This window comes from Lactuca sativa, chromosome 6, assembly GCF_002870075.4.
Source record: "Lactuca sativa cultivar Salinas chromosome 6, Lsat_Salinas_v11, whole genome shotgun sequence".
Taxonomy (NCBI): Eukaryota; Viridiplantae; Streptophyta; class Magnoliopsida; order Asterales; family Asteraceae; genus Lactuca; species Lactuca sativa.
The window spans coordinates 80,542,932-80,615,020 of NC_056628.2; the positions used below are offsets into that span (position 1 = coordinate 80,542,932).

Below are 72,089 nucleotides of genomic sequence, written 5' to 3' on the forward strand. Positions count from 1 at the left end.
CTTTGCTCAACATGTTATAATAGTGTTAATGATCCATAAACTATACTTATATAGTTTATTATAATATTTGATTTTTGTATCTATATGTACATGTATATACATATATTGAGACTAGCATGCTTAGATATTCATAAAATAACAAGTATTTTACATCTAGCACAAATAAGTGAGTCTTTAGTATGAAAATGTCCATTTTTCTAGTTTTTGACTTTTAACGTCACAAACGGTAAATACTGAAATATAGTTATGTAAAAGTTAATTTTACCTTTTGGTGATTTTTAGATCCAGTTAACTTTATATGTTTTGAACAACATATTTTTGATCAAAACGCACAAAAATGGTACCATAACCTAGTTATGACCATTTTTCTTAGAAAACCCAATTTTTCATAAAATGATAGATTTTGAAGTTTTCTTTTTTGTAAAACTAAGTCTTTGGTATTTTTGACTAGTTTCAAGACAAATGTCCAAAATAACATATTTTGGTTTATATCCCACAAAAATGGTGTAATAACTTGGTTATAACCATTTTTGCTAGAAAAATCATATTATGCTCATAAAAACCCTAGTTTTATAGTTTTGTGTTTATAAGTTTTTCATAAGAATATATAGGATGTTTATACTTGTTTTTCATAGTTTTGTATTTTAAACAAAATTTTACATCTAAATGTTCATAAAACTTGGTAATAACATTATTTCATGTATTTAGCACTTTTACACAACATGTAAGTAAGCATTCATAATAACTTGTATATTTTTGCAAGTTTACTTGTATTCTCCCCCCAAAACTTAGAAATCTCGAAAATGAAGGGGTATGAACTCACCTTATGTGTGTTTTCATGATGAATGAAAGCTTATAGATGGAAAGTTTCAAGTCAAGAACACTTTGAAGATTTGAAGTTCCTGTGAATAGTAACACATGATACTGTGCATAAATGGATTGAAACTAGTTTGTAAGTGTGTAGAATCACAAGATTAAGAAGGAAGTACTTACCAAAAACTCAAGAACCAACTTAGAAGAAATTTGCTAGAGAAAATGAGAGCTTTTCTTGGAGTATGAGATGAAAATGATGAAGATGATGGTGAGTAATAAGCCTTTCAGCCGTAAATTAAAGGGAAAAGGGGGAGAGGGGGGTGGGTTGGGTGGGTTATGGGGGGTGGTATGGGGGGACATAGATGGGAATAAATGTTAACTACTCTAGGGTTAAGTAGTTGGGTAATTAAGGTGGAAGGACAAGGTTATTAACTAGTGACTTTTATTAAAAAAAAGTCAAACCTTTATAAATTCATGGTATTTTTATAAAAATGACGGTGCTTTATAAAATAAATATGGTATAAAGGATGTATAAAATATTTAATTGGATTTATAAAAATTCCAATTTTTATAACAAACACTTTTATCAAAATAATAATACGTTACATGAAAGTTAGGTTGAATTTCCAAGTTCGTTTTGTTAAAAATTTGGTGTTTAGTCGGGTATAGGCTTTGTCGCATTTGGTGACGAATTCACCAAAAAATTGTATATGTAGTCGTTGTTATGAAGTTGCCATGTAATATTAGGTTTATGAACTCCACTACATTGTGTTATGAATATTATTTATACCTAAATAATATATAACTGAATTATCGAGTTGTTACTTTACTAACTTATTTTCGATAACTGGAAACCATAGAGGTACTTTGTATTATAATTTGTCAATAGCACATTAGAAACATTAGAGAATATCCCATTCCTCCTAAAATTCTAATATGATTCGAGTTGACCAGGTTGACTTTTATTGACTTTGTTTGACCAAAATTGACGGTTGTCACACTGACTATGTGAGGGTCATGAGTAGGTCAGGCGTACTATTGGTACGTTAAGCATACTGACCAAAGAGGATTTTGGGCTTTTTAGCCTTAGGTCATTTCGGACTTAGGGACTTGGGCTTTTGTTGGGTCGCAAGCTTTTCAATGGTGGGCCTTCTTGATCTTGGGTCCATTTTAGATATGGTTTATCTTCTGGGCCTTGAGGCTAATTGTATTTGGGACTTGGTGGGTTAGGCCCAATAAGGCAAGGGTTAAGCAACATTTTCAGGGTTTGGGCTATCGGATTGGATTAATGAACTAATTTATAATTAGAATTTCTTTACTTGAGATTTAGTGAGAGGATTTCATGAGTCAGCAGCCCGAGTGTGAGTTGATATCTTTAGTATGAGGTGAGTATCATTCACTATAGTCGTGGGTCGAAGGCACCAATACTGGTCTACTAGATTATGTTTGTAGTATGATGATTGTCTTCATGACAATTACCAGTTATGCTTGTATCTACTTGATGTCTCTATGACTCTTATTGTTATGATTATATGTGTTAGTAGTAGGGGTAAAATAGACCCGATACCGGTTGAAAGATACCGAAGGGGGTGAAATAGACCCAATATCGGTTGAAAGATACTGGATGGGGTAAAATAGGACCAGTACCAGTTGAAAGATACCGAAGGGGGTGAAATAAACCCAATACCGATTGAAACATACCGAAGGGGTGAAATAGACCCATTATGTTTTTGGTTGTCATATATGTATGGTATGGGGTATTTTGGGGGAACTCACTAAGCTTTGTGCTTATGGTTTTCAGTTTATGTTTCAGGTACTTCAACCTCAAAAGGTAAGGGCCCGGCCTGATCGCACTGCATCCATGTATGTTTTCCGCATCACGTGATTTTGGGATTTTGTACTATGATATTATTTTACTATGATATACTTCTAACTATTGTGACATGATTATCATATTATTGGAATGAATTTAAATGAAAATTTAATCATAATTTTCGGATGTTACAAGTTGGTATCAGAGCCTTGGTTTGAGGGATTCGGGCATACTCTTGGGTGTGTTTGAACTCTAATCATGGGCTTGGTATATTTTTCCATAAAAAGAAATATATAAAATATGGGGTTTTAATAAAACAAAAGGGTGTGATGCGTACAATTAGCCGAGCTCATGTAAGTCTTCCCAAAATACTCATATATGTTATATGGTTTATGTTATGATATGAGAATCACATGCTAGATTAGGACTAAGGATCTACTCAAGATTGCATGATAGTGTGCTAGGAGATATGCCTTGAGCAGATCCTTAGTCCTAATCTAGCATGTGATTCTCATATCATAGCATAAAACATATAACATGTATGAGTATTTTAGGAAGACTTACTTGAGCTCGGCTGATTGTACGCATCACACCTTTTCTTTTATTAAAACCCCTTATTTTATATGTTTCTTTTTATGGAAAAATATACCAAACCCATGATTAGAGTTCAAACACACCCGACAGTATGTCCGGATCCCTCAAACCAAGGCTCTGATACCAACTTGTAACATCCCCGATGTACGTCGGGGGTACCTAGGCGTACGATGGAGTATGTTGGGCGTACGTGATCAATGCCCAACCCTATTTTCGTGGTTTGAGCCCTATTTAAGCTCCTTAACTTCCCCAAACCCATTCTATTCATACCCTCCACCTCTCCAACATCCTCACTTGAAAACCTAAACCTATTTTAAGCCTTATGAACAAAACGAAGGTGTTTTTAAGTGCTTTGGGGTGTTTTTGGTGCATTTTGAAGAATAATGAGCTCATTGGAGAAGTGTTATTGCATTGGAGCTTGTAGAACTAGGCGTTTTTTAACTTGATCTTTCTTCTAGAGGTATAAAGTGTGAATCTTGATGATGCATTTGATAAATCTAGCTACTCTTAGGTGTTATGAGCTTTTGGTCACTTTAGTGCATAAAGTTTAGATCTTGAAAGTTTGTGACCTTGCTATGGATAAAGTTAGAAACTTTATCCATCTAAACATCATATTAATTCAGATCTAAAAGCTTGAGACTTGAATTTAATGGATTAAGTTGGAAAAGATGCACTTTTGGTCCCTTTGAGACTTAAAGACTAGATCTTGGTTGGTTAGACCATACTAATGGATAAAGTTGGAAGCTTTATCCATTATGGAGTTATTAGGAACCATAAAAATATCATCTTGATGGGTTTTGATGAATCATGCTTAAGTTGATGTTCATATTATGGGTTTAGATGGATAAAATCGGGTTTTGGGTCCCATTAAGACATGTAAAAGCATAAAGTTTGCAACTTTGTGGCCTAATATGGTTTAATAAGCTTATATCTAAAATTAGACGTTAGGTCTTAACTGATTAAGACCTTAGAAGGAGGTTTTGGCCAATCGGTTGGCACTGCCAGAGATGCAGGAATTAGCCGCGCAGCTTCAGGAGCTGTTAAACCGATGGTTCATTCGCCCAAGCAGTTCCCCGTGGGGTGCACCTATTCTTTTCGTGAAAAAGAATGATGGTTCACACCGAATGTGCATCGATTATAGGGAACTGAACAAACTGATGGTGAAGAACCGTAATCCGTTGCCGAGGTTTGATGATTTGTTTGATCAACTTCAGGGCACGTCTTGGTTCTCCAAGATTGACCTTCGTTCTGGGTATCACTAGATGAGGATTCGGGATGAGGATATACCGAAGACGACTTTCAGGACTCGGTATGGGAACTATGAGTTTGTGGTGATGCCGTTCGGGCTCACCAATGCCCCAACATCGTTCATGGATCTCATGAACAGAGTGTGTATGCCGATGCTGGATCGGTCGGTGATTGTTTTTATCGATGATATTCTGGTCTACCCTCGGACCAGGGAGCAGCACGAGCAGCACTTGAGGAAGGATTTAGAGACCCTGAGGGCGGAGAAACTTTATGCGAAGTTCTCCGAGTGTGAATTCTGGCTGCGGGAGGTACATTTTCTGGGGCATGTCATCAATCAGGAGGGTATTTCGGTTGATCCAGCCAAGGTGGAGGCTGTGATGTAGTGGGAAGTACCGAGGAATGAATCTAAGATTTGTAGTTTCTTAGGCTTAGCAGGTTACTACCGAAAATTTATCTAGGATTTCTCCAAGATCGATGTGTCATTGACCCGCTTGACCAAGAAGAACGTGACCTTTTGGTGGGGTGAGGATCAACAGATGGCGTTTGAGACCCTGAGACGAAAGTTATGCGAGGCTCCGTTTCTAGTACTACCTGAGGATTGGATGATTTCGTGGTGTTATATGATGCATCAATTTCAAGGTTGGGTGCGGTATTGATGCAGAAGGGGCATGTGATTACTTACGCCTCGAGGTAGTTGAAGCCTCATGAGGCAAGTTGCCCCACTTATGACCTGGAACTGGGGTCAGTGGTGTTTTCCCTCAAGATTTGGAGGCACTACTTATATGGGGTGCGGTTCACTATATATACTGATCACACGAGTTTGAAGTGTTTGATGGATCAACAGAACCTCAACATGCGACAAAGAAGGTGGTTGGACGTGCTAAAAGACTATGATTGCGATATTTTATACCACCCTAGGAAGGCCAACGTAGTGGCTGACGCTTTGAGTCGTAATATGGAAGGTTCCCCATCTGGGAGTGTGTGTTTGAGGATGACGGTGATCTCTCCATTGTTGGAGATTATCAAAGAGGCTCAGGTTGAGGGAGTGAAGAAAGAGAATTGGAAGATAGAGAGGATCCGAGGACAATATCCTCTATTTGTTAAGGATAGTCATGGTCTCTTGACGTAGTGTGGTCGGGTGTGGGTACCAGTGACCGGGGGAGTGAGACAGAAAATATTAGAGGAAGCGCATAAGTCCAAGTTCTCTATACATCCAGGAGCTACGAAGATGTATAGGGACTTGAGGCTGAATTATTGGTAGCCATGCATGAAGCAGGAATTTGCTTGGTTTGTAGAATGGTGCTTGACCTGCAGGAAGGTCAAGGCCGAGCATCAGTGGCCTCATGGTAAGGTCCAGCCGCTACCCATTCCCATGTGGAAGTGGGAGGAGATCGCAATGGACTTCATTACGAAGTTTCCAAGGACGGCGAGGGGTGTGGATGCCATATGGGTGATTGTGGATAGACTGACAAATAGTGCCCATTTCATTCCGATCTCCGAGAGTATATCTGCAGAAAAGTTGGCGGACATTTATGTTCGAGAAGTGGTGGCTAGGTACGGGGTGTCAGTGTCGGTGGTTTCTGATAGGGATGTTCGGTTTACATCCAGGTTTTGGAAGAAGTTCCACGAGGAACTGGGTACTCAGCTACATTTTAGTACGACATATCACCCTCAGACTGACGGTCAGAGTGAGAGGACGATCCAAACACTGAAGTACATGCTTCGAGCCTATGTGTTGGATTTTGGAGGGAGTTGGGATACGTATCTCCCACTGGTAGAGTTTTCGTACAATAACAGTTATCATGCCAATATCGATCGAGCTCCATTTGAGATGTTATATGGTCGGAGGTGTAGGACCCCGGTTTGATGGAATGAGGTTGGACAGTGGGTCATGGGAAGCACTGAAGTAGTGATCAAGACTACGTGGTTGATTCAGCAGGTGCGCGACCAGTTGGGGGTCGCGCAGAGCCATCAGAAAAGCTATGTCGACCGACAACGATCAGATCTTGAGTTTCAGGTGGGGGATTTCGTGTTGCTGAAGGTGTCACCCTGGAAAGGGATCATCAGGATCACAGCTCGGGTGGGCAAAGTGGCATATCGCTTGGATCTGCTAGAGGAGCTTAGCCAGATTCACAACACGTTCCATGTGTCGCAACTTCAGAAGTGTGTCACAAACGAGGCTGCGGTAGTCTTTTTGGGTGATATCCAGGTAGAAGAGAGCTTGAAATACATTGAGAAGCATGTTTCCATCTTGGATAGGAAGACGATGGCTCTTCGGAATAAGGAAGTAAGACTGGTGAAAGTGCAATGGCAACATCGGAAGGGCTACGAATGGACTTGGGAATCAGAAGAGGAGATGCGAGATCATTAACCCAATTTGTTTCAGTCAGCAGACTTCGAGGACAAAGTCTAGTTCAAGTGGGAGAGACTTGTAACACCTGGTTTGAATTGGAAAGGATTTATGCATGGACTCGGCGAGTTGGGAGGTCAACTCTTTGAGTATGGTCGTGAGATCAGGAAACGCGGAACGGGATCAACTCGGCGAGTCGAAGGTCGACTCGATGAGTCCGAGCTGTTTAAAGAAAAACCTAAATTTTGGGTTTTCCCCCTTTATAAACGTCATTATTCGCCCCAGTAGCCTCCCTTAGCACCATAGAAGAACGTTTACAGCCGCACAACCTCTTGTGAGTGAAGTAAGATCAATTGGGAGCTTATCCTTGAGATTTTGGGGAGGATTCCAAGCTCGAAGAAGAAGTATCAAGGGGAAAACACTAGATCTAGCATCTAGTCCGTCTTGGGCATTGATTTTAGTTTGGGAGGTTTCAGACTGTTAAGGAAGCAGCTATTGTATTCAGCAGTCAGAGGTGAGTCTTCTCACCATACCCATGGGTCTAAGGCACCAAGGCCGGCCCATTATGTGATTCTGATATATGTGTTAGTCATTCTGTGATTTGATATGATATATGATTGTGTGTTTTGCATGAAGACCCCAGGGGAGCCCGTGGCATTGGATGTAAGACCATGTGGGGTAGCCTATGGAATTGGATGTAAGACCATGTGGGGTAGCCCATGGCAGTCCTAGGTAAAGACCATGTGGGGTAGCCCATGACATTAGATGTAAGACCATGTGGGGGATCCCATGGCAGTCCTAGGTAAAGACCATGTGGGGTAGCCCTTGGCACTATTACAAGTTTTATGTATGCATGGCTTATGTGATATGTGTGTAGATTTAATTAGCTAACATGATATGTGTATGTGTGGTGTGTGGTATGGTCTGGGGAACTTACTAAACATTTCACTTACATGTTGTTGGTTTGTTTCAGGTACATCTAAGCCCAAGGGCAAGGGCAAGGCGTGATGGCGCGACGTGCACTCTATCGCTCTCTTTCACTGCTAGGGTTGGGGACACTCTAATGATTTGAATAAGTTGTAATGAATTGATGATTTGTAAACAATTATGTTGGGATTTTATGGTTTAAGCAGTTATGTTTTATTAATTAAAAAGTGAAAAAAAGAAAATTTTCATGTGTGTTGATGATGCTCATGGGTTGTATGGCATGGAAGAATGTTCTAGAAGATGTTGCATGGTGGATTATGATTGGTTGACACCTTTCATGGGCCTATGGGACAATAGGCTTGGCCCATTAGGGTTTTAGGTCTGATCCCTCAAGTAGGATGCATGCTAGGTCATTTTGTATCTTGAATTCTAGAGTGATAGGCGAATCTTTATGTAATTGTACCTATAAACTATGTTTGAGATCTCAGAAATAAAAGAATACTCCCCTATTGACCGTGGACGTAGGTTACCTTAACCGAACCACGTAAATATTGTGTCTTGTGTGCTTATAGTTTTGCTATTTATCCGCTTTACTTCCTAACAAGTAGTATCAGAGCTGCAGGTTGTATTCATGTGATTGAAGATGTCATCTCACAAGTGTGATTTGGAGAAGTTCAATGGTTCAAATTATTTCACTTTATGGAAGGTGAAGATGAAGCCTCTTCTGGTTCAACAAGGATGTCCAGTGGCACTGGAAGGAGAAGAAAAATTGCCAAAGGACATGATGGTTAAAAATAAGGTGGATATTCTTGAAATAACACATAGCATAATTATGTTGAGTTTGACAGACGAAGTACTGAGAGAGGTCGTGGATCAAATGAGTGATGATGGGCTTTAGGAGAAATTGTGTAACAAGTATCAGAACAATTCTATGGTAGAATTTAGTTCATTTTTAGTTTAGGTTTATTCTGTAGAATGAAATTTCATCAATAAGAATTAATAATTAAATATAAATAAGAAGAAGGAGTCTTTATGTCGCGTTACCGAGGTCCTCGTTTCAAAAAAATACGCCGCCTGGGGGCTTTACTAGGGCTAACTAATAAAAGGCCCAGAGCTGGAAGTGATCTTAGAAACCAATCGCGTTCCGGGAAAAAATCCCAATATCGAATTCGCCTAGAAGAAAAACAAAAATTGCGTTTTCATTATGGTCTTACATAACGACAATTACTTAAATACGTTCGTATCGCCGGAAAGGGCAAAGGGTCAACAGGTCAGGTTTTACTACAATTACTTGAAATGCGCCTTGATAACATTCTTTTTCGCTTGGGTATGGCTCCGACTATTCCGGGAGCTCGCCAATTAGTTAACCATATACATATTTTAGTCAATGGTCGTATAGTAGATATACCAAGTTATCGCTGCAAACCCCGAGATACTATTGCGGCGAGGGATGAACAAAAATCTAAAGTTCTAATTCAAAATTCTCTCGATTCATCCCCCCATGAGGAATTGCCAAACCATTTCACTCTTCAACCATTCCAATATAAAGGATTAGTCAATCAAATAATAGATAGTAAATGGGTCGGTTTGAAAATAAATGAATTTAGGATGTCGGAAAGCACCTAAGTGAAGGATCATATGGATAACTTCATTAGGATCATCTTGTACTTACAAGGTGTGAATGTAAAGATTGAAGATAAAAATCAAGCACTTATCCACTTATGTTCACTGCCGAATTCTTATGAGAATTTCTTTGATACCATGTTGTATGGTAGGACAACAATCACTGTGAATGATGTGAAGGATTCTTTGATATCCAAGGAACTGAAAAGAAAAGTTTCAATTGGAGAAGAATTTTCCAGTTCCCATTTGTTCGCAGGCAGAGGAAGAACATCAAAGAGAGGTGGAGGTAACAAAGGGAAGTCAAGTTCTGAATCTAAAGCCAAAATCAAATGTTATAACTACAAGGAAAAGGGGCACTTCAAAAGAGATTGTGCATTACGAAAGAAAGGGAATAATGGTTTTGGATCAAGCAACAATAATGTTATTGTGGTTCAAGGAAATTCTGATGAACGGGATAATGGTGAGGTTTTGACAGTTTGTACATCTAATTTTGCTAGTGCTTGGGTATTAGACTCTGGAGCATCCTATCATATGAAATACAATCGTGACTAGTTCAAATCCTTCTAAGTGTGGAATGACACAGTCAAGATGGGTAATGGTTGGGTGAGAAGTATCAAGGGAAGTGGCACGGTGCAGATCAAGATGCATAATTGTATGACCATGAAACTGGATTGTTGGTTTGTCCCGGAACTTCGAAAGAATTTGATTTCTCTTGGAACTTTAGCGAAGGATGGATTGAAATATTATGGAGAGGTTGAATGGTTAAGAGTATCCAAGGGTGCTCTTGTAGTTATGAAGGGAAGGATAAATCCTTATGGGATTTATATTCTAGATGGTTGTACGATTTAGGGGACAGTGACTGTATCCCAATCCTTGGATCAGTATGATGATGAAAGAAAGTTGTGGCATCATAAGTTGGGACATGTGATCAAGAAAGGGTTGTTTGGTGGAGATGCAACTCGAAAAGCTACACCTAGTGAAGCTTGTGTTCAAGAGATACAAAGCAGGGTGAAGTTTAGTTCGGGTAAACACTCAAGCAAGGAGATCCTACAGTGTGCTCACTCATATCTATGGGGTGATGGGTTTTATACAAAAGAACATCCTATGTGCTCGTGTAAACCCTAAATCTTGGATCTAGGTTTCTCTATTGTACATGAAATTCATCCAAGACTTAAGAACCCTAGATCTCGCATACATATTTCGAAATTATCATATAAAATCAGATGTAGATGATTACCTCTTCAAGAATGGCTTGAATCTTCTTCTCTTGGAGCTTAGAGTCACAAATGTCACTCCTCTAATGGCTTACAAATGCCACAAGCAAGAGGATGATATTAGAGAGAGGGGGAGGCACAATTTCAGCTATGAACTCTTCTAGGGTTTCCAGTGGTCGAAAACTGATGCCCTAGGGGTCTATTTATACTTGTGCTGCTAGGGTTTTAGTCAAAACCCTAATGGACAGCTTAGGCCTTAATCAATCCAAGGAACCTTCTGGAATAAGGCCTCTATGGCCGAAATTAAGATGGACACATCCTTAATTTCATCCATGCCTAATTCATAAGGCTTCTCAGCCCAATATTCAACTATCATACAATTGACAGTTCTAGTCCCCTTTATTTAATTAATATCTTTTAGCCACATAATTAATTCTTAATTAATTGTTGTCTAGTATTAATTAAACTATATGATTTCTCTTTTAATATATTATTCATATAATATATTAATAACCCTTAATAACCTCTCTCTTCATAAATCATCCTATCAATTTGCTTTGGTGAAGGTAACCCAAAAGAACCATGCACAACCGGGTCAAGTACATACTAAATATAATTACGGGCTTAGACACTAATCCAACAGTCTCCCACTAGGATTAGTCTATTAACAATAGTGCAAGTACAATCCGATTATAAATCGTAGCTCTCAAAGACGTTGTCGAACTCTGATATTATCAATAACTTGACCTTTAGATAAGGGATCGTGTAGTCCTCCGTTCTAGATACGTGCAAACAATTACATGGAACATAGTCATACTTGTTGCCCAACAGTTTGTTTCTCGATCTCTGATTTTGTCTAACATAGAACTTAATTGAACACATCAATTCAGTCCTGACCGAGCCCGGGACATAAGTCAAACCAAATCATCGAGGGGACCAGATATCACTTTTACCCTCTTAGGATAAAAGGAACAGATAAACTTTGACTTATATGCATTTACCATTCACTCATCAAATCATGCACAACAATGCATTTTATAACATCAAGTTACTGATGCGTTTACGCATTATCAATGCACAACCAACTTGCAAACAATAAACCATATATCTAGGTTTTAAGACCATATGATATTATCGTCTTGCGATCACTCGTGATAAATTCCATGAAGTGATGCCAGCAAGTGTGGGTTTAGTCCAATGCTCAAATCTTATTCATAAGCACTCGTAAACGTTGCAGCAAACCTTTGTTATGTCTAATACACTTTAGACAATCTACAAACCAATTCATGACAATCTTCTTTCATACATACTTCCAAAGTATGAGCGATTGTGGAACGTTCGAATAATCTTATTATTCAGGAAGTCAAAACATGCAAAGTGAAACTAGGTAAACAATCAACATAAGACAGTAACTTTACTTATAAATAATAATCCTTTATTTAATCATCAAATATCAATTACATTTATCTATTACACGTTTCGAAACTATCTAATCTAAACTAATATCGTCTTTCAGCCCGATGCTCCTAGCGTGCTGCAAGTGTTTAACCCTACCCAGTCCCTTCGTAAGGGGATCTGCTAGGCTATCCTCCAACGATACCCTCTTCACAACGAGGAGTCCCTCTTCCACCCGATGTTGGATAAAATGATATTTCCTGTCGATATGTCGGGATCTGCCATGATCTCTTGGTTCCTTGGTCAAGGCAACCACTCCTTCATTATCACATAAAATTTCCATGGGCTCCTTTATGGCTGGCACAACTCCAAGATCTCCAATGAAGTTCTTCAACCATATCACCTCCTTTTACGCTTCGCTCGCCGCAATGTACTCTGATTCACACGTTGAATCAGCTACGGTCTCTTGCTTGGAACTTTTCCAAGTCACTGCTCCTCCATTAAGAGTAAAGACCTAGCCCGACTGTGAACGGTAGTTGTCCCTGTCGATTTGAAAACTGGCGTCACTATACCCTCACACCTTTAAGTCATCACTCCCACCGAGGACTAGAAACCATTCCTTGGTCCTCCGAAGGTACTTAAGAATATTCTTGACTGCAGTCCAATGTGCTTTGTCAGGGTTCCCTTGATATCTGTTGACCATGCTCAAAACGAAGGCCACATCAGGGCGAGTACAAGTCATCGCATACATGATCGAGCTAACTGCGGAAGCGTATGGTACTCGGCTCATCTATGCTATCTCGACTTCGGTACTCGGGCTTTGAGTCTTACTCAACTTGGCATTACTTTGGATTGGTAACTCCCCCTTCTTGGAATTCTCCATACTAAAATGTTTTAGTACCTTGTCCAGGTAAGTATTATGATTAAGTCCTATTAGTCTTTTACTTCTGTTTTTCACTATCCTTATTCCCAAAATATAGGCTGCCTCTCCGGGGTCCTTCATATCGAAACACTTACCAAGCCAGGACTTGACTTCCTGTAGCGTCGGGATGTCGTTTCCTATGAGTAGTATGTCATCGACATACAATACGAGGAAGCTAACTATACTCCCACTGGCTTTGACATATACACATGATTCATCCTCGCTTTGCAGAAAACCAAACTCATTGACTTTCTCATCGAAACAAAGATTCCATCGGCTAGATGCTTGTTTCAGTCCATAAATAGACTTTTCAAGCTTACACACTCTATTGGGATGCTTCGCATCAACAAAACCCTCTAGCTGACTCATGTAAACATCCTCAGCAAACTTCCCATTAAGGAAAGCAGTTTTGACATCCATTTGTCATATCTCATAGTCATGAAATGCAGCAATGGCTAACATCACCCTAATAGACTTTATCTTTGAAACTGGTGAGAAGGTCTCATCATAGTCAACTCCTGGAGTTTGAGTGAAACCCTTTGCAACCAATCGCGCCTTATAGGTGTGTACCTTCACATCCATGTCGGTCTTCTTCTTCAAGATCCATTTGCACCCGACCGTCTTACGACGTGGCACATTGTCAACCAAATTCCAAACTTGGTTGTCATATATGGACTGAATCTCACTGTCCATATCCTCTTTCCATTTTGCAGACTCCGGGCCTGCCATGGCTTCCTTGTTGCTATTAGGTTCATCCAAATTTATTAGTGTACTATCACTAATAAACGCATCACCCTCACTTGTTATATGAAAACCATACAACACAGGCGGAACACTAACTCTACTGGAACGCATAAGAGGTAAGGATTCGTCAATCGGTTCAACCGAAGTTTCCTCCTTGGGTTGAGCGACAGTGTTAGAGGTTCCTTCATCGCTCGACTCTTGAATCTCTTCAAGATGGACTTGCCTCCCACTGTCCCCTTGGCTTATGAGTTCTTACTCTCGGAAAACTCCTCTCCTCGCAACAAAGACCACATTGTCACTTGGTCTATAGAAGAGATATCCAAAGGACTTTTGTGGGTAGCCAATGAAAATACACCACTCACTACGAGGTTCGAGCTTGTCGTGAGTCTCTCATCTTACGAAAGCCTCGCAACCCCAAACCTTGATATGTGCCAACGAGGGAGCTTTCCTTGTCCACATCTCGTGAGGTGTTTTGGCAACCTTCTTTGTAGGGACTAAGTTAAGGATATAGGCGGCAGTCTCTAAGGCATACCACCAGAATGATATAGGTAGCGAAGCACGACTCATCATGGAATGAACCATGTCTAGCAAGGTTCGATTACGCCTCTTAGCCACACCATTCAACTGCGGTGTCCTAGGCGGCGTCAATTGCGAAACGATTCTGCATTCCTTGAGGTAGTCGTAGAATTCAAGACTTAGGTACTCTCCTCCTCGATCGGATCGAAGCATCTTGATTTTCCTGCCCAACTGATTCTCCACTTCTTGTTTAAACTCTTTGAACTTTTCAAAGGTTTCTGACTTGTGCTTGATTAAGTAGATATACACATATCTGCTATAATCATCGGTGAAAGTCACATAGAAGTGGTTCACATCCCTTGTGGTGGATCTAAAGGGCCCACACACATTGGTGTGTATGAGATACAATAAACCCTCACCCCTTGCACAAGTGCCAGTGAAGGGTGACTTGGTCATCTTTCCAAGCAAACAAGACTCGCACACGTCATCGTCCCTAAGGTCGAATGACTCCATTACTCCATCCTTTTGATCTTGGGCTATGCATTTCTTTTTGACATGTCCAAGACGACAATGCCACAAGCATACTTTATCCAAACCATTGGAAGAATCAATACACAACACATCATTTCCCAAGTAATCTACAACCATCACAATTTCATATATTCCATTACAAGGAAATGCTTCAAAATAGAAAACACCATTAAGATAAGCATTAATAGAACCTTTTTCATTATGAAATGAATATCTAGAACCTTGTCTATACAAACCATGAAAAGAAATGATGTTTCTTGCCATATCTGGCGAATAGCAACAATTGTTTAAATCTAATCCTAATCCATTACTAAGCACTAAAGAGTAAACTCTAATCTTGGTGACAGGCGACGATCTTCTGTTCCCCATGATCAAGTTTATCTTCCCATGCTCCACATCCCTATTTCTTCTTAGGTCCTACAAATCAGAACAAATGTGAAAACCACATCCTGTATCAAGAACCCAAGAAATAACATGTGATGAATAATTAGATTTAATAGTGTAAATACCTGCGTAGGATGGTTTGATCTTTCCATCCTTGATGTCTTGCAGATATTTTGGGCAGCTTCGTTTCCAATGCCCTATTTCGTAGCAGTGGTGACACTCTGCCTCCCTGGGGTTGGAGTTGGGTTTAGCATAACCAGCCTTGGTTCCACTATAAAAGGTGCCATCATGGGACTTTCCCTTAAGGTGGCTCTTTGAGGGAGCCTTCCTCTTCTTACCCTTCCCTTGCCCAATTTCCAAGACTGGGGCAGCAGCAGGAGTAGGAGTTGATGCAACAGATTTGTCTTTGAGGTTGCTCTCAACAGTCCTCAGCAAGCCTTGAAGCTTGCTCAAAGTGACCTCTTCCTTATTCATGTGGTAGGTCATGCGAAACTGGTTGTAACAGGGAGGCAAGGAGTGAAGGATGATGTCAATTTTGCCAACTCTTCATCAAAGTTAACATTTAACTTTAGCAGGTGATCAACATATATGCATCTTTTGCAGATGAGCAGTAAGGGACTCTCCATTACCCATTTTGGCAGTGATCATCGAAGTGATGATCTCGTACCTCTCTTGCCTAGTGATGATCTCATAGGGATACATGTCCTCATAGGACTACTGGACTTCTGCAGTCATAGTCGCCAGCATGATGCAATGAACTTTCGTAGCATCACGCTCATAGGCCTCAAAGGTCGTGATCTCTTCAGCAGAGGCAGTGTTGATGTTGATTTCCTTCAGCTTCTCATCGAGGACATACTCCTTTTCCTCGTAACGAGTGACCATTCGAATGTTACAGATCCAACCATTGAAATTGGACCCGTCAAAGATCACTCTCCCACACAAGTTCATGAGTGAGAACGAGCCAGATGAATTTGAGCCGGAAGCGTTGTTGTTGACGTTCGACATCTGAAATAGAAAAGAGACAAAGTTTGATTAGATAAGAATCCTCAATTAAACACCCAAATGAAAAATTAGTGCTAGGATCCAACAACATTATTTACAATTTAGAAAAGGGATGTCGTAATCTAAACAGTAAATAATTTGAAGGTAAGTGAACGATGATTCACTAATTTCCACCATGAAAAACAAATTAAAGCTAAGTTTTAAATGTATTGAAAACTCCTAGATCTTATGAGATTCATTGAACTTTTCAATGACATGTTTAAATCTCGATATGCCCCTCAAGTTTGTCACTGAGATGCCGAGGATCACAAAGCGGGTGTGAATAACCATGCAAATGTACATGGTGCTCTCAATGTTACAGTCACCTATTCGACATGCTGGTTAACCACACACGCTCCATCGAACTATGACAAACATCGAGTCACCCTTTTCCACCTTTGCTTAGAGCCCAATTAGTGTGCCGATTAACCAAACACACTCCATTAACGTCTTAGCAAGGGTACAAAGTATAATTTCATGGAATTGCATCAATTCACTTTTGCCTAAAGTAACTAAGATTGGGAATTTTGTGAGAACATTTAGTTACTTTATTAATTCATTATACTTTTAATGAGGAAAGGGTTGCCCTATCCTACCCGTTCGGCTAACGACCCTCCACCAATCAAGGAAGTGGTAGGTGAGAGTGGACACCCATTAAACGACCAGTTTATAGGCCATGACCTTATGCCCCCTTATAGATTAGCTTTGTGAATGAGACCTACGAACGGTAAGACTAGCATTTAAGTTATACATATATAATAATTACTCTTATAATAGTATAAAGTATAAGGTTGAATTTTAAACTTGTAAAATTCTAGGGTTTGAAATTTAAATAATTTAAATTAAACTTTAATTAAAATTTTAAATTTCAAAACTTGAGGGTAAGTTTTGAACTTTTCAAAACACATAGGATCAAATAGAAAATAATTTAAATTAAACATTTAATTTAATGATTATCTAAATTTGACCTATTCCATTTTATTCACAAGATAATTCATCAAATAATTCAAATAATCAAATTTTATCATATAATGAATTTAATATTCAATTAATTGGCAATTATCATTTGATTTGGTAAGGATAATCACATAATAATAAAATTCGGATTTTATTAGACAAAAACATATTTGGTAATTATCCTTCAGCAAAACAACAAGAAATCTCGATTTTCCCTCTGTCTGACTCCCCGACTCGTCGAGTCGCTAACTGGACTCGCCGAGTTGGGCCGACTCGCCGAGTGCAACAAGTGACTCGCTGAGTCAGGTCGGGCAGAGGGCAGAAAAACGATTTTCAGCAAGATGAACATACAAGGCATCAATACAATAGAAACCAATCAAGGCTCTAATATCACTTATGGGTTTTATACAAAAGAACATCTTATGTGCTCATGGAAACCCTAAAGCTTGGATCTAGGTTTTTGTATTGTACATGCAATTCATCCAAGACTTAAGAACCGTAGATTTAGCATACATATTTCGAAATTATCATATAAAATCAGATCTAGATGATTATCTATTCAAGAATGGCTTGAATCTTCTTTTTTGGAGCTTAGAGTTACAAATGTCACTGCTCTAATGGCTTACAAACACCACAAGCAAGAAGATGATATTAGAAAGAGGGGAGGAGGCACAATTTCAGCTATGAACTCTTCTAGGGTTTCTAGTGGCCGAAAACTAATTCCCTAGGGGTCTATTTATACTTGTGCTGCTAGGGTTTCGGTCAAAACCCTAATAGACAGCTTAGGCCTTAAGCAATCTAAGGAACCTTCTGTAATAAGGCCTCTATGGCTGAAATTAATATGGACACATCCTTAATTTCGTCCATGCCTAATCCATAAGGCTTCTTAGCCTAATATTCAACTATCACACATTTGGCAATTCTAGTCTCCTTTATTTAATTAATGTCTTTTAGCCACATAATTAATTCTTAATTAATTCTTGTCTAATATTAATTAAACTATACGATTTCTCTTTTAGTATATTATTCATATAATATATTAATAAATTATAATAACCTCTCTCTTCATAAATCATCCTATCAATTTGCTTTAGTGAAGGCAACCCAAAAGGACCATGCACAACCAGGTCAAGTACATACCAAATATAGTTACGGGCTTAGACACTAATCCAACATGGGGTCCCTCTCATGTGAAGTCTTATTGTGGATGTTAATACTTTTGACTTTTATCGATGATTACTCAAGGAAGACCTGGGTGTACTTTATGAAGACAAAGGAACAAAATGAAGTGTTTGGGCAGTTCAAGGAGTGAAAGATGATGGTTAAGAAACAGATCGAGAACCATGTCAGGTCACTCAGAACATAAAATGGGTTGGAATTCTGCAAGGCTTCGTTTGACAACTTCTGCAAAATAGAAGGTACAGCGAGGCATCATACTGTATGACTAACACCACATGAAAGCAGAGTAGCGGAACGAATGAACCAAACAATGGTGGAGCATGTTTAGTGCATGCGATTATTCGTTGATTTATCAGAGCAATTATGGGCGGAAACAGTCAACACTACTTGCTATCTGATGAATAGATCTCCATCAACTGCAATTGATTGTAAAACTACTCAAGAGGCATGGTCTAGGAAACACTCTAATATCATTGGTTTATGAATGTTTGGATGCTCTGTTTAATCTCGCGTGAATGATAGTAAACTAGAGCACAGAGAGACAAAGTGCATATTTCTAGGATATGCATATGAAAGGAAAGGTCATCGTCTGTGGTGTCCATAAGACCAAAATCCAAAATTCGTTATTATCATGATGTAACCTTTGAGTTATCTATGTATAACCAGATAGGAGGTGGCATAAGTGTTGCAGGGAAGGATCAGGATGCTAGCAAAAAGGTGGATTTTGAAACAAAACCCCCTACACAGTTTTGTGATAAATGAGGAACAGCAGGGTGGCATGAAACAACATAGACGTGAGGAATCCCTTGTTCAACCCAGGGAAGAAGTGTCTGGTGATGTTGACGCCGCTAAAGAAAACTTGAAGAAGCTTCTGGAGAATGATCTTGTGATGAACGATTTAAGAGCTGAAGAGAAGATAGCAAGGATGGAGATTTTGAGTTATTGAAGATATGGATGGTTATACATTTCTCATTACCATGAGAAAGTCTTGCGGTCGTTCTATTGTGATCAGTCCAAACTTTTTGGTACTTATTTGGTGGTTCAAGGCAATTGGGGAAAAGCTCATTGGGAAGTGGTTAAGTGGATATTGCAATTGTTAAAGGGAACGCATGATGTTTGTCTGGTGTATGGTGCTAATGCACAACATACATACTTGGTTGGATTGATATACTCATACCGTGAAAGTGATCTTCAAATAAGAAGATCATTGGAGGTTGTTCTTGTTGAGAGTATTCTTCTGAAGGTGGAGAAATCTATCATGTTCTATGATAGGTTATGCCTTCAAAAGTCTGGTGCCAAGGAGAATCTGGAAGAAATGGTGACATGGATGTTGCCTAGAGAGAAGTTTAAGCTTTGCTTGGACTTGGTTGATGTTCGCAGGAGGTAGGTCCCTTCAGGGATGAATGGTGAGATGGGAAAGGAAGTTCTTGTTCGAGGTGGAGTTTAGAGGATGCTCAAGTCAAGGTGGAGATTGTTAAATGTGACTCGAGCATTTGGATCATTTTGTATGGAGCATTTGGATCATGTTCATGGAGCATTTGGAGCACTTGGAACTCAATGGAGCACTTGGGGTTCATGGAGCATGTGACAAAGGAATATATCATCTGAGAAGGGAATGGATCGTCTGAAAAAGAAACGGATCAAGTTCCAAAGGAACGAATCATATAGAAGGGGGTTTGGAGCACTTGGGAGTGATATGGAGAAACCAGGGGACCTTGTTGCGCCATTTGTTGAAGGGTTGGGCCAAGAAGGATGTTGCGCTAAGGGCACTCCTTCTTGCACCAAGCTACTCCCTCTTGTGCCATGAGGGGTTCCTCTTACGCTATAAGGATCCCTCTTACGCCATGGAGTATGTTATTGTGCCAAGCATGGCCTTGTTGTGACATGCATGTTCTTGTTTCACCAAGATGGTGATGTTGCTCTAACCTAGAAGTTCTTGTACCACACTTGAAGCCTATTGTGCCATCCATGTTCCTGTTGCGCCATCATGGTACAAGATGGACCATCTTGGTCCTTGATGATCCAAGTATGCTATGAAGTCCTCTATGATGCCCAAGATCGTTCAATGATGCTCAAAAGTTGGTATTGCTCAAGGATTACACCATGTTGTCCCGCCATGATGGATGTTGGGCCATTAGTGTTCTTGACGTGCCACTTGTACATCATGATGCTCCACTATGGCACAAGGTGCTCCATCATGTGTGTTGCTGATGCTCATGGGTTGTATGACATGGAAGAATGTTCCAGAAGGTGATGTATGGCAGATTGTGATTGGTTAACACCTTTCATGGGCCTATCGGCCAATGGGCTTGGCCCATTAGGGTTTTAGGTCTAATCCCTCAAGTATAAATGGGGATGTATACTAGGTTATTTTGTATCTTTAATTCTAGAGTGATAGGTGAATATCTGTGTAATTGTACCTATAAACTCTGTTTGAGATCTCGGAAAATAAAATAATACTCCCCTCATGCCCATGGACGTATGTGACCTTGATTGAACAACGTAAATATTGTGTCTTGTGTGCTTATAATTATGCTAGTTATCCGCTTTATTTCCTAACACATACAGATCTACTAATCAATCATAAATTAACACCATCCCATAAACCAGGATACATAACCTAGTGGGCCGACATTGGTGCTTTCAACCCATAAGTACAGTGAGGAAAACTCACATCTCAGTCCGAACAATAGCCAAATAAATCTCTGCTCCGAATATCGGCTCTACTCGTCACCTATTAATTAAATCATGGCCTTACTTAACTTAATATCAAAATACCCAAAATAACCTTTGGTCAAAATTTGTCAAATCCCGGTCAAGGTCAAAAGTCAACAAACCAGCCGAGTCAACTCAACTGAGTACGCGGGACGTACACAGCTTAACTAAGAGAACGAGGTATTGACCGTGTACACGCAGCGTACCATTTGGTACGCCCACAGTACGTACCTGGCCAACCCCACTTCTTATTAAGAGCTTAATCCTCAAGCTCTTTAGCTCATACTCCAGATCTAAACCTTAACTTACGTCCTTAATCATAAAGTTTCTAACTTTATGGTATAACATGACTACAAAGTGCTCAATAACAAAAACCCTAACTACTTAACCCTTTAAGACCTTGTAACTCATGCATGTAAGGAAACTAACAATCAATATTACATTTTTATATTTCTAGATGCTCCAAAACATCTTAAAGGACAAGTTATATATATATATATATATATATATATATATATATATATATATATATATATTATAGTAACCCATACTCATAATACCAAGCTTATGGGACTAAAAGAACACCATTTCAATACTAAATGAGATTTAATCAACACACAACCAAGTCCAGAGCTTTTTACCTCTAAATGATGCTAAATGATGATGTGGTCCTGGATCTAAAGTTTCCCACTCCTCCAAGATGATCTTCTCTTCATTCTTCCTCCTTCAAGGTCACCAAAATACACTCAAAAGCCAAAATATGCTCACAAAAGGGTTAGGGTTTGTAAAAGGGGCGAAGTCAGGTTGGAGGATGATGGAAGGGACAAAGCTTGGGACTTAAAGATGCTTAAATAGGACCCCAACCCTAAAAATCAAGGTTTGAGGTTTTGGCACGTATGCCTAGCGTACGTGATCTCCAACCAAATATTTACAAAAATGTCACTATGGGCCATTTTGCAACACTTCTCATACACAAAGGCTAACATGCATTAATCTCCATACTTGGGGTTAAATTTCGAAAATATCTTATCATCAGGATTTACATTATCACAAATTATATATATATATATATATATATATATATATATATATATATATATATATATATATATTGTTAGCCCTTTTTTTTTACTTTCGCTAGAAACTAAACCCCAACAGATACCATTTTTAACACCATTTTTTACCTTTTTAACAACAATTTATTCTTTTATTTTATTTTAAAACCAATTATTTTTATTAACACCAATTTTTACCACCGTAACCAATGATCTGAAGCACTTTTGTGAAAAATAATTTTTACAAGACTCGATTTATTATCTTCACAAAAGAGATTATTATTGGATATTAGTCAAGCTTCGTTCATCATGATGGATTACTTCTTACTGATTATATTTGAAGAATTTTATAATTCTTACCATGAGGATTGCCCTTTAATCAAGGTCCGAGGACCAACATTCCCTTGATCCATGTCTTAGGACTAGTTATCCTCCATACCGCAGTCGGACATCATATTTTTCTTTGCGATGATTGCACCGTAGTTGCGTCGGATCAACGAAGTTGCTTCACAATCTTCCCTCTACGAAGACTTTTTATGACTTGTCGCTCTTGATCTTCGGTTGACGAACCATGTGTCTTGAGCAAGTGGACTTTATTTACTAAAGACCGCTTCATGAGTTTCGGCACCACAGTTTAAGTACATCAACATTTTTCAGCAAAGATTTTTCATGCAGAGTTCTTATTGTTACTTTGGTACTTGTCTAGACAGTTTTTAGCGACAAAATCAATCGACTACAGATGACCGAAGAGTATTTATTTTACTCTCATTCTCGCGTTTTATCGAGATTTTTCATACATCTAGGGAGAGCATACAAAGCTCTTAGTATCCGACACTCTCCATCCATATTTATTTATTTATTTTTGATATCCGAGCACTGGTTATCAGATATAAGGAGAGAATATTATGTTAGCATCCGGATTAGATTTTATGATTGTTTGAGATTGGATTTTTGAGACTTCTAAAGATGATGATTTGTTTAGTGATGTGACGTGGCACTGATTTTTGGTCATCTTTTATCAAATTTTTGGCTTCACTAAATGTTTCTCGAATCCATATTATTTATGGTTCATACTCTACTTCAGGATGTTTCATTTTTTATAGAAAGTTATTCTTTTGAAGAATTTTGGGTATGTTATGATTCAAGAACTAGAGATGTTTCAAACTTTTGAAGCTGAAGTGTGACATGATTATGGGACGTTCAGTTCGGAAGTTATGGTGGTACATTTTTGAAGATGATCAACTTGGTTCACTGATCACATCTGTAGACCGGAATCTCACTCTTCAACACCTAAGTTGCTTGACCTTCGATTCTTAGAAGACTTTGGCTACAAAGATTTCATTGCCCAGTTTCAGACACCACATACACTTCAGAATTTCAGAGAAATTTCAGCATTTGGTTCTCATTATGTATAATTTTTATCACCGCATCTGCTAGGTGGTTACTATGTATTTTAGCCTTTTATCACTATATTTGTATCTCTCATAATTTATGAGCATTTAAGGAGAGATTATAGGAGCATGGAAATGCTCCACAAATTATGAGTGATAGTTAGGTCATTGTATTCCCTTTATTGTTTGTAAGGTACCTCTCTCTATAAATAGAGAGAGATAGGGTGGTCATTTTATTAATATGCACCAAAAATATGTAGTCCTCTAGCTAGAGAGAGTATGGTGAGATCTCTCTCACCAAGTGTTCTTGTATTGTCATATTTTATTACTTTTTATTTTTGGTAAATCATCAAATTACTCATATTCTTATGTTCTTCATATGTTTATTATCGTTAATGTAATGCCCGAGTTGTCAAGTATTTTCTTTTGTTGCTTATTCAAAATATATACGTGTTTTATGGGAAAAGGGTCGTACGTTGAGCGTATATAGTGTACGCACGAATTACACAAGTGAGGCGCGGATCGGGGGAAGTCCCTGCATATGTTGGGTGTACCCATGTGTATGTTGGGCATTGTCTGGCTAGAAGCAAACCCTAAATTTCAGGCTTTGCACCATATTTAAAGAACTTATGTCCCTCCCAACCCTCATTCTCTCAGCATCCATCGTCCTTAGAGTGTTAGAACCGAACCGAACCCTAGACCTCTTGCATGCATTTTGAGCTTACCTTGTGCATTTTTGGTGTTATTTGGTGGTGTTAAAGAAGAAGGAGTTTGGAGAAGAAGCAAGGACGTGAATATGGCTTATAGACCTAGAAGTTTGGTATCATTTCTGACCTATTTGAGGTATAAATCTTAAACCTTGACCATTGCATGCTTAGATCTAGTTTTGGGGTGTTTTATGTTATATTTTGGTCCTATAGTTGAGGTTCTTTGAGTTAAAAGAGTTTCAGTCCATATGAACTGCAACACCCATAAAATTCATGCCAAATTTAAACTTTTAAAAACATTTCAAATACCAAGAGTTGTTACAAATTTGTTTTCAAAATAGTTTCATATCAGAGTATCCCAAAAATTCAAATCAAAATATGAGGAAGTGTACGGTCACGCCTTTGCCCTCCCACGGTCATTAGAAGTACTTGAAACAAAATCAAGAACTGTAAGACCGAAGTTTAGTGAGTTTTCCTAAAATACCAATGCCATACAATCATAATCATATCATATAAACAAACAGAAAAGTCATGCACCTCGAGTCTACAATGTGACTGGTCCGCCCGTACCGGGCCTTCAGTCTACCTGGTCCACTCTCTGAGTCTACAGTATGATTGGACCTCCCGCACTGGGCCTTCAGTCTATCTGGCCCATTCTCCGAGCCTCGGCACGTCTGGACCGCCCTCACGGGGCCTTCAGCCTATCCGGACCGCTCGCCGGGGCTTCGACTTGACTATGTGCCCTCCTGGGCCTGCAGTCTATCCGGTCCGCTCTGGGTATGTTGGCCTACAGCACGAAGCAGGACCCGCCTCAACCCAACCCTATACCAATCAAACTAACAGATAATCATACCGATCTAACATATCACTAACGCAGCAACCATCCTATAACCAGGATACTGACCTAACCGGTCACTAACATAACATCATCCTATATACCAGGATACCGACCTAAACCAGGTCACTAACATAATACCATCCTAACTACCAGGATGCAGATCTAGCACATAAAGTCCTTATGTAAAGCCCATTATTAGCCTAATTTACCAAATTAGGCCCAACTCCCTAATTGGGCCTAATTCCAATTATCAAAATTTGGCCCAAAACATTAAATTCATAAAGTCAAACAAAGGCCCAAATCCAACTAGTCCATAAATAGCCCAAAACCCAAAGCCCAATTGTCAAAGGCCTAACAGAGGACGTACGTGGGGCGTACTCCTCTGGTACGTTGGGTGTACTCATCCTGATGTTGACCACCATCGGGATGGTTGACCTAGTACGCTAGGCGTACTGGATTTACGCTGGTCGTACGTAGTGGTTTGCCAAAATCTGAATAAGTGCTTAATGGCTTAAGCACTTAAGCCCAAACTTCAAATCCAGTGACCAAATGTGCCTAAGACCCATAAAGTCACGAACTTTATCACTTTGGACGTCCAGAAAGCTCTTAATACTTGGTCTTAATCCATTAATACCTTCCTACTCCATGCATGGGACATCTTAAGCCATTAGGACCTCATTTTTATCACTCAAAACCCCTTCAAGAGTCTAGAAGGACAACTCATTTCGTCCTAATCACATCATGCACCATCTTGGGACTTTTTGGGACAAGAAATGGTTCTTTAAAGCAAAATGGCAAGATCTATACATATATGCATAAAGTTTGAAGCTCTTTTACCTTTTGGAGCTTTTAGGGCACAAACCAACTTCATATCTACAAGCTTGATCTTCTTCTCCAACTCCTTGATGCAACACCTTCTTCTTAAAACACTCAAAAAACACTCAATAAGCTCAAACACTCAAGGAAATGGCTAGGGTTTGGGGAAAACGACTCTAAGCAGTGGAGGCTGTGGTAAGGGAGGGTTTTGTGCTCATAATGTTGCTTATATAGCCCCCAAACCCTAAATATTAGAGTTTCCTTCTGATATGAGTACGCCCAACATACTAGGGTGTGCCTAGTACGCTCAACATAACCTTATGTACGCGTGTGGTACTCCTCCTGGTCCTAAAATTTCAACTTAGCCCTTTGGCTTTTCATGGCTTTACCCTTCCATCTCCAGGGACTATAAATGACAAATATTAGGATGTTACATGAACTGTCCTTTTAGGCTCTTGAAAGTGTTAAGAGCCATAAAAATCGGACCTTGATGGTTTAGCCTCAACCATGCAAGTGCTAGGTACCAACTAAATGTGTTTATGGACTTAATTTATGTCTTAATCCCCATCCATGCATGCAAAAGCATAAAGTTTATGACTTTATGGCTTAGGACGTTCTTAGGGACCTGGATCTATGTTTTGGATGTTAGGACTTAATGGATTAAGTCACAAGAGGGTTATTAGTTTGGCTGGCTAGTATACTGGGCATACTCCCTGGTCCTCTGCGCGTATTGGGTCAACCACCCGAGTTAGGTCAAGACTATAGTACGCTGGACGTACATGCAGAGTCCGCTGCGCGTACGCATGCAGAGAGAAAAAAATGACAATTGGGACTTGATTTGTTGGCCCTTGGATTATTGGGCCCCAAGCCCACCTGTGGATGAAGACCTATGTTCCTAGGGTTATGATGTATGATATTTGGGCCTTATTGGTCCTTAGAATTTATTTGTTGGGCTTGGGCACTTTTGGGTTGTTCGAAATAGGGCCTTGGGAGGAAGAGCCCCAATAAGGCAAGAACTAGGGAATCTTTGCCTTAAGATATGAATTAGGGTTGGAGTCATAATTTGATAGATAATTAGAATTTTATGATATGCAATAGGGGGAGGATTTTGCGAGTAATTTGCCGAGTACGTTATTAAACCCACAATTTGAGGTGAGTATCCTTTCGTAGAATTTATAGGTCGAAGGCACCAAGACCGACCCACTAGTTATGATATGGAATGATGGTTGTCTTTGTGATAATTATTGGTTGTGTATGTATTATTTGATAATTATTTGAATTATGTGTGATAATATATAGTAGTGGTAGGGGTGAAATAGACCCAGTATCCGGTTGAAATAGACCGAAGGGGCAGGTCGAGCACCCAGATATGCTCGACATTATCTAGTTTAAATAGACCGAAGGGGCAGGTCGAGCACCCATATATGCTCGGTAGTATCCGGTTGAAATTGACCGAAAGGGGTAGGCTAGCACCCGTATATGGCTATATGCTTGGGAGTATGGTTATTTGGAATGTGGTATGGTGGGGGGAACTCAGTAAGCTTTGTGCTTACAATTTCAGTTTGTGTTTCAGGTACTTGTAGCTCGAAGGGAAAAGGGTCGGCATGATTGCATCGCATCACACTATGATTTTCCGCAGTAGAGATTTTGGGACTTATGCTCTGATAATACTTTTCTATGTCTGGCTTTGTTAAAATACTATAATCATCGTATGTACACATTGCTTTTGAAACTAATGATGTTTTGGGATATGGAACTAGTAACTTAAAAAAAAATTTGAGTTGTATTTTTGGGATTTTATAGTTAAATTGTCAATATCATATTATTCTGCACAAGCTGATTGTCAAAATGGGATCCTACAATTATTGTTTATCTCACTATGCCCAAAATGTCGAGATTAGACATCGTGGATTTCTTGAAATCACCAACATTAGTGGGAGTCATAACGGTTCTTTCAATGGTAATGATCTTCAATAAAGTTGTGAATGGGAATTGGAAATTCTTTTTCCTAACCTAGCTATTTAAAGACGTTAATAATTCGACTTTAGGATACATTCTTATGCTAGCAAGTGGGCCAAGTTCTTGGAAGATCCATAACTAAAGACTACCTCACAATGATGGATTAATATGTTACGGTGTACAATGCAACAAGTTGTGGAATATTATTGAGAATCTTATCAATTGCTAAAGATCCTAAATTCCATCTCAAGGCCATTAAAGATTTATTGTGAGAATTCTTCAACAGTTAGTTTCTTGAATAATGATAGTCCGAGTGGAGCGAGATTGAAATGTCAGTACAAAGTATATGCTCGTTTGAGAAAGAATGGACGAAAATGACATTTGTATCGAACATATTAATATTAACAATATGTTGAATAATCATCTCACTTAAGGTCTTCATGCCAACACTTTTCATTGACATATCATTAATATGAGCTTAATTCGAGACTCAATTTAAGTACTTCAATCATAGGGCCTTACTTGCTCATTGTTTCTTATTTGTGAAAATTCAGGTACTCAACGTAACACTCCTCCCTAAGTTTGTTTATCGAATCTTATTTGTGCATACTAACTTATCTCATGGACAAACATAAAACATTAAGTTAAGTGTCATTTTGCTTATTTTAATCCTAACACTCTGTAAGAAGTATCAAAGTATAATTGATGGGGGTTTCTGGTCAAAAGCAACTCATGATGCCGTATATTTTTACTTTCATGTCATTATAGAGTAATATGAAATTATGTGCCAAATTAAGCATTTAACTTATATAAATGATCTAAGACTAAGTGGAAGAATGTTGGAATATAATCCATGTTACATGTCCTTAGACCATTTATGTAATGTTTTGTTATTAAAGGTATACTTATAGTTTATATCCTAATGTTGCCATTATGATATATTTGGTCATTATACTTATGTAATGTTAACATATGATGGATGTGGTGACATAATCTGATTACATAAGGGACTAACAATTTCTCTGTGATACTTACACACTTTTAATTGTAATTTCACTCTTTGGTTCTCTCATGCTCAAGAACAAAGCACTACATAAGAAAATCAATTCCCAAGTATCCATCATATTTGTAAGTGTCCTTAGAGAATCGGTGGGATAAACATTATGGCATCAACATCTTCCACCATCACTCCAAATATGAGATTCACACCAAGTAATTATCATGTGTTCTTTTCAAGTTTGATATGAAATTTTATTGAATTGAATGAGAAATCGATCTAAGTGGCTTAATTTCTTAACTGTTTATAATGTTAAAAAAATCTATAAATGAATATAATAAACCTACATGTGACATTGTTGACATGACCATATCCCACTCTGATATCTTGAAGGCTTTGTTTAAAAATTAGATTGAGACTTCATACAGTAATTTATAGTAAAGTATTATTAGATAACTTTCTTACTATTAAATTTTAATGTTAAAGCTAATAACAAGAATCACGTAAATGCCCTACTTGAGACCTAAGCATCATATGGGTCTTCGTTCATCATAATAATTGAAACTGCTACAAATTAACGTTCCAAAAGAATATAAACAACCATCATAATAATATTTTCTAAACATTGATCGTCTATCCATTTGTTACACTTTCACAAAAAATATGGAAATTTATTTTGCTCTTCGATAATCTCCAATTTAGTCTCATTATTTTGGCCTAATTTATGAAAAGCCCCAAAATTTTATTTTACTTCGACTCATATACTCTCTCACAAAAAATATGGAAATTTCTTGGTTTTAAAAAAAATTTCGTTGTTCTAACCATTTGTTACACTTTCTGGACTATTTTCTATAATGTAAATGGAAAATGACATTATTATCTCTCATATAAACCAGGTCGATAGCAAGTTCATCATTGCATCACTTGGATAGTATAAATCACAATGTTATATATTGATATGCCATCTAAAACACAAATTCATTTTAAAAATTCACATGTCAAACCAAAAGTTATCATAGAAGCGAACCCATAGAAGAACAAACACCACATTTCTTATAGTCTTGGTGTTTTGGTGATCCAGAATTTAAATTTATTGACATGTGAAGTAATTCATCCATAGATGAATTGTTCACATATGCTTAAGATTTAAGGATAAAAACTCATGTTGTTCTCTATAATCCATACACTTTCACCTAACCTACTATTATATTGATTGATTTGTCATCACTCAATGGTTTCTTATATCAACATAACAATTGGTTTTCCTTTAACTTACTTTTAGGTAGATTGTAATAAAATGTTCAAAACATAATTTGAATATCTTATAATACTTGTACCATAAATTTGTGTGAGAAATGGATTATATGGATGATGATGTGTTCAAAATAATGTCACCGTCATTGTTTTGTAGCAAATAATTGGTTATAAAAGACTTTGCTCATTAGTTTTGTGGAGGTTAATGACATTTATTCATATTCATAATTTGAAACAAGAAAATTTTCAGATTTTTAGTGGAAGAGTAAAAGAGTTGATGAAAACAAATTGAAATTTGTTTATGAAATGTACAAAATAATAAAATTTTTCTAGAAGTAACCGGATAAAAAATAATTTATCGGTAAAAAAAATGGTAGATTTGATATTTTTATCATGTAATTAGTAATTTTTTCTTAACAAAATAAAACTGAAGATTTTTTTCATAAACTATATAAAAATATTAAGATTCTTCTAAATTTTTTTCAAATAAAGCTATATCATCAGCCAACGTGTAAAAGTATAATTTTGAGACCATAGGGGTCAAAGTTATCAAAATGAAACTAAAGGGGGCAGAGATGCCACTATGCGTTGAAAGGGGGCGTGGTGCTATTTGAATCACCACTTTCCTTTGGATCAAAACCTCTTTGCTTCAAAGCCCAAACCCTCGCTCTCTGTGGCCGCCGAAACTCCTCTCACTCCCTCTTCCTAGGGTTTCTCTCTATCCCCTTCAAAACCCCAAACTATTTCTGGGTTTTATACCCTGTTTTTGAAGATCTATCAGTCTATCATCTCCAATCATGGCCGCCGTTGCTCCTCCCGCAGATCGTATCCTCTGTTTACTATGATTTTTCCTTTACTGAATTGTTTTTGCTGTAGCTCGATTCGAATTGTTTTGTTTTTTTATAAATTTAAATATGGTTTCATAGATCTGAGTTCTATGTGATTGGTAACTATATTGGTTGTAAGTCACAGAAAACCGAATCAAAATTCCAAGATTCGTGCTTGATCTTTTCTGATTTGGGTAAAGGTATTCCATTTTTTTTTTATATTTCTATATCCCGCTCGACTAACTTTTTTCGTTTTGGCTCCGAAAGCTTCGTAGTATTAGATCCTCACGAACTATCGATTACTGTTTTGGTTCAAATGTTTATAGTGACCAATTTCTGTGAAACAATCGGATTTCCTTTACTTATTCTACTACAGAAGCTGCTGATTTGTTGAAGAATATGTCATTAGACTCTCAATCCAAGACCTTGGAGACTTCAGAGTCTGCTAAGAAGGTGAGGACTTTGTCTAAATTTGGTAATTCGAGATAATCTTCTTAATAATTCTACATGTTTCGTAACACTCGTTACCATTATCATAAACTTAATCATGTGGTTTGTTTACACCTTGCAGCCTTCTGTTGAAACCGGAAACAATGGCATCATTCAAAACCAACCTTTCGAAAGGTCTCTTACACCATTGATTCCAGATTTCATGGATCCAACAGTGGCTTACTATCCCAATGGCTACCCTTCTCCTGCTTATTACTATGGAGGTTATGAGGGCGCCACCAATGAATGGGACGACTATTCAAGATACGTAAACCCTGATGGAGTTGACATGTCTCATGGTGCTTATGGAGATAATGGATCACTCATGTATCCTGGTTATGGCTACACACCTTATGGTCCATATTCACCAGCTGGCTCACCAGTTCCAACCACCACCCATGATGGTCAAATCTATGGAGCTCAACATTACCAATACCCGACTCCATACTTCCAACCAATGGCTAACACCCCTTCTGTCCCTCTGAAAGTGGAGAATTCCAGATCTACCCCTGTGGACACCACCACCGGAAATCCCAATTCCATTATAAAGGGAACCACAAATTCTGCCCCTGTGAGACCACCGGTGTATCAGAATTCAGGTTTTAACCGTGGTGCACATAATTCGTTTCAAGATCCAAGATACGGGTTTGATGGGGTCCACTCTCCAATACCATGGTTAGACACCCCATTAAGAAACAATAACATCACTCCTCCTTTATTAAACACAAATGGGTTTTCTTCAAAGAATCAGAACGTTCGCCCTCATTCTCATCTCATGGTATGTAAAAAACTAAAAATCTAATCTTTCTTCATTACTTTTTCATATTCTTGATTCTTGATTATGAATTTTCAATTAAACGATTTGTTTGATTTGTAGAGTCCAAGACCAATGTCTGGCATAAATGCAGCAAATGCATACATGAATAGAATGTATCCAAACAAGTTATATAGTCAATATGGAAGCAACTATAATAGCTCTTATGGGAATGGCTGGATGACTGTTGATAACAAGTACAAGCCTAGAGGAAGAGGAGGAAACGGTTTCTTTGGTTACACCAATGAGAACATAGATGGTCTTAATGAGCTAAACAGGGGACCTAGAGCTAGAATAACAAGACCCCGAATCACCATATCTGTTAAAGGACAGAATGGTAATTTGACAAACATTGATGGTATCGATAAGGTGTGTGCAGCTCCAGATAAAGACCAATACAACCACGCAGATTTCCCTGAAACTTATGAAGATGCCAAGTTCTTTATTATCAAGTCTTATAGTGAAGATGATGTTCACAAGAGTATCAAGTATAACGTGTGGTCAAGTACACAAAATGGAAACAAGAAACTTGAAGCTGCATATCAGGAGGCTCAACAGAAGCCTGGAAGATGCCCTGTTTTTCTTTTCTTCTCGGTATGCTTAATTACGGTTTTACCCTTCTGTTTTTTTTAAATGTCTAGTGTTTGATCTTTGTGATTGGTTTTGTAGGTGAATACAAGTGGACAATTTGTGGGTGTTGCTGAAATGGTGGGGCCAGTTGATTTTAACAAAAGCTTGGAGTATTGGCAACAAGACAAATGGATTGGTTGTTTTCCTGTTAAGTGGCATATTGTGAAAGATGTGCCTAATACTTTATTGAAGCATATTATTCTTGAAAACAATGAGAATAAACCTGTTACAAATAGCAGAGACACCCAAGAGGTAGTTTTTTTTTTTTTTTTTTTGATTTTTGGTTATGAGTTTATAATCTTTGTTTTTAATTTTGTGTTTTGGTTATTGAAAGTTGGTTTTTTGTTTTTGTATTAGGTGAAGTTGGATCAGGGGTTACAAATGATTAAGATATTTAAAGAGCATTCAAGCAAGCAATGTATATTGGATGATTTTGAGTTTTATGAAGATAGACAGAAGAGGATTCAAGAAAAGAAAGCAAAACAACAGCAGTTTCAGAAACAAACATGGGAAGAAAAACTCACCACTGTTGAGAACAAGAAAGATGAGGTGGAAAACAATCATGAGGCTAAAACGACAGTGAATGGTGTCGTTGCAAATGGTTGCTAGATGATATGTTTTTAAGGATAAATGTATACAAAAGGAGGTTTGAGGTTTGAGGGGGAAGGAAGACATGTAAAATAGGAAGGTTTTAGGTTTCTAACAGGTTTTTCATGTCTTTTTTTTATATGCTCTTTTTTTGGTGTTATATTTTTAAGGTTTTTGTGTTTATTTGCTTTGATTAATGCGTAGTAGTTTTTCATAATGGCATAATCCTCCTCCCTTGTAAAATCAAGTCCAAGAATACATTTGTGTCCCATCTTTCTTTATTTTAGGTTATTTTCTATTATCCAATTTTTCTTCTATTTAACTTTAAGAAAATTATTTCTACAAAAATCATTCTATTTTGATAATTTTTACCCAAAAGCTGAGATTTAAAAAAAAAAGAGAAATTAACTATTCTCCTACCAATGAAATGATACATTGTAATATTTGATAATCGATTAATGAGATTTAATGATATTTTAGAATATTAATATTTAAATGGGTAGGAGGATTAATAGGTAGGAGGATTAATTTTAATTTCTCAAAAAAATAAAAACACTATAAAACTTAAGATTTAGAAAAACCATTATAGTTAAAATTACAAAAACATATTTAACAAGAAAAAAATCTCCAAATATGTTTTGCAATTCAGAAAAACTCGTCGTATGGTTTTATTTAGGGAATCTGGTCTCTATGATTGATACGACAATAATGAGTCCATTAAACGAGAGGTACTAACTAACTTTTCTATAAAACTCATGTTATTGTTTTCAAGCTAAACAAAACCACCCTCAAAATTGTCTAAAATCCCTACTTAAAAAGCCACAAAATTCAAAATTCTTCTGGGTGATATATTTGTTCAATCGACGAATAAATTGGCATAAAAGCCAAACACAAATTGAATTCTCTCACTCCCATACACTACTGTTGATTCTTTCTAAACTCTGTTAGCACTGGATATATATTTTCAAAGGCAGTGTATGTCTCTTCTCTAACCTACAATAAAACACCATAAAAAAAGTTATAAAAATAAAATAAAAAATATATATATGTATGTATAAACTATTAAAATCTCACACCTTAGCTCCAGTAAGAACAATTTTCCCAGAAACAAAAATGAGCAACACGATTTTAGGTTGCTTCATACGGTAAATCAATCCAGGAAACAGTTCCGGCTCATACTGCAAAAAAATAAAAAAATAAAAAATAAAAAATAATTATTTAAAATAAGTTGAGTTTGATTAGAGAAACAAATAAAAAAGAAACTTACACTTGAGAAAGCACCATGAGAGTATGCAAGTCCTTCAAGTCTAATTGGAAATTTCACATCACATGATCCAACTATATTCTGGATCTTGAAATCCTAAAAAATTAAACAAAATATTTCATTAATTTTTTTTTGAATAATATGAAATATATGAGATTGTTTAAGTTTTACCTTAAATTTTGCTGGGAAACCAAGCTTTTGTATAATTCGGGCATACTGGACAAGAATCAAGTCTTTAAGCATACAATAAAAGAGAAAAAAAAACGAAAATAGTAACACTATATGATTGATTTAGCCTTTATCTCCAAAAAATGATTTTTTTATAAAAAGATCATAGTAATAATCCTCATGTACCTTTCTTGCTGCTAATTTTGATTGCTGTTCACTCTTAGCTCCTGTACAAACCTGAAGAAACAAAGTACGATATCCATATGAATATGAAGAAAAACAGCCAAAATAAAAGGGAAATAACAAGATACTAATTAGATACAAGAATATTTGCTTGATAATAAAATATAAATTTAGAATAAAAAGTTACCATTTTCCCAGAAGCAAAGATTAATGCTGTAGTTTTGGGTTCTCTTATCCTCATAATAACAGCAGCAAAACGCTGGATGGAGTACATACACAAACAACAATAAGTGAATGTTTTTAACTGGAGGAAAAAGGGTATCAGATTTTTATGATTATTTCTTCACCTGTGATTAAAACATTCATAAGTAATTTCTACAGAAAGGAGCAATATTTGATTTCAACATTAACAAATACTACATACCTTAGGGTTGTATTCTGCATTTCGAGCTTGTAATGCTATAGCTTTCAAATCCAACTTGCAGTCAAGATTGACAGTAGACACTATGTTTCTACAAATATATATAAAAAAACATTGTAAAAATAACGAAAGGATGTTGCTATTCTCAATGCTCTTAAGAAAAAGGGGGGTTACACAAGTCCATTAGTAGATACAAAATCAAGACGTATAATGAGTGGATATAAAAAGCATTGTAAAATGCATACTAAGACCACTTTTTTATGATTTTGTTTAACTTGATGTGTCTATATTGGTATAGACTATCAGAAACATGACTGATGCTACTTGTTCTCACCAAAGAAGAATCAATTAAGAACTTACTGAAGAGTAGGGACAATTCCAGATGGGTGTCTGATGAGATCAACCGGTTGGCTCCCTTCAAGCGCTTGATCCGCCATCAAACCCTCCTCCTTATCCCTTCTCTAACTCTACAGTTCAATCAACACCTTCAGCGAATGAACCTTTTCCCAATCAAATTAGTCCTACAAAAAGAATCATCGCCATAAACCAACTTTCCCAAACCCGTATTCGAAGATATTTTAGTTTCACAATTCACTAATTCTTTGATTGACAGATGCTACTAATGTAAAATTAAATCTACAACATACAGACTATTAATAATCTCCCAATTACAGACCAGAAAGTAGTGATTCTTTAACTATCCGGCCACCCTCTTCGAATGTGGGATCTTAGATTAGGGTTTCTGGAAATTCCGAGATGGGTTCAAAATTAAAATCAATGGGAAACGCAGGAGACTGAGAATTGACGAACGTTGCAGATGATTTGATGTAAGGCGGGTAGGAATTTGAAGGAGTAGATGTTTATATAGGTAAGGGAGATTCGAAGGGGGATATATAGAGGAAGGGGGATGAGAAGCACTGAACGAATGAACGATATGGGAAGCAAGGGTTGGGTCTATGGGCGGCTTTGGATGTCTTTTATATCATGCCATAAATACCCCTGTTTAGTCAACGCGTTCGTGGGTATTAAATTGTTAATTGTATATAGTAAATAGTAGAGAAATTGATTTATTAAGGTATTTAATTTAATTTTTTGATTTGTATATATCTGGATATTTTTTTTTATATATCTAGGTATCAATCTTTGGAGTTTTGTTTAACAGGTTACCAAACTTCTTTTTTGGCTTTATAGAAAATAAAGTGGGTTATGACATGAGCTTTTAGTCTCATTAACCTCTAACGATCGATACACCATATATTCTCAATAAAACACATGTCAAAAGGATTTGCTCTTTTTTGTTCTTAACAATCGTCTAAACCCACCAACAGTACATATTTCCTTTTATTTTTTGCTTGAATTACAGTCACAGATTCCCTGCAGCTTTAAGATAATAGAACTTCCACCCCCTTATAAACCGAACATCAATCATTTGTAAGAATTAAGAGCAAGGAAAAATTTGTTGTTGCCTTCTCTCTCATGAATATATTATTTTTCTTTGTTTTTTGGTTGGGGTTAAACGGATGAACATGGACCATGGTGTAGGTAATAAGTGCTCTATTAGCTAGCGTGTGAGTGTGATGCAACAGAAAATGAACCACAAACAATCTCATCCCATCTCTTTCCTTTTGTTATGTAAAATACAAAAAATAAAAGTAGCTTTTATCTACATCAATAGCATTGCTCTTGTCTTATATATATACGAGACACGAGCAATGCTATCGATGTAAATAAAAGCTACTTTTATTTTTTGTATTTTAAATTGCTATAATACATGGATCAAACTTCATTGAAGATGGTGTTCTTCATGTTATTGGTCTCAATTTTTGATACTTTTAGTCTCTAGTACATTTAAAATTTTACATTTAATATCTTAAACAAAATTTTTTTTATAAAAAGATGATGTTTTTTTTTCCATGTCAAATCTAGAGATTTTTTTTACTAAAGTAGCGTATTTTAAAAAGGTATTTACCAAAATGGTGTGGTTTTAAAAATATTTACCATTTAGGTTAAATTTTATACTAAATCTAAATTAGAAGATAAAATAAAAAAGAAAAAAATTGACTTGTCAGCGTAATTAACTTTTCAGTTTGTTTACATCTTGATAGCTATTTTTTGTACATATCTAGGTAACAAATTTTTTGGAAGTATTCATATATGACCATTATAACTGGATGTAACCTGCTACAGCAGGTCATAATTATCATATATGAACATTTCCAAAAAGTTCGTTACCTAGATGTTTACAAAAAAAAAAAAAATAGTTACCAGGATGTGAACAAACCGAATTTATTTTTTGGCTTTATATAAAATAAAGTGGGTTATGACATGATCTTTAAGTCTCTTTAACCTCTAACGACTGATACACCATGTATTCTCAATGAAACACATGTCAAAATGATTTGTCCCTTTTTCGTTCTTAACAATCAATCTAGACCCACCAAAATCACATTATGTATTTCCTTTTATTTTTTGCTTGAATCACAGTCACATATTCCTGCAGCTTCAAGATAATAGAACTCCCACCCCCTTATAAACTAAACATCAATCATTTGTAAGAATTAAGAGCAAGGGAAAAACTTGTTGTTGCCTTCTCCTCTCTCATGAAAAAATTATTTTTCTTGATTTTTAGGTTGAGGTTAAATGGATGAACATAAACCATGGTGTAGGTAATAAGTTCCCTATTAGCTAGCATATGAGTGTGATGCAACACAAAATGAACCACAAACAATCCCATCCCACCTCTTCCTTTTGTTATGTAAAATCGATGTTTGGGTGTTGGTATGTGTTGATTTGTATGGTGGAGGTATAAGGTCGGTGTTGTCCAAAGTGAGATGACATAAGGGTAATCAGTTTACCCCTGCGTTTTGTCCAAACTAACCATTTAGACCCGATAAAACTCACCTTATGCCCCCATAAAACCAAAAAATAAGTTCAGAGACCTTTTAAACCAAAACCCAAAAGTTCGATGAGCTACAATGTCATTTACCCTAATCTTAATCAATTTTTTTGTGCATTATAAGTGTATAAACATTTAAATGACCTTTTAAATAATGGATGTATGGGGATTTTAACCGGTTAGAAGGTAAACTGAATGACTTTGCATAGATGACATGGACTCCTTTTATCCACGTAGACATTAGTTGTGTCCGTGTTAGCAAGCTTCTTAAATAAGGTAAACAAGATATGTTTTTTTTTATTATTATATAAACCTTTCCACTTCCATATGTGTCCTTAATTTATTGTTCAACCTTTCTACTTCCATTAACAATATTTGGTTTTCTTTCTCACATCAAGTCGACAAATACACATGTCTTCTCATTCTCTCCTACTGATCAAATATTCCATAGTTCAAAGCTCTCAAAGATTTGAATAAGATTCAATGGTCACATTTCCCATCCTTCAACATTCTTCAAATTCAAAAGCACATTTTGAGTTGTTATGTAAATCTTTTCAGCTTAATATTGTTCTTTGTGTTGATTATGTACATTGTGTTATTTGTTGTAGATTTAGAGCAACATATTCAGATAAGACCATAATTATACTATGTGGTAGATCTTAGAACAAGATGACAGATTGTAAATGTGGAAGAAAATGTTTGAACAATTATGTAAATAAAACTTATAAGCTCTTTGATTGATCACAAGTAATAGAGTACAAAGAAAGGTCCAATATTCAAAGAGAATATGAGCACAAACAATTTGAAAGTTACTCTAATATAATGACATGCACATATATACATACAAAATGTAACATCCATAAATTTTACGCCAAATTTAAACTTTGAAATCATAAATAAAAATCAAATATCATTGTTTACAAAATGTGTTTTCAAATCAATATTCATCAGAGTGTCCCAAAATCACAACATAAGGATGAGGAGCGGCGCGGTCATGCCTTCGCCTTGCCATGATCTTCTGAAGTACCTAAAACAAATAACTGAAAAATGTAAGCCCGAGGGCTTAGTGAGCTACCTCCAAAATACCAATACCACACTGAGAATGCCATATCAGTAACAATCAATCAATCAACATGCATACTGGGCCATTGGCCTGACTGGACCGCCCTACTGGGCCTACAGTCTATCTGAATCTATCCCGAGCCTTTGGCATGACAGGTCCGCCACGTGGGCCTGTAGTCTCCCCAAACCGCTCATAGGGTATGATGGCCTTCAGCACAAAGCAGGTCCACCTCAACCTAACCACAAGCAAATAACCATGTGCGCATACTATCATATACTGGCATATACAAACATCAAACCTATCTATCTCACTGATCATCAATCATAGAATTCTCTCGTAACTAGAGTACCGACCTACCAATCCTTACGGATCATAAAAGCATAACATACTGTCTACCCTGATTCCGATCTAACAGATCATAACCACATGTAGCATATCATAACAATAACACTAAAGGGCTGACCTTGGTGCTGTAGACCCCATCGATATAGTGAGGATAACTCACCTTGCAGATGTCGACTCGGAAGATAAACTCAAACTCTCGGATCACTTGACACAGGCTCCACCACCTATTGTAACACCCAAAATCAGAAAGACTGAGAAAGGAAAGGAAAACCCTAAGTAAGTGGTCAACTCGTCGAGTCTATAGGTGAACTCGACGAGTCAGAGCGGGATCTGGGTTATGGAATAAGTGACTGACTCGACGAGTCGGCAAGTGGACTCGGCGAGTCTGGTCTGAGCGAGGAAAGCCCTAATCCGAGGGTTTGCACCCTATTTAAAGGACCTTATGTCCTCTCCTTAGCCCCCCTTGTTATCCAGAAGCTTTTATACACGATTCCAAACCCTAAGTTGAGTGAGAGAAGGAAGAAAGTGAGTTTGGGGCTTTTGCAAAAGGAAGATTTGGAGGATTTGACCAATAAGGAGCTGGAGGATCCAACCCTTTTGTTGTGAGCATCAGTTTGAAGGTAACAATCTGTCACCTTGCCTTTGTTGCTTCTAGATCTTCTCATGGATGATGTTTTGGGGCCATTTTGATATGATAAGGAGCCTTTTCGAGCTAGAAGTCCAGATCTGAGGTTGCTACTTCAGATCTAGGTGTGTCTTGGCCCAGAGACCCATAAAGTATCACTTTTTGGTGTGTTGGTAAAACATGTTTGCCCCAAACCCTAGCCCTAGAGTGTTTTAAGCCTATAGCTCCTTGGTTTCATGTAAAGTTTGCAACTTTACATGAGGAATAGACTTTGGAAGAGTGGATCTACAAGATGGAGCCCCTGCATGGCTCGAAAAGCCACTGTATGGATTAAGAACTGAAGCTACTCGGTGAGTCATGGACTCGGTGAGTTGGATGAAGATAGGAAGGAACTCGACGAGTTGGAAGAACAACTCGGCGAGTCTGTTGAAGATTGCCTTGGACTTGACGAGTCTGTTCTTGGACTCGACGAGTTGGATCGCAAAACCTCAACCTTTTCTGGTTAAGACTTAGATCGGTGAACTGAGTGGTGACTCAGTGAGTTGGACAGGATGGGACTAAGAGATCGTTGAACTCGACGAGTCGGCGGAGTGAGTCGGCGAGTTGAGGCGTATTGTGACAGTTTCTGAGTATAAGGACTCGACTAGTCAATGGGTTGACTTGGCGAGTAGAGTCAGTTAGGAAGGTTGACTTTTACTAGGACTTTGACTTTGTCAAGAGTGGACTTAGTTGGCTTCTAGAGTTCAGTTTGGATCTAAGTGATATATATTGATATTGGTAGCTCGGGGAGCTAGTGGAGCAGCGGTTCAGAGAATTGTCGGATAGCAGCCAGAGGGTTACCAACAAAGTTCAGCAGTGCAGGTGAGTTTCCCTTTGTGTGAATGGGTCTACGACCACAATGCCGACCCATGTAGTTATGAGTAGGAAGATCCGGGGGTTAGCCCTAACAACTGTTAGCTATTATGATATTCAGGACCAAGGTCCAATGTCGGGCGGGTGCCCAAGGAGTGGTTTGCATGATATAGTATACTTGTTGTTTGTGTGATGCATGTATGTGCCTGGTAGGGAGGTGAGTGTGGGCGAGGTACCATATCTCACCAACAATAGAGTATGGATGGTGTTCCATATCTCATTAGTAGCAGAGCAAGGGCGAGGCCCGAGATAGGTATGGAGTGAGTGTGGGCGGGGGGCTTGTATCTCACTTACAGTAGGAGCTTGGACGGGGTTCCATGACTCACTAGTAACAGGATAAGGGCGAGGACCAAGACAGGCGAGGCCTTAGGACAGGAATACAATAGGGTATGTTCAGTTATGTGTTATATGTTATTTTGTATTATGTGGTTAGCGGGCGGGGCCTAAAAGAAATAGATCTGTATCTGAGCGGGGCTCGAAGCCAGGCGGGGCCTGGAGCGGCAGGGCCATTGTAATGGGCGAGGCCCGAGGGTAGGGGACGAGCCCCGAAATAGCGGGCGTGGCCCAGTATGTGCTATATGTGTTTGTGCAGGGAATGTGGTAGGTTGGGGAACTCACTAAGCTTCGTGCTTACGGTTTTCAGTTTTGATTTCAGGTACTTCCGGTAGCGGAGGGAAGAGCTCGGGGTGATCGCATGGCACACACCATTAATTAGACAGCCTGGGATGTTTTACTCTGATAATGAGAATATGTTTTGAATTAATACTATGAATGTATGTTATGAATGATGACATGGCTTTTATAAATATGGTTTTAGTAATGTTTAAAGAAAAGTTTCAGTCGTGATTTTTGGGACGTATCAAGTTGGTATCAGAGCCTTGGTTTGAGGGATTCAGACATACTCTCGGTCCCACTACAACGACCCCGCCTCTCTAGGCCCCTCCTGGCTTCGAGCCCCGCTCGAATACAAATCTATTTCTTTTAGGCCCCGCCCGCTAAGCACATAATAAAAAATAGCATATAACACATAACTGAACATACCCTACTGAATTCCTGTCCTAAGGCCTCGCCTCTCTTGGGCCTCGCCCCTATCCTGTTACTAGTGAGTCATGGAACCCCGTCCAAACTCCTACTGTAAGTAAGATACGCCCCCCCCCCCCCCCCCCCCCCGCCCACACTCACTCCATACCTATCTCGGGCCTCGCCCCTGCTCTGCTACTAATGAGATATGGAACACCATCCATACTCTATTGTTGGTGAGATACGGGACCTATACCACACTCACCTCCCTACCAGGCACATACATACATCACACAGACAACAAGTATACTCTATCAAGAAAACCACTCCTTGGGCACCCGCTCGACATTGGACCTTGGTCCTGAATATCATAATAGCAAACAGTGCCTAGGGCTAACCCCCGGGTCTTCCTACTCATAACTACATGGGCCGACATTGTGGCCGTAGACCCATTCACACAAAGGGAAACTCACATGCACTGCTGAACTTTGCTGGTAACCCACTGGTTGTTGTCCGACAATTCTCTGAACCGCTGCTCCACTAGCTCCCCGAGCTACCAATATCAATATATATCACTTAGATCCAAACTGAACTCTAGAAGCCAACTAAGTCCACTCTTGACAAAGTCAAAGTCCTGGTCAAAGTCTACCTTCCTGACTGACTCTACTTGCCGAGTCAACCCATTGACTCGTCGAGTCCTTATACTCAGAAACTCTCACAATACGCCTCAACTCGTCGAGTCACTCCGCCGACTCGTCGAGTTCAACGATCTCTGAGTCCCATCCTGTCCAACTCACTGAGTCACCACTCAACTTACCGATCTAAGTCTTAACCAGAAAAGGTTGAGGTTCTGCGATCCAACTCTTCGAGTCCAAGAACAAAATTGCCGAGTCCATGGCAATCTTCAACACACTCGCCGATTTGTTCTTCCAACTCGTCGAGTTCCTGCCTATCTTCATCCAACTCGTCGAGTCCACCCATGTGACTTGCCGAGTAGCTTCAGTTCTTAATCCATGTAGTGGATTTTCGAGCCATGCAGGGGCTTCATCTTGTAGATCCACTCTTCCATAGTCTATTCCTCACGTAAAGTTGAAACTTTACGTGAAACCAAGGAGCTATAGGCTTAAAACATTCTAGGGCTAGGGTTTGGGGCAAACATGCAATACCAACACACCAAGAACTGATACTTTATGGGTCTCTGGGCCAAGACACACCTAGATCTGAAGTGGCAACCTCAGATCTGGACTTCTAGCTCGAAAAGGCTCCTTATCATATCAAAATGGCCCCAAAACATCATCCATGAGAAGATCTAAAAGCAACAAAGGCAAGGTGACAGATTGTTACCTTCAAACTGATGCTCACAACAAAAGGGTTGGATCCTCCAGCTCCTTAGTGGTCAAATCCTCCAAATCTTCCTCTTGCAAAAGCCCCAAACTCACTATCTTCCTTCTCTCACTCAATTTAGGGTTTGGAATCGTGTATAACTGCTTCTGGCCAACAAGGGGGACTAAGGAGAGGACATAAGGTCCTTTAAATAGGGTGCAAACCCTCAGATTAGGGATTTCCTTGCTCTGACCAGACTCACCGAGTCCACTTACCGACTCGCCGAGTCGGTCACTTATTCCATAACCCGGATCTCGCTCCGACTCGTCGAGTTCACCTATGGACTCGACGAGTTGACCCCTTACTTAGGGTTTTCCTTTCCTTTCTTAGTCTTTCTGATTTTAGGTGTTACACCTATGATCATAGTACAATATATTCATAAGTCCTTAACCTTATAAGGTACTCCATAACCCACTAGTCAACCCCTGGTCAAAGTCAAAGTCCTCAGTCAAGGTCAACAGTCCATGTTGACCCCCAACTCGCCGAGTACCCTCGGCTACTCGCAGAGTTCCTTGAAGCACATTCCAACTCGCCGAGTCATCGGGGTGACTCGTCGAGTTCCTTTGATTCTTGACCAAAGTTTTAAGGCCATCTTTTGAGTTGCCTCCTTGCAACTCGACGGATACACACACATACATATCCTAGGGAAAACTCATCCGACTCGCCGAGTTGTTCTTCAACTCGTCGAGTCTTATGGTAATCTTCATCGGACTCGTCGAGTTCACGACCATCTTCATGTGACTCGCCGAGTCCATTCAATCCTTTTCCCATACATACTTGATTTGAGCCATGCAGCGACTCGAAATCACATATCCAAGCTTCTAGGGCATGCTTATCACGTAAAGTTGCAAACTTTACATGCATGCATGGCTATAAAGGCTCTAAATGCCCATTTTAAGTTCTTAATGGAGCTTCATGCTCAAGAGGGACCTCAATCATGACCAAAACTGTAACTTTATGCTTCTAGAATCCAAGGAGGGTCCAGATTTGAAGTTAACACCTCAGATCTAGCCCCTTCTTCATCTTTCCAACTTAATATCTCACAAAAACCCTAAAACTCAACCAATAGAAGAGATTACAAGGAAAAAGGCGATTTGGTTACCTCTAGAAGATGATAACTGAGATAAGTATTGATTACCCCACTATACTTGCTCCAATATCCTTCTCCTCCAAGCCTCTCCCTCCAAAGATCCTCTTTTCAAGCTTTAAACACACAATGGGCACACACACACACATATTAGGGTTTTAAGGAGCTCTCAAAGATTGTAAAGAGGCCAAGGAGGGTGAGGCTCCTTTAAATAGAGTTGCAAACCTTGGGATTTAGGGTTTCATCTGCCAGCTCCTACTCGCCGAGTCCCACTATGGACTCGTCAAGTAGGTCACTTAACTCGCGAACCCACCCCGCTGCTACTCGACGAGTAGGGCAACCAACTCGTCGAGCAGGGCCTAACCCAAAAAATCTTATTTAAACAATACCTGAGAATCGGTGCATTACAACTCTCCCCCACTTGAACTAGACTTCGCCCTTGAAGTCCGTTGAAAAGAACAATGCCGGGTAATGCTCGCACATCTCCGCCTCCGGCTCCCATGTTCACTCATATCCCTTCCGATGTTCCCACTGTACCTTTACTAAAGATATTTCCTTGTTTCGTAGAATCTTCTTCTTCCTTTCCAAAATAGCCACAGGCCTCTCCACATAGTTCAGGCGCTCATCGACCAGAATATCATCCAACGATACCACTGCCTCATGGTCTATAATGCATTTTCGCAATTACGAAGCATGAAATGTGTTGTGGATCCGGCTAAGCTCCTCCGGAAGTTCTAGTCTATAAGCCACCATGCCAACCCTGGCAACAATCCGGAACGGACCAATGAAACGGGGACCCAATTTTCCCCTCTTTCCGAAGCGGATCACACCCTTCCAGGGTGAGACCTTCAGGAGAACCATGTCACCCACCTGAAATTCCAGCTCAGATCGGCGTCGGTCGGCCTAACTTTTCTGCCGACTCTAAGCGGTCTGTAGTCGCTGTCTAATCTGCTGTATCATCTCGGTAGTTTGCAGAACTACCTCTGTCTGACCCATCACCCTGTGCCCAACCTCGCCCCAGCAGACTGGGGTCCTACACTTCCGCCCATACAACAGCTCGAAAGGCGGGGCGCCAATACTGGAATGATAGCTGTTGTTGTAGGTGAACTCTGCAAGTGGTAGGTGGGAATCCCAACTCCCACCGAAATCAATGACACATTCCCTCAGCATATCCTCGAAGGTCTGAATGGTCCGCTCACTCTGCCCATCAGTCTGCGGATGGAACGCCGTGCTAAAATGCAGTCGCGTACCCAGTTCCTCATGGAGCTTCTGCCAAAAACGGAAGTAAACTTGATATTTCGATCGGAAACGATAGAGACTGGAACCCCATGGCGAGAGACAATCTCTCTGACATACAGGTCGGCCAACTTTTCTGCCAACGAACTCTCCCGTATGGCTAGGAAATGGGCACTCTTGGTCAATCGATCCACGATGACCCATATAGCATCGAACCCCCTTGCCATCTTCGGCAACTTCGTGATGAAATCTATCGCGATCCGTTCCCATTTCCACATAGGAATCTCTAGAGGCTGCAACTTGCCATGCGGCCTCTGATGCTCGGCCTTGACCATCCTACATGTCAAGCACCTCTTAACAAACCAAGCGATATCTCGCTTCATACCAGGCCACCAATAAATCGAACTCAAATCACGGTACATCTTGGTGGCTCTCGGGTGAATAGAAAAATGATACTTATGAGCCTCCTCCATCACTGTCTGCCAGACCCCTCCGGACATCGAAACCCAAACTCGATCGTAACGGGTCAACAATCTGTGGCTATCCTGAACAAACCGGGCGCTTTTGCCCTTAATCTTCTCCAACTTCCAGTTCTCTGGTCTCATACCCTCAATCTGAGCATCCCTGACGAAACCCACCAGTGGGAATCCACTGCTATCCTCATATACCTGGCTGGGGTTGAGGACCCAGCTGACTTGCAGCTCAAAGCATCCGCAACCACATTCGCTCTACCAGGATAGTAAAGGATCTCACAATCATAGTCCTTGACCACATCCAGCCACCTGCGCTGCCTCATATTCAGGTTTGGCTAATCCATGATGTGCCTCAAACTCCTGTGATTCATATATATAGTACATCGGACCCCGTACAGATAATGCCTCCAAATCATGAGAGTGAAAACCACCGCTCCCAACTCAAGATCGTGCGTAGGATATCTCGTCTCATGCGGCTTCAGCTGCCGTGATGCATAGGCTACCACCCGCCCTCTCTGCATGAGGACTGCCCCCAAGCCTGTGATGGACGCATCACAATTTACCACAAAATCCTCAACCCCCTCGGGGAGTGTCAACACCGGAACCTCGCATAAACATCGCTGAAGGGTCTCAAATGCCCTATGCTGCTCAGGGCCCCACCGAAAATCCACCCCCTTCCTCGTTAGACGAGTGAGGGGTACGACAACCTTGGAGAAATCGCGAATGAATCTCCGATAATACCCTGCTAAACCCAAGAAACTTCTTATGTCTGAGGGAGATTTCGGAGTCTCCCATTGCATAACCACCTCCACCTTGGCCGGATCGACCAAAATCCCTTCCTGGTTAACGAGATGTTCGATGAACTGGATCTCTCGTAACCAAAACTCGTATTTCGAGAACTTGGCATATAGTCATTCTCGCCTCAGAACCTCCAGTAGCTCTTTGAGATGTCCCTCATGCTGCTCTCGGGTCTTGGAATACACCAAGATATCATCTATGAACATAATGACCGAGCGATCGAGCATCAGTCTACAGACTCGGTTCATCAAATCCATGAACACTGCTGGCGCATTGGTGAGCCCAAACGGCATCACCATGAACTCGTAATGACCATAGCGGGTCCGAAACACGGCCTTCTCCACGTCTTCCTGTTGGGTTTTGAGCAATCTAACACTTCCTAAGTGTGCATGCAACCCTAATAAACCTTGGATCTATGTTTGTCTAAATACATGCAAAATAATAATTTTTCCAAGGTTCATAACCTATCTAACATGGCATGGGGTACTTTTAAACATAAAAGAATTAGATGAGATTACATACCTTTTGATGATGAGTTCGATTCCTAAGAAGTTTGAGGGCCAAGCACCAATAGTGTGAATGCCTCAAATGGAATCACAAATCACCACAAACACTTGGAAAACTTTGAGAGAGTGTATACACACATAGAAATCGGCCACACCTAAGTCTCACACAACTAGTGCCACTAGTGGCTATTTCATGCAACATAAGCTTGCTTATATAGTGTACATGATTAGGGTGAAACCCTAATAACCCATGTCTTTTCCTTTCCAAGGATCCATGGGTTAAACGCTCCATGGATCATCCATGGACTTCCATATAAGCCTAGCCCATTAACAAATGAGTGTTAGCCCACACTTTATAATACCAATAGCCCACAATCTAATTAGTCTTCCTTTTAATCTCTAAATTAATTCATAATTAATTTAAGACTAAGACTAATTAAATAACATGACTTCATATTAATATATTATAACTTATAATATATTAATAAACATATGTGTATAACTCTCATAGAATTATCCATAAATAGTTTGGATGAAATGCAACCCAAATGGACCATGCCGGGTCGGGTCAAGTATATACCAAATAAGTTATGGACTTAGACACCTTATCCAACAGACTCCCAATTGGATAAGTCTAATAACTATATTTGCGTATGTTACTTCAGGAACCAACCAGCAATCGTAGCTCTCGAAAACTCTGTTGAACTATGAAGCGCCATTTTAGATAAGTGATCGTATAATCCTCTGTTCTCATGATATCAGCCGAACAAATACATGGAACAACGTCGTACTTATTGTCCAACAGTTTGTTTCCCGATTTTCGATTTGTTTGACAAAGAACTTAATCGAACACATCAGTTTTAGTTCTGACCGGCCGGTACATAGGTCACAACAAAATCATCAAGGGGCCCAGATATCGCTTCTATTTCTAGAAGGAACAGATAAACTTCGACTCATATGCTTGTTATACTACTTGTTGAATTGTACACAAAGGCACGTTTTATAACATCAAGTTACTGATGCATTTACGTGCAATCAATGCACAACCAACTCATAGGTAACAACTCATATCTCTAGGTTTGAAGATTTATATGATATTACCGTCTCACGATCACTTGAGATAAATTCCATGAAGTGATACAAGTGAGCGTGGGTTTATTCCAATACTCATAACTTATGAGCACTCATGAATGTTGTAGCAACCATTGCTATGACTAAACCCATTTAGCCATCTACAAACTCGATTCATGACAGTCTTGATTCATACCTACTTCCAACATATGAACGACTGTGGAGTGTTTAAATAACTTAGTCATTTGGAAAGAATAACCTAGTTATTTTGGAAGTCAAAACATGCAAAGTGAAACACAATAATAATCGAATCCAATATGGTCTCAGAACCCTTTTGAATATAAATAGAACCACCTTTTATTTATCACCGTATTGATTACACATTATTCATTGTATAATGTTTCAAACAATCAACTTAAGACTTGAATAAAAACAACAGTCGTCCCATGCTCCTAGCATGTACACTTTGTTTTTCTAAACAATAGTTATGCCATACTCCAAGTATGCACACTATGTTTGTCTATGATCCTTACATTGTGATATAGATCAATTGAACATGATTCCAATGATACTCATTTCACAATCCCAAATCCTTATTGTAAATGTGAGAATCCCCGATTCCTATCATTTACCAAAAAATATGTTAGATTTTAAACTTTTATGCAATGTTCCTCTTGTAATGATTATTCACAAAGTCACCAAAACCTTGTCACCAGTCATTACAGAGTATTCCAAAGAAGGTCAACTTCTATGGAACGAAAGTCTCATATTCAAAGTACATTGCTTTGAACATCCTTCTTGCATTAAGGTTTTCTAATCTTACATAGATTGAATAACTTCCACCTATGAAGACATTTCCATAATCCCATTTTGACTATCACTTCCGAACAAGAGTTACTTCTTTTCAGAATATGTCAATATGGTCCTTTCCGACAACTTACATCATACTTCCAACTGTCCCTGAGCAACCAATCTTTGGCGAACCTCAGATTTGTCCTCGACAATTGCTTAATCACTTTAGTCATATCTAGTTCTAGACTTTTCCCTTCTAAATGCCCTGAGCATTTGGAAAATTTAGAAAGGATGAATATTATAGCACATGCAATCGATCCTATATCCGAGGCATATGGGACACGATTCATGATGTTTCACATAAAGACATGATACTAGACCAGTCTTGTGCTACAATATTTTTTATTATTTGCCATGTTTTCAAAATTTAACTATGAAGAGGGATGCCGTAATCATAATCGAATTTTGAAAACGCAATATATATAAAATTTCTTCAAGTTGAACCATTCCAACATAAAATTCATATATATATATATATATATATATATATATATATATATATATATATATATATATATATATATATATATATATATTCTTGACTAAAGATGATTAAAATCTCAATCTAAACTTTTGGAATTGAAATGAAGTATAATTTCCTCTCCCTTAATTATAGCAAAACAACTTTTCAACCCCTGCAACTTCACGAATTGAAACTTTGTTTTCTATAATTAACATTGCTAGCTTGCAACACTACACGTTATAATCATGCTCCCACTAACACAATGATTATCAACATAACACTTATGCTCCCACTAGCTCTGACATATTTCCAGAAATCTGCTGGATTTCTGAAATTTAGATTCATACACCCTTTCTTAGATAGCTCACATGTGTGTCTAAACAATTTTTAGGACTATGAAAAGGGATGCCGTAGTCATAGTCTCAATTGCTTAGGCATTTGCCATTTTTCACAAGTCCACGTTAGTGTGCCGGTTAACCATACATGCTCCACTAATGACTTTTGAAAATGCAAATAACACAATTTGTATCTATGTAAAATCTACTTAGTGAAAGCGTTTCCTCACCATCATTTTCATGAATCGGAGAGAAACCTTATGACACTTAGATTTTATAGTGTATGAGTTCCTATCCATGTGAATTTGTCAAAACCATAATCACAAGATAAGGTTAGTGACAAATTCAGCCTTACATGGATTAAACTTGTTCAATCTTAGTTTCTTGTCACCTTGGTAGCACAAGGCCCACCAATGCTTCCAAGTTGAACTCTGATAACTCACATGCAAATTCAACTTATTTGAAGTAGGTACAGAAACAAGAATTTATGTCAACACGATAGGTTGCAAACCTTAAGTTGTGTGCTAGTGATAAATTACAGGTTTTACTCTTGATTAACTCTTGAAACTCTTTTAGGATCTTTAAGGCTCCCACTGTCCCCTTGACATATAAGTTTCCCCAGTCAAGAACCATTCCTTGACAAAACAAATATTCAAGGGATAGTGCGGATTCTTATCAAGACTAACACTTCACACAATTGGTCTTAGTTGGTCTTTGTCTCATCCAAGACATCACAACTTACCAATCTCAAATGTACAAGGGTAGAAAACATTTTACTCTTACATTTGACTAGTGTTAATAAATCTTCCTCTATGTCACTCAAAGTTACAATCTTGGAGTATGACTCTAAGAATTGTTTTGGAATGAAGTATGACTCATCTTCTCGATCTTAACCAATCCAACAATTCATGACCTCTCTTCTTAGCCATAACAATGCACTAAGACGTCCTTAGAGTATAAATTTGTGACATGGTTTCATAATCATTAAGATGATCATGAAATACGATACTAAAGTATTCTCCCATCCTTTCAGATTTGAGAAACTTTTATCTTTCTGCCTAATTTGATTCTTCTCATTTGTTCTGCCATACATTGTAACCTTTCCAATGTTACAGAATTATACTTAACCTTATAAGTATAATCATATTTACTAATCTTTAGTAAATCATGACAAATCAATCTTTGTGGTGGACCTTGACCAGCGCACACCCAGTGTACCTAATTCCTTAGTCCTTCAATTGACTCACATATACATGTGATCAAAGAATTAGTCTTAATTTTCAAAGATGAAAATTCTCATTCATCATACAATACAACTTGTATGATTCCAAGTTTCTATCCAATTGAAACTTGGGTGATGAAAAACTTTCTTCATTTGGTAAATTCAGACACTACCACAAATGAAAGAATCAAATCCACTTTCCAATATTGCTATTACTGGAAACATATAAGCAACAATTTTCCACAGATGCCATTGTAAGGATATTTTTAAAATAAATAAAATTAAAACCCTTTTTTTCTTTTATTTTAAAACTTTGCGGAAAAACTTATCCTTACAATCCACATGAAAACCTTGTTGTTATCTATTCATAAGCAATATATTATAACTCTTAAGCAACAACTCAAAATTCTGATTACCGAACCATGCGATCGAAATCTACTTTCGCAATCAGAATCAACATACACTTACTTTAAGCTTCCTATCTTTTCTTTGATTCTTAAAAAACATCAGCATGTGACCCATTCACATTATGTAATAAGAATCTCCAAATAGAAACTTAATAGAGTTAGACAGTGGACTTTACCCGAAGTAGAGTCAAACCTCTTGACTTGATCAACCTTATGACCTTTCAGGTGAATAGGGCAGCTTCGCAACCAATGCCCCTTCCTTTGGCAACAAAACACATGAACCCTTTGGTAATGGCACATGAGACTATCTCATACTTAGCCTTTCTCTTTACCATTTGGTCAACCGAGTTGACTATGGCCGATCCCTTTCCATTGGGAAGAGAAATCTTTTTCTAGATATCCAATGCTACCATTGTCAATGTCCATTTAAGACTTGGGAAGTTGTTCTTTTAATCAAATTTGCTTTACTGGTGTTCCAAATCATTGCTGATTCCACAACACCAAGCAAATAGATAACATCATTAAGGGTCATGTCACAGTCTGTCTCATAGTAGTCCCAAAGAGACTCACTATGTTACTAAGAAAGTCCTGCATCTCAGGCGGTGCCAAACGGTACGACGCCTGGGCGATAGAGTTCGCACCTGGCACTAGATCAATCCTGAACTCAACCTGCCTCACCAGAGGCACTCCGGGTAACTCCTCCGGAAACACATCAACAAACTCTTTAACCACCCGGATCTTTGAAACTGAGAGCTGCTCTCTAACCCGCGTATCTACTACATACACCAAATAACCGGCACACCCGTGCTGAATATACTGTCGAGCCCTGGTTGTAGAACAAAACCCTGATCCCAACCTGGTTCCCTCACCATATACTACCAGTTCTCCCCCACTTGGGGTTCGAACCACCACCCGCTGTCCCTCACAATCGATCATAGCGCCAAAACGGCTAAGCCAATCCATACCTACAATCACGCATACATCCCCCATGGGGATAGGAATCAAATCTATCAGGAAGGACACCCTGAAAATCTCCAACTCGCATCCCCAGTAGACCGAAGAAGCAGAAACCCCATGCTCGTTGGCGATCGAAACTCGCAACGGACACTCAGGATCATCTATCGACACACTAAACCCTCTACTGAAAGTCTGAGATACGAACGATCGACTCGCCCCCGAGTGAAATAAAACCAAAGCAGGAAAAGAATTTACTAGAAACGTACCTAATCACAGGTACAATCCATAAGCATAAAAACAAATACAATAATTGAGACAGAGAATAGAAACGTACCAGCAACCACATTCGGTGCTGCCTTGGCCTCCTCGGCCGTGAGCTGGAAGGCGCGACCCTGAGCCTTCGGAGGCTCCACCTTGACTGACCTCCCATCTCCAATCCTCACAGTAGCTGGCGCGGAACCCTGTGCCGAGTTGGCTGTGAGCTGCGGACAGTTGGTCTTCACATGACCAACTTGATGACAATGGTAACAAATCCTTATATCTGCGGGAGGGGCGAACTGAAGGCAGTCCCTGACATAGTACCCCTCCTTGCCACATTTGTGGCACCCACCACCTGCTCTACAAACTCCCGAATGAACCTTGCCACACTTTCCACAAGTGCGGCTCTGCTGACCCCCATACCGTGTATCGGCGGTCTTAGACCGCTTAGGCACCAACTGAGACTGTGCCGATGCCTGACACTGCTCCTTCAGCTGCATCTCTATCTCCAACTCACGCCGCCTCGCGGCTTCCTGTAGATCCAGGAGGGTATCACAACACTGTGTAGCCACAAACTGCCGTATATCCGTCTTGAGCATACTCAGATAACGAGTCATCTGAGACTGCTCTGACGCAAAATCCGGGCAAAACATAGCCCTCTCAGTGAACATTCGGGTAATATCCATCACAGACTCCCCATCTTGTCTCAATGTCAAAAACTCTTGAGCAAGCCGCTCCCGTTCCACGCGTGGAACGTAGCGGGTGCGAAACAGATCCCAGAACTGCTCCCAAGTAACAGCAGCTCGCTAATCATCAGAATATGAACATGTTGTCAATCTCCACCAGTCCTTTGCCCCGAGCCTAAGTAGGTTCAGAGCATACCTGACCTTCTGGTCAGAAGGACATGAGCACGTGATGAAACAACCCTCCACGTTAGACAACCACCGCATAGCTCTGATCGCATCTTGTGTACCATCAAATGTCGGGGGCTACGTATTATCGAAGTCCCGGTACTGGAAAGCCCTGCCGGCTCCTCCTCCAATCCCTGCCGCAGTTACAGCTGAAGTGGCTGCAGCGACTGCTGTCTCTGTCAGAGCTGCATATCGCTCATCAAAATACTCAACCATCGCGGTCTTGATCGACCCAAACATCTTTGGTAGCTGCGCTCGGAAAGCCGCAGCGACCTCATCGTGCAGAATCTCCCGGATCCTGACATCTAGCTCCTCAATCCCTATCTGAACCACGAGCTCAAGTGCTACCGACACCTCTGACCCTCCATCTCCCGAACCTGACCCTGATCCAGATCCCGATCCTGATCCGGACCCAGCAACAAAACGTCTCGTCACCACCATACTGAAAGATACACTCAAGACATCAAATAAACAACATAATATCGGGAGACTAAAACTCACAAATCCTAGGGGTTGTGACTTCCTTGCCACGCGTATGGGTCCTGTGCTTCCAGTAGTACGGGCCCATACTACCTTCCACACCTACCCATATTTGTCTCAAGTATCACCACAACCCCCTAATACTATACTCAACATAGAAATGCGCTCAACCCTTACTTTTAGAGGATTACCGACTATCTCGCATCTAGTCTCACCACTTCTCATGACTCACATACCCATGAAACTTCCATCATCCCCTGCAGCGCTAGTGCATGCTAGCTGCACATAATGCTGGACCCAATAGACTTTCGAATGTCCGTTCCTACCCACAGGCCGAATCAAGATTCTCAGGCTATAAGGTCTTTATTATGCACAACCGTGATGCATACACTAAACATCTGCAGTTATGATGTCAATTCCATATACAAGAAATCCCTAGGCTAATAGGCATCATATAATCAGGGAAATCTATCACGCGGTTCCTGAAGATCCCTAGCCTAGCACTAACATGATGTTATAACATATCAGAATATCAAATAACTGTATGGTATTTTGGGGTTCACTTACAGGCTCCGGCTGATCGTACCCTCTGCATCTTACATCCTTTATTTTGAAAACCATTCTAAAAAAAACCTACTTTCCGAAAATCTCCTTGATTTGAGACTGGATTCAAATGAGTGTTCCTCCAATTCACTCAAACCAAGACTCTGATACGAACTTGTAACATCCATAAATTTTACGCCAAATTTAAAATTTTTAAAAATCAAATATCATTGTTTACAAAATGTGTTTTCAAATCAATATCCATCAGAGTGTCCCAAAATCATAACATAAGGATGAGGAGCGGCACAGTCACGCCTTCGCCTTGCCATGATCTCCTGAAGTACCTGAAACAAATAACTGAAAACTGTAAGCCCGAGGGCTTAGTGAGCTACCCACAAAATACCAATACCACACTGACAATGCCATATCAGTAACAATCAATCAATCAACATGCATACTGGGCCATCGACCTGACTGGACCTTCCTACTGGGCCTACAGTCTATCTGAATCTATCCCGAGCCTTCGGCATGATTGGTCCGCCACGTGGGCCTGCAGTCTCCCCGAACCACTCATAGGACATGTTGGCCTTCAGCACAAAGCAGGTCCGCCTCAACCCAACCACAAGCAAATAACCATGTGCACATACTATCATATATACTGGCATATACAAACATCAAACATATCTATCTCACTGATCATCAATCATAGAATTCTATCGTAACTAGAGTACCGACCTAGCAGGTCACTAACATACCAATCCTTACGGATCATAAGAGCATAACATACTGTCTACCATGATTCCGATCTAATAGATCATAACCACATGTAGCATACCATAACAATAACACTAAAGGGCCGGCCTTGGTGCCGTAGACCCCATCGATATAGTGAGGATAACTCACCTTGCAGATGTCGACTCGGAAGATAAACTCAAACTCTCGGATCACTTGACATAGGCTCCACCACCTATGATCATAGAACAATATACTCATAAGTCCTTAACCTTATAAGGTACTCCATAACCCACTAGTCAAATCCTGGTCAAAGTCAAAGTCCTCAGTCAAGGTCAACAGTCTATGTTGACCCCCAACTCGCCGAGTACCCTCGGCTACTCGCCGAGTTCCTTGAAGCACATTCCAACTTGCCGAGTCATCGGGGTGACTCGTCGAGTTCCTTCGATTCTTGACCAAACTTTTAAGGCCACCTGTCGAGTTCCCTCCTTGCAACTCGATGGATACACATACATACATATCCAAGGGAAAACTCATCCGACTTGTCGAGTTGTTCTTCAACTCGTCGAGTCTTATGGTAATCTTCATTGGACTCGCCGAGTTATTCATCCAACTCGTCGAGTTCACGACCATCTTCATGTGACTCACCGAGTCAACCTTGTGACTCGCCGAGTCCATTCAGTCCTTTTCCCATACAGACTTGATTTGAGCCATGCAGCGACTCCAAATCACAGATCCAAGCTTCTAGGGCATACTTATCACGTAAAGTTGCAAACTTTACGTGCAGGCATGGCTATAAATGCTCTAAATGCCCAATTTAAGTTTTTAATGGAGCTTCATGCTCAAGAGGGACCTCAATCATGACCAAAACTATAACTTTATGCTTCTAGAATCAAAGGAGGGTCCAGATATGAAGTTACAACCTCAGATCTAGCCCATTCCTCATCTTTCCAACTTAATATCTCACAAAAAACCTAAAACTCAACCAATAAAAGAGATTTAGAAGGAAAAAGGCGATTTGGTTACCTCCAGAAGATGATAACTGAGATAAGTGTTGATTCCCACACTATACTTGCTCCAATCTCCTTCTCCTCCAAGCCTCTCCCTCCAAAGATCCTCTTTTCAAGCTTCAAACACACAATGAGCACACACACACATGTATTAGGGTTTTAAGGAGCTCTCAATGACTGTAAAGAGGCCAAAGGAGGGTGAGGCTCCTTTAAATAGAGGTGCAAACCCTAGGATTTAGGATTTCATCTGCCAGCGCCTACTCACCGAGTCCTACTATGGACTCGTCGAGTAGGTCACTTAACTCGCGATCCCACCCCGCTGCTACTCGACGAGTAGGGCAACCAACTCGTCGAGTAGGTCCTAACCCAAAAAAATCTTATTCAAACAATACCTTAGAATCGGGGCGTTACACAAAAGCCGATATAATACTTTAACAATCACACATACACACGTGGGCACACCCACATAAAGAGAACAACTACCTGCTCACTTTAACCTACATTATCAGTTAGGAGGATTGTCTTAAGCCTACATGATAAATCAAACCGAAGGAGCATAATATGCCTTACAAACTACTTTAGTCTTTAAAAACAAAACTTCACTTTATCAATATTCATTTAAGATTCAAACTGTCAAAATTATCAATACACTTCGTACTCTACATTCTCCCCCTTTATGACAAGTCCCTTAAGATCTAAGCAAATCAATAATGTTCAACAATGATTTTCAAACATCTAGCCACTAAGTCGAATGTTTTGATAATTCTTTTATGCCCTTCTCGGAATTACAGCCACATGAAGCAATTCTGATCAATAAGTTTTGTAAATTAACAAAATGAAACCCTTCTTTATCATTAACCCTTAAAAATGATTTGGAAGTGATCCTTCATTTCTTTTGTACAAAAAAACCACACCCCATTATGGTTTATGCAAAATTTCTACATCTTTGTGCTTTAAAATATTATTCGTTCGCATCAGGCCTAAGAACAACTCTCTAAAAGTGTTTGGCCAATGCAAAGTATGAAATTACAATCTCTTGATAATATAATGACATGAATGATTTAACATGATTAAAGCAATAGAGAAAACAACTCGAACCATTGATGATAGACTTTTCTGATCCAATGATGAAAAACATTTTAAAAGATTCACCGTATCATTTAGATTGAGAATCGGGAAGTCTGCTAGGGTGAATTCTAACTCTTCATCTTTCCCCTTATCACTTTATATTTGAACTTTTGAAAAGTATCCTCAAACAAAACATCCTTCATAACATTTAAAATTTTAACAATCTTCTTTATACTCCATATATCTTCTTTAGCCTTTCCAAGTACATCATGAAATCGTTTTTTTGGTTCTTTGAAATCACCTGTACTCAAATTGTCTTCATTCACCAAAAATTGCTTGTGTGTAAAAGATTTTGGGGTAAATGGTAAATCTAGTTTACAAGTCTTCTATAGAAAAAACTATGTTTCAAAACCTTGTTAAAGAATTCGATTTCTCTAAAAGCAATGTATTTGATTGTCACTGTATACCAAATCTTATCAATCGATCCCATATCAACATTCTTTACCTGTCTAATCCTTGCAAGTGAATATTGTTGTTGCACTTTATCAAACTTATGTTTTTCCAATATTCTACTTTCTTCTTTACTTAAGATAAATTCTTGAGACTTGTTTTTATCTTTTACTAAACCAATTGTTATTGTGACAATTGTTGATTAAATGGGTCTAAAAGACCCAATCATAATTCCTTTAGGTTTCATCATGTATTTTTGTGGTGCAAAACTTATATGAATAACAATAATTGGAAGAGAAGATGTGAATGTATTTGGTATCGAAGTTGTAGTAGCACTAGTAAACTTACAACTAGAAGGACCTTTACCATGAATCGTTAAAGGTCTGTTCAACAAGGATAATATAGGTCTGAAACCTTCTCCCCCTTGAAACAAAGGGAGAAAATTAATCTTTGAAGCATTTACCACATTTGCTTCAAAATTTTCAGCAATTTCATGTTATGACAAAAGTATACAAACAATAAAATAATATATATATATATATATATATATATATATATATATATATATATATAACAAACGAAATTCAAATCAAATATAAATACAAGAAGTATTTCACCAGAAAAGCATACTTGAATGTGTTCTACACAACATAATACAAACTCAAATTGTAGAATATTGAGGCCTACAAGTAGTGTCCTAAGACATAAATTTTCAGGGTATGGATCTACCCTGAGGATACAAAAATCAATCCACGAAATGATCTTGAATCTGTTGAAAATTTTTATGTTCCCTTCATCTCCAGAAAACGAATTTGCAAGAGTTTTTGTGGTGTGATATGATTTCTGTAACCCACCACCAAGGCCTATCTTTTTACCATTAAATATTCTCTTGATATAAGTCTAATTTGAGTCCAATTAGGCTAGTCCAAAACCACAACCCAAGCCCATCAATCTTAGCCCAATGCTTTATCCATATTGAGCAACTAATGATGCTTAGACTTATAAGTAGAAACTTTTTCTTTCTTGCTTCCAATGTGGGACGAATCCCACAATGCAAATTATTAAACAAAGTTACAATAGTTCATGACTATTTCAAAGCAGAACCTTGAATTTAGCTAACGCCTTATATAAAGTCTTTGATAATGAAGCCTCTCTCTGCACAAAACCTTAATGATAATCTTTATTTAGCACTTGAACATCTGCATCAAGTGGTTTAACTTATAAACCAATCATTGAGAGTCCTTCTGAAGTGCAAGAAGATCATTTTGCCACTTAACTATCAATTCAAAAATCTTTGAGTTTGTGTGTTTCACCTATTGTGTCATGAACTCATCTATACATGCAATAAAAATATCAAACTTCTTTTATTGCTTATTAGTTTTTATATATAAAATTGAAATATGTGTTTTAAAGTCGGATGAAATAGATGGAGGAGGTTGTGAAGACTTCTCTAAAAAGTGAAGTAACATGTTGAGCTTCTAATTCAATATACTGAATTTCCTAATAGACATTATATCATCATCATCATGAATTTCATCAACATTTTGAATATGGAGTGGTGTAACAAAAAACACATCATCCTCGGAATCCCCTTGTAAATCATTATCTTTTTCTATCAAAACATTCTATGTATGAACAAAATCCACCCGAGGATTAGGAGATCGACTATTATCCAAACTCACATTCATAGGATTATTTAGTATCTATGAATATGTTGGAGAAATTGTGGAAGTCAGAGCATAAACTGGAAGAATATTTCTTGGAGTTGTAGGAGGTGATGAAGTATCAAAATGTCTAGAAACGGACACTTCAGGACCAATTCGTGTGCTATTTGGCTCCACTATATGAGTATTGATAAGGACATTATCACTGTTTTTTCTAGACCATAAAGGCTTTGAGATTGGCAGTGTGCATGGTACGAATTTGTTCTTGGGCCACCAAAGTAGTTAGGATTGATTCTGAAACTAATTGTATGGAATCAATAGACAAAGGTGCATAAGGAATCATTTCCGAAACAAGTGGGGTTTCGATAGTAGAAGTGTGAAATTGCATTAAATGCATGCTTTTTTCATTTCCTAACAGGAATACAACACGTTAGCCATGTCTCCATAAATTTCATTGTCATCTGTTATCCTATAAGCCACATCCTGGCATTCTATCATTAACCAGTCTATCAAATAACCAAATAATTTTGAAATGATATAAGAAGTATGTAGTTTAGATAAGACACAAAGAGATTATAAAGGAAACAATAAGCACTTTATCCCAGTTTAAGAAAAGAATCACTTCGCAACTAAGAGGGTGTTTGACAATGCTTATTTAAAATGATAAACACTAGTTAACTTATTGATTATTAGCTTATAGCGGTGTTAAAAAGAAGTTTTTTAAAAAATGTTTAGATTTGCTTATCCGGTGTCAAAACGCTATAAGTTGATAAGCCTTTTTTAGTGTTTGACAAAATCACCAAAAAAGGCTTCCTAGAGATGTTGGACAACTATAAGTTATAAGGAGTTTTGATAAGTTAGGGGTTAGTAACTTATCAAAAATGATTTATCTCCGGTTCAACACCGTTATAAGTCATGAAAAAAACATTTTATCCAAACACTCATTTTAACTTATACCGGTGTAAAACCAATAATAAGTTAAAAAGCTTCATTTTAAGCTTAGCCAAACATCCTCTAAGTAAACTCATGCTGCAAATATGACAATTCAAACCAATGGAAAAATAATTGCTTTGATAATACAAAAAACACTTTAAAAGAAAATATTTTTATTTTTATGATTTTAAAATAAAAAACGAAAAATATTTTTGGATTTTCTATTTTTGAGGAATATAAATAAAGAAAATATTTTGGATTCTAATTTTCAAAAGAACATAAAATAAAGAAAATATTTTTTATATTTTCTATATATCGACAAAAAGAAAATATTTTTTGAGATACTTTCTATAATTAAAAACGAAAACAAAATACAATAGCATAAAGCAAGTAATAAAGAAATCCTAAAACAATTAAAATTAGAAAGTGAAAGGATTTTGAAAATACAAAAGAATAAAATTCATTTCTACATAGTTCAAATCTCGATCATATTCTAACACATGATATGATATATTTTGATGAGTAGTATTCTACCCACGATGTTAGAATGTGTACAATATTACACATGTATGGAGATTTATTTTTTTTGAAATAAAAGGTTTTTAAAACTATAAATAAATAATTCTTTTTCATTTTTTGACACCCGATAATATATGGTAAAAAACGCGTCCTATTGTCTCATCAATTTTTTTATGGTCTCAAATGAAATTATATATATATATATATATATATATATATATATATATATATATATATATATATATATATATATATATATATATATATATATATATATATATATATATATATATATATATAGGGTTAGGTTCATGTGAGACGACCTAATTTTGTGAGACCGTGAGACGCATTTTTTTATTTTATTTTTTATTTGTTTAGTTAATTCAAGTTCCGAAAATAATCTTTAAAAAAAGAACTTTTGAATTTTTCCATTTATTTTGCATTTTAAAATTATTTTTAGAATATGTACAATGTAATATTCTATTAGAATATTTCACGTATTTTAAAAAAAAAACGAGATCTTTTTTTTTTATTTTTTTTAGTTAATTCAAGTTCCGAAAATAATATTTAAAAAAAGAATTTTTAGATTTTTCCATTTATTTTGCATTTTAAAATTATTTTTTTAAGAATATGTACAGTATAATATTATATTAGAACATTTCACGTATTTTAAAAAAAAAAACGGGATTTTTTTATTATTATTTTAATTTTTATTTAATTTTTATTTTTTTAGTTAATTCAAGTTCCGAAAATAATATTTAAAAAAAGAATTTTTTGATTTTTCCATTTATTTTGGATTTTAAAATTATTTTTAAATTTGGTCTCACGGTCTCACAAAATTAGAATGGTTTCAAATGAACCTGAATATATATATATATATATATATATATATATATATATATATATATATATCTATAATGAAATTAATTTTTTTTAGATACAACTATATTATAAAAAAAGGTTCTAGCAAAAGACTAGAACAGGAATAAAAAACTATTAGATAATGTTAATTGGGTTTGTTAACCAACACATCCAATTCCTAGAGCATTTGCTATTTCTATTACAAAACCATAAGAAAGAAAATTCCTTTAGCGAATCAACAATTTCTTGTTTTCTAATCTTCTTACTCGTAAAGACTTTATCATTTCTAAATCATCAAAGGTACCACAACGTAGTGCACCCTACCTCATCAATAACTTGCCTTTTTTTTTCGCCAAGACAGAGAAGCAATCAATAAAATTGAAAAGAGCTCTAGGAGAATCCATACCGAGAGGTAAAAAATCTAACCATTTAAAAATCACATTCCAGGTTCTAGCTGCCACTTCATATTTTAAAAAATAAATGATCAAGTTGTTCTTCCTCCAGCTGACAAACGAGGAAAAGAATATCAAAAATATCAATATCACATTTATCTAAATAATCTCTAGAAGGAAGACGATTCAATAGCACTCGCCAAATAAAGATATTAACCTTTATCGGGATAAACCAATTCCATTTAGTACTAACATTCACCAATGGTAAGATATGATTATCTTTCTATCTTCATGTAATAACAATCGAGAATTCATCAGACAAGTCTAAATCCCACCATCGCTTATCGTTGGAATCTGAAAAAGTAATAGTAAGAAGCTTATGTAATAATTGTTGAAACTGAGAAGATTCTTCACCACCTCTTAAAGGACGACGCCATTGCCATTTCCAGTCGCGAGGAGATCTTTTTTCAAGAACTGTGCATTGATTATTATCATCAAGCCGATAAATGCGAGTAAAAGCATTAAAGAGAGGTTGATTGGCAATCCAAATAACCTTCCAGAAATTAGTAGCATTTCCTCTACCAAATTTCTTTTTCTTTGCTGAAAGTGGGATAATGTTTTTCCTCCTCCATACGAAAGGTAGCAACTATAATCCGAGTTCACGGCCCAAAACCTTTAATTTGATTCTAAATTCTATCGAACCCACTAAGAGGGCCATAAAGAGCTTTGATAACTTTCATCCAAAGCAAGGAGTGACTATTAAAAAATCGACATCTCCATTTCAGTAAAACGTGGCGTTCAAAGCAACTAAACTTCCAATATCCAAACCTCCTCTTGATCTATCTGTAAGAACAATGTCCCACTTTACCCAAGACATCTTATTAGAATCATAATCACCACCCCAAAAGAATTTTGAACGAGAAGCCTCCAAATCTTTTGCCACTTTAAAGGGAAGAAGAAAAGGTGACATATAATAATTTCCTATAGAACTAAGAACAAATTTAGTAAAGTAGTTGCGACAACCGTCAACTTTTGGTCAAACGTCATAAAAGTCAACTAGGTCACCCCAAATCGTATTATAATTTTAGGTGAAATGTGATATTCTCTAATGTTTTGATGTACCATTGACAAGTTATAATACAAAGTACCTCTCTGGTTGCATATTATTGAATATAAACACGTAATAAGGTTAGTATCGTAGCAATTCGGTAATTCAATCTCATATTATTTGAGTATAAATAATATTCATAACTCAATGTAGTGGAGTTCATAAATCTTATACTACATGGAAAATTCATGACAAAGGCTACAAACACAAATTTTTGGTGAATTCGTCACCAAATACGACAAAGTTTATACTCGGCTAAACTCCCAAATTTTTAGCGGCAAGAACTTGGAAATTCAACCTAACTTCATGTAACGTATTATTATTTTTAATAATAATGATTTTTATAATTCAAATTAAATATTCATGCATCATTTATATCACACTTTTTATAAAATATCACTCTTTTTTTTTTTTTATAAAAAATACCAACATCTTTATAAAATATAATGAGTTGACTTTTGTGTTGGTGAAAACCCATGACTAGACTAGTTATCACCCGTTTTCCCAACACAATCCTTACCCAACATGTATCCAAGCTATTACACAACATACATCCATGCATACCCACCCCACCACCCTCCCTCCCCCTCCCCCACAAATTATCGTCCACCCCCCCTTTCACTTCATCTTCTCCAAATTCTCCATTCTCTCATTTTCTCTCAAGAACTCTCCATCTTTCTCAAGGATAATTCCTCCTAAGTTGGTTCTTTGATTTTGGTAAGCTTTTCTCCATAGATCTAGTGATTCTACACATAAAAATACTAGTTTTGTTACAATTACACACATTAATATGTGTAAATATCCATAGAGTCTTCAAGCATCTTCAAGTGTTCTAAGCTTGAAAACCTTCATCTTCATCTCTTTATCCACTAAGAAATCCACTCAATGTGAGTTCATACCCCTTCATTTTTGAGTCTTTCCATTTTTTTTGGGGGGGGGGGGGGGGGGGGGTACAAGTAAACTTCTATAATAACACAAGTTGTTATACATGTTTCTTCTTTAAGCTGTGTAAAAATATTATATTCATGAAAAAATGTTATTACTTAGTTATTTCAACATTTACATGTGGTATGTTTGTTTGAAATGCAAAACTATGAAAAATAAGTATAAACAAATTATATGGTTTTGAGAAAAAGGTCACAAAAACAAAACTATAAAACTATGGGTTTTATGAACATAATATGACTTTTCTAGCAAAGGTTATAGCCAAGTCAATACACTACTTTTGTGGGATATAAACCAAAATATGTTTTTTGGAACATATGTCTTGAAACTAGTCAAAATACCAAAGATTTAGTTATACAAAAAGAAAACTTAAAAATCTATCGTTTTATGTAAATGTGAGTTTTCTACAACCCCTTTATGTTTTACAAGTTTTGGGGGAGAATACACACTAAAAAAAATCCTATCTGGATGATTTAAAGGCTTTGCAAACTAAAAATACAAGTTATGTCACTAAAACATATCTAAGCGTACGTATCAACTTTTTACATAAAAGTTGCGGTCTGTTCACGAACTGTTTTACCCTTCTTAAACTTAATAGATTTCAAAACTATACAATATGCAAATAGTTCATGTCTATACCTTTTTAAGGACAACTCGCACATGTTAATACTATTTTTCTACAATTTATGGCGATTTTTACAAAACTGCCTATCATTTCAGAACATTTTCGGATCAGTCTGTGAAAATGAACATTTTCACTCCGGTTAGGAACTACTTAAGGTTAGGTAAAAATTATGGACAAAGTAGACTCATTTTCTAAGCTCTTAGAGTTTATGGATCCAAATTTCAACTTACGATGATTTTTCTAAAACAGAGACAAAAAAAGGTAAAAATAAATCTTACAAAGTTTACAACTAAATTTTTTTTAACCGTTAGTGACGTTAAAAAGGCCGAAGACTAGAAAAGTTGGCTTTACCATAATAAATGTTTTTATATACCTGTTTTAGATGTAAAATTATATGATATAATATTTTAAAATATCTAAACATACTAACTTATATATATATATATGGGCACAACAAAACATGTATGATAAACTACAATGAGCGTAGTTTATGGGTCATTAATTCTATTTTACCATTTTGGGGCGAACAAATACTTATTTAAAGGTAATTTTACACTATGTCATCACTATGGAAATGTAATATTTCCACTTACAAAAGGGTTTTCATTACACTATACGTAAACCTGTTGATACAATTTTGTGAGACATAGTCAAAGTCCTGTATTATGTCATAATCTCGGTAATTAAGAGAGCGTGAAACTTGTGGTTAGATCTTTACGGGACTGATTATCCCGCACCTAAGCTGTTAGCTACAGCTAGACCGGCAGGTATGGGGTGACAATTGTCTAACATTTCCGATGCCTGAAAGCAGGACAACTACGGTTTTAGCATGGTTTTAAGAACTCACATGAGATATTAATAATACATTTGGTTTACGGGCCTAACATACGATCATATGGTTTTATATAAGAATAAAACTACATAATACTATCTTCAAGTATAGAAGTACTTATACATTTTTGGTCTTAGGGTTTTTAAGACTACATCCCATTTTAAGGAAATATTGGATTTTCTATAACATACACTATTATTCTAGAAGGAAAAGTTATAGATTTTTCACACACAAAAATCTTATTGGGGAATCAACGATACATTTGGTTTATGGGTCAACATTCACTCAAATGGTTTTATATAATAAAACTACATAATACCATCTTCAAGTACATAAGTAATTATACATTTTTGGTCTTAGAGTTTTTAAGACTACAACTCATTTTAAGAAAATATTGGATTTTCTGGAACATACACTATTATTCTACAAGGAAAAGTTACAGATTTTTCATATACAAAACTTTTATGAACTCACCAACTTAATTGTTGACACTTTTTCTAACTACTTTTATTCTTAAGGAATCATTAAGTAGGGTAATTACAAAGTTGTGAGGATGGACGTTACAACGTCACACTATTCATTTTTGTCGTAATGTAATTGGAATTGAAACAAACAACATTCATATACAATGTAATTTTCCCAATTATAATTATGATGGTTGTGTTGCTTTGATCGCTATTATTCATTATGTTATGATACTGTTCATGAAGTCATCCACCCTCAGACGTTTCCACCATTCTGGTTTGGGGGTGTGACAGATTGGTATCAGAGCATTGTTTATATTGAACTAAGTATATCACACCATGTAAGATATACAACTATAAATACAATGGGGCTAAAACGCTCTAATTAAAAGGTATTGTTTTAAAATTTAATGATATTTTAGTAAAGTATAATTACATACCTACAAACTAGAACGGTGTCATAACAAGAACAATATCAAAGTAATAAGATAAGTTAAACACTATGAGTAGGCCTAGGGGTATGTAATCGTATCTTGGATAAATAGAGCCCAATCAACTATATTTATCCGAAATGTGACTAACGTATGCTTGGGAATGGTTGTGGTGAATGACAAGTCTAAAACTTACCAACACCCCATACAAAGAAGCTCTAAGAACCAAACATAAAGTTTAAAATACTATAGGAGTATTTTATGATACTATAGAACTATACACCTAGATTATTTATGCTTCCCTTATACCTCTATTCTTGCACATGGATGGAGTTCGCCACAAAGACCCCTACTACCCTACCAAGACATCCAACGGATGGGTCAAGGAGGAGGATCCAGAAGAGGATCTTGAAGAGTACGTAGAGATGGAATACGAGGAGGAGAACTCTAAGGAGGGATCAGATGAGGAGGCAGGCACTGGGGGAGATCGTTAATGAACCTTACCTTATCAGGAGCAGGCATGAGACCTTTTCACCTCCTTCCTTCCAGGATACGCCCCCACAATGGGCAACCCAGTTGCATTCATGGGCTAGAGAAGATGATCGACGATCCACATTCGACATGCACCCACTACACCATGCTCTGGGCCCCATATCGAGCACTAACTCTGATTGTACCACGAGTGGCCCGCTTGGACACTCGGGTTTAGGCTCTCTATACGAGGTAATGGAGATCGGTGGCGAAGCCCGAAACACGACGGTGCGAATTCGATACATCCACGAGGAACAAAATCACCATACAGATGCCAAGCTGAATCTACAAGCGGAATAGGAGAACATTACAGACCACCTACACTCCTTAGAGGAGGAAATGGCCACCATGAGACAAAAAATCCAAGGGATGGTCATTTCTTCTCGACCAACCACCCTTGACAGAGCAAAGTGCATCGCTCATCAGTTGGCTGACCAAGGCATCCGCTAGGAAAACCATGGTTCAGAAAGCCGACCCTCCCAAAGGAGAGGAACAACAAGAGGGAATTCTGGAATAAAAAGAAAGAAAAACCCCAACAAGGCCCCCAGAAGAAGCAGGGAACGGTGGTAGTCCTCGCCACTACCACCCCTGCAGCCGTCAACCAACCAAAACAATACGCCAGATTTCTCCTAAAAGGCGACATGTTCCCTTATCATCACTTTGGCACATGAAAGGAGATGTACTGCTTCAACTGTAAACAAAATGAGGCACACTGCCAAATTTTATAAGACCCCAACCAAAGGTGAGAATCAGACATCTAACTCAGGGGTGACCCGTGCCTGTTATGGATGTGGCAAAACTGGAAATTACAAGAGGGATTGTCCTAAGGCAAGTGATCAGGTAAAGGTGATTAAGGTAGAGTCTTAGCCATTGGAGAGAAGGTAACAATACAAGATACTACTACTGTAACTAGTACGTTCCTCATCAATGACTCTTATGCCTGCATACTTACGTTAATGGTGCCGAAAGAAGCTTTGTTAAGTTCAACCAACTACTAAACCAGAACCCACAGACACAACAAGGGCCTCCGAATCATCTCGCGCATCAAGGCGCGGGAGCACTTGCACAAAAAGTATTATGCATTTCTAGCACACATAGTGGACCAGAAGAAAGACGTGAATGAAATCTTGGACATACCAAAAGTCCGTGATTTTCCTGATGTGTTTCCAGAAGACCTCACGGGGGTTACCACTTGTACGACAAGTCAAGTTAAGAATCGATTTAATCATAGAAGCAAACCCATAGCAAAGTTTCCGTACAGACTGGCCCAGGCGGAAATGCAAGAATTGTCTATTCAACTACACAAATTATATTACAAGGGATTCATTAAACCAGGCTTCTCACCCTGGAGAGCACCAGTCTTATTCGTGAAGAGGAAAGATGGATCCGTTCGGATGTGTACTGACTATCGGGAATTAAACAAGCTAACCGTCAAGAACCGGTACCCACTTCCCAGGATCGATGATCTGTTCGACCAATTACAAGGATCCGATTACTTCTCAAAGATCGATTTGCGATCAGGGTACCATAAACTTAGAGTTCAAGAAGAAGATGTCCCTATAATGGCTTTCAGAACCCGATATGGCCACTACAAGTCTGTAAGTTATTCCATTCAGATTGACCAATGCTCCAACAGTTTTCGTAGGCCTCATGAATCACATATGCAGACTGTAACTAAACAAATTTGTGATTGTATTCATTGATGATATATTGATGTACTTACGAAGTAAGGAGAAGCATCGGAAACACTTGCGATCAAAACTAGAATTACTATGAAAAGGGAAACTTTATGTAAAGTTCTCGAAGTGCGAGTTCTAGTTACAAAAGGTAGACTTCCTAGGACATGTAGTCAACAAAGAAGGAAGTACTCTGGGGAATGGATAAGAACTTTGAGCTCAGAGATGACAAAATATAATATTTCATGAATCGAATCTGGACGCCAAAATTCGGCGATCTTATGGATTTGATCATGAACGAAGCACAGAAGACAAAATACCCCATTCACCTTAGGGCAGACAGGATGTACTAGGACATGAAAGGGGTGTATTGGTGGCCAAACATGAAAGAAGAGATTTCCACTTATGTAGGTAAGTGCCTAACCTGTGCTAAGGTCAAAGTAGAATACCAGAAGTCCTCTGGGATGTTACAACAAATAGAAACACCTGAATGGAAGTGGAAGTGGATTACCACGGACTTCATGAAAAAGTTGCCCAAGATTACGGGTAGAAATGATACCATTTGGGTGATCGTAGACAAATTAACCGAATCCGCACACTTCCTACCAATCAAAGCGACATATAAGATGGAAAAGCTAACAAGAACGTATCTCAAGGAGATTGTGAGACTGCACAGTGTGCCACTGTCTATTATCTCGGATAGGGATAGTCGATTCGCCTTACATTTTGACAGTCATTACAAGAAGTCCTTGGGAACCAGGCTTGACATGAGTACAACCTATCACCCATAAACCGACGGGAAAGCGAGAGAACTATTCAAACATTGGAAGATATGTTGAGAGCTTATGTGATAGATTTCAGTAAAGCTTGGGATACCCATTTACCATTCATCGAGTTCTCATACAACAACAGTTATCACTCGAGCATTAAGGTTGCTCTATTTGTAGCCCTCTATGGGTGCAAGTTCAGATCACCATTATGCTAGCTTGAAGTTAGGGACTCCCAACTGGAAAAGTGCTCAAACAACCAATAGCACCCTTACCAGCCCTGAGATCATACAGGAAGTGACAGAGAAGATCATTCAGATCCATGAGCGACTAAAGGCATCTCGGGATCAACAAAAGAGTTATGCATATACACGACGCAAACCCTTGGAATTCCAGGTTGGTGATCGCATGTTGTTAAAGGTCTCACCCTGGAAGGGAATGATAAGTTTTAGAAAACATGGGAAACTAAATCCAAGGTACATAGGGCCATTCGAGATCCTTGCCAGGATCGACCCGATAGCTTACAAACTTCGACTACCGCATGAACTTGGCAATGTGCACTCCACTTTCCACATGTGCAATTTAAAGAAGTGCCGGTCTGATAAGACACTTGTCATCCGACTTGAAGAGATAGAGGTGAACGAGAGCCTCCACTTCGTTGAGGAACCTATGGAAATCATCGCACATGGAAGTCAAAAGAATAAAGAAAAACCGCATACCAATAGTAAAGGTCCGTTGGAACGCCAAGCAAGGACCTGAATTTACTTGTGAATGCGAGGATCAATTGAAACATAAATACCCACATCTTTTCCCCAACCCCTGAGACCCACTCGGAATGCTAATTTTGGGGAGAAATTCCTTCTAACGAGGGGATGATGTGACAACCGTCAACTTTGGTCAAACAAAGTCAATAAAAGTCAACCAGGTCAACTCAAATCGTATTAAAATTTTAGGAGAAATGTGATATTCTCTAATTTTCTAATGTACCGTTGACAAGTTATAATACAAAGTACCACTCTGGTTGCCAATTATCGAATATAAACCTGTAATAAGGTTAATATCGTAAAAATTCGGTAATTCAATTTCATATTATTTGAGTATGAATAATATTCATAACTCAATGTAGTGGAGTTCATAAATCTTATACTACATGGAAAATTCATAACAAAGTCTACAAACAAAAATTTTTCGTGAATTGGTCACCAAATACGACAAAGTTTATACCCGGCTAAACATCCAAATTTTTAGCGGCAAGAACTTGGAAATTCAACCTAACTTCATGTAACATACTATTAATTTTAATAATAATGATTTTTATAATCATTTGAATTTTTATAATTCAAATTAAATATTTATTCATCATTTATACCACACTTTTTATAAAATATCACACTATTTTTTTTATAAAAATACCAACATCTTTATAAAATATAAAGAGTTGACTTTTGTGTTGGTGAAAGCCCATGACTAGACTAGTTGTCACCCCTTTTCCCAACACAATCGTTACCCAACATGTATCCAAGCCATTACACAACATACATCCATGCATGCCCACCCTACCCACCCTACCCCTCCCCCCCATAAATTACGTCCAACCCTCCCCCCTCACTTCATCTTCTCCAACTTCTTCATTCTCTCATTTTCACTCAAGAGCTCTCCATATTTCTCAAGGATAATTCCTTCTAAGTTGGTTCTTCATTTTTTGGTAAGCCTTTCTCCATAGATCTAGTGATTCTACACATAAAAAATACTAGTTTTGTTACAATTATACATATTAATATGTGTTAATATCCATAGGGTAATACCATCCTCAAGTATTTAAAGTGTGAAAACCTTCATCTTCATCTCTTTATCAACTAAGAAATCCACTG

The 72,089-nt window shown here is 38.0% G+C and overlaps 2 protein-coding genes and 1 pseudogene across 2 annotated transcripts; 2 read left to right on the top strand and 1 right to left on the bottom strand.

Annotated features, from left to right (window-relative positions):
• The first annotated feature begins 8,688 nt into the window (after positions 1–8,688).
• On the top strand, positions 8,689–9,371 carry LOC122194841 (30S ribosomal protein S4, chloroplastic-like; annotated as a pseudogene).
• Positions 9,372–30,614: 21,243 nt separating this feature from the next.
• LOC111889986 (YTH domain-containing protein ECT2) lies at positions 30,615–33,632 on the top strand. The gene is made up of 6 exons (XM_023886137.3): positions 30,615–30,808; positions 31,187–31,263; positions 31,382–32,077; positions 32,177–32,707; positions 32,783–32,995; positions 33,101–33,632. The coding sequence occupies exons 1-6, from the start codon at positions 30,781–30,783 to the stop codon at positions 33,350–33,352; spliced, it is 1,797 nt and encodes a 598-aa protein (XP_023741905.1). The 5' UTR covers positions 30,615–30,780; the 3' UTR covers positions 33,353–33,632.
• Positions 33,633–34,055: 423 nt separating this feature from the next.
• On the bottom strand, positions 34,056–36,325 carry LOC111889979 (TATA-box-binding protein). Its single transcript, XM_023886131.3, has 9 exons — positions 36,044–36,325; positions 35,728–35,888; positions 35,371–35,458; positions 35,134–35,205; positions 34,950–35,000; positions 34,767–34,811; positions 34,599–34,691; positions 34,408–34,509; positions 34,056–34,324 (listed from the first exon to the last, which is right to left on the bottom strand). The coding sequence occupies exons 2-9, from the start codon at positions 35,802–35,804 to the stop codon at positions 34,250–34,252; spliced, it is 603 nt and encodes a 200-aa protein (XP_023741899.1). The 5' UTR covers positions 35,805–35,888; positions 36,044–36,325; the 3' UTR covers positions 34,056–34,249.
• Positions 36,326–72,089: the final 35,764 nt, after the last annotated feature.

Excerpts from the sequence above, each read along its gene's own strand:
- LOC111889986 (XM_023886137.3), top strand. The coding sequence starts at position 30,781 with ATGGCCGCCGTTGCTCCTCCCGCAGATC. Across the intron at positions 32,078-32,176 it reads GCCCTCATTCTCATCTCATG|AGTCCAAGACCAATGTCTGG; the intron begins GTATGTAAAAAA and ends TTTGATTTGTAG. Across the intron at positions 32,708-32,782 it reads CTGTTTTTCTTTTCTTCTCG|GTGAATACAAGTGGACAATT; the intron begins GTATGCTTAATT and ends TTGGTTTTGTAG.
- LOC111889979 (XM_023886131.3), bottom strand. The coding sequence starts at position 35,804 with ATGGCGGATCAAGCGCTTGAAGGGAGCCAACCGGTTGATCTCATCAGA. Across the intron at positions 34,510-34,598 it reads CTCATGGTGCTTTCTCAAGT|TATGAGCCGGAACTGTTTCC; the intron begins GTAAGTTTCTTT and ends ATTTTTTTGCAG. Across the intron at positions 34,325-34,407 it reads TTGTTCTTACTGGAGCTAAG|GTTAGAGAAGAGACATACAC; the intron begins GTGTGAGATTTT and ends GTTTTATTGTAG.